The sequence below is a fragment of the Zingiber officinale genome, chromosome 4A (genome assembly GCF_018446385.1).
Source record: "Zingiber officinale cultivar Zhangliang chromosome 4A, Zo_v1.1, whole genome shotgun sequence".
In the NCBI taxonomy this organism is placed as follows: Eukaryota; Viridiplantae; Streptophyta; class Magnoliopsida; order Zingiberales; family Zingiberaceae; genus Zingiber; species Zingiber officinale.
The window spans coordinates 19,023,032-19,095,120 of NC_055992.1; the positions used below are offsets into that span (position 1 = coordinate 19,023,032).

A 72,089-nucleotide genomic window follows, 5' to 3' on the forward strand; every position below is an offset into this window, starting at 1 on the left:
CAGATATGCTTTGGGAAGCGTGCACACCTCAAAAAACGTGCATGCACCTCTTGGGAGCTTTATATAAGAAGCCCCAAAGCTTCATCGGAGATATGTTTTGATCACTGTAGCTACAGTTACGCTGCTCCTTTCTTCTCTAGTTCATTCTTTATTCTCCTACTACCGGTGATTGACTTGAGCATCAGAGGGTCATCGTCAGCGAACTCCTCCCTGGCTCGGCACTAACGACTTGTGGTTGCAGGCTCAACTCGTCGGAGGTTCACGTCATCTTCGGTCGACATCCAGTCAACGTGAACGCCGTCTATCCAGCGTCTGTCTACTCGCTCTCGGACATGATCAAATTTGGCACCGTCTGTGGGAACGCACCTGAATCCGAGCTGAGGAGATGAAAGAAGCTGGATGTCTCCACACTATGACGCTCACTCCAAAGGAGCTTGATGCGCTCATTCAAGTGTGAGCGGCAAAGATAGCGGAACAGCAGCAACATAAGGCACTAGCCAATCGGCTAGCGCAGTAAGCGACGTCGGCCTCGGGCGGTCGGGCGACACATGAGGACCGGCCGGAGCAACTCTCCATATGGGGACAGAATAAAATCCCAACCGGGACTCCAGGAGAGGTTCCACCAACGTCCATTCTATTTCACCGGGCGTTATTTCAGACACCCTCAGAGATTGCTCAAGCCAACCAAGACAAGGGCTCTTCTTCAGACGAGGCTCCCGTGCGGGACGCAAGAAAAGGCAAAGCGCCCCGAGCTGATTCGTCGCCCGAGCGGATCAATCGACAGTTCTCCGAAGCCATTTTGCAAGATTCGCTGCCGAGGCACTACGCTGCCTTGGCGATCGGGGAGTATAGCGGGTCGACTGACCCGGACGACCACCTCGATAAGTTTGATAACGTTGTCACTCTTCATCAGTATACAGATGGAGTCAAGTGTCGAGTGTTCTCACCACTCTCTCTGGCTCGCCCCAACGGTGGTTCCGGAGGTTGCCGGACAGGTCAATCAGAAGATTCAAGGACTTCCGAACGACTTTCCTTCACTACTTCGCAAGCAGCAGACGCTACCAGAAAACAAGCGTCAGCCTGTTCTCCATGAAGCAGGGCCAGAGGGAGACCCTCCAAGCCTACATCCAGCGCTTCAACCAGGTGGCCATGGATATCCCCTCGGTCTCATCCGAGACCATGATGAACGCGTTCACGCAAGGACTAGTGGACGGAGACTTCTTCCGGTCGCTCGTCCGGAAGCTGCCCCGTGACTACGACCACATGTTGAAGAAGGCCAATGAATATATAAACGTGGAGGAAGCTCAGGCGGCCAGAAGGAAGGAGGCTCCATCCGAACCATCGGCGCCAACCGAGCGACGGTCGCCGCCCAGCCATCAGCCGCCAAGAGGACCACGGGACAAAGGAGTGCGGCCACACCAGGAAGTAAGGTCACACGTTGTCCAGCATGTTGTCGCAGAGGGGTCGAGACCCAAGGGGAAGGTATGAACCCCCTTTATTCTTCTTGTTCCATCAGTCTGCTACTCATAACACCCGCGACTGTCGTGGGTTCAATCCGGTCGCCCAATCGGCGCCTAGGAGTTATCGTCATCGATCCCCCTCTCTCGATTGGCGACACGAGTATCATCGTTCCGAGCGACGAGAAGAAGCAAGGTGATCCCTGAGGCCGCCTCCTCAGAGGAGCGCAGAGCCGGCGAGAGCCGGACAAGAGCGAAACAGGTCGTCCGCTCAGGAAGAGTAGAACAGGAGCAATACTACCCGATGGGAGATGAACATCATAGCTAGCAGGCCAACCGACGGAGATTCCAATGAGTTAGGAAGTCACACGCTCGGCGGTTAGAAATCCATGAGGTGGGATGTAGTCGGGAGCAGGCCAGCGGACCCGAGATCAACTTCAGTCCTCGTGATCTCGAAGGAGCCAAAGTGTCGTACGATGACGCACTCATTATTTGACTGCTAATAGCCAATTATACTATTCACCGTATATTCGTTAACACAGGCAGCACAGTCAATATCATTTTCAAGAAGGCATTCAACCAGCTCCAAATTGACCGAGGCGAGCTGTTACCAATGATGACCCCTCTATACGGATTCACCGGCAATGAAGTCTTGCCGATTAGCCAGATCAAGATGGCCATCTCGCTCGGGGACAAACCACTTCGGAGAACAAGGGCCATCAACTTCATCATGGTAGATGCCCCCTCAGCCTACAATGTTATTTTGGGCCGACTGACCCTCAATGAATTCCGAGCGGTTGTCTCAACCTTCTGCCAGAAGATTAAGTTCTCGGTAGAAGATCGAATTGGAGAAGTAAAGGGAGATCAGCTAGCCGCTCGGAGATGCTATGTCGAGATGGTTAAGACCGAGGCCAAGACCACTCGGAAAACCCCGGATAGAGGTAAACACCATAACCGAGAAGCCCCCTACTTTAATTTATGAAGAAAAGGAGGAAGTACAGATACATCCGAGCCGAGCAGAGGAGACAAATTTCATAACGTCTGACTTGGAGGTCGAACAGAAGGGCGAGCTGATCAGATGCCTTCAGCAAAATCATGATGTCTTTGCGTGGTCAACGCATGAGCTGCCCGGCATACGCGTAGCATGAGCTACACGTCCGATCAAACGCTCGGTCGGTGAAGCAAAGAAAGAGAGATTTCAGTGTTGAACAGAATCTGATCATCCGGGCGGAGATTGATAAACTGCTGGAGGCTGGCCATATACGCAAGGTTCAATTTCCGAGCTGGCTCGCCAATGTGGTACTGGTCTCCAAGCCAGGTAATAAATGGAGGGTATGCATCGACTTCCGGGATCTTAACAAGGCATACCCAAAGGACTTCTATCCCTTGCCCAGGATCGATCAGATGGTAGACAACACGGTCGGGTACGAGCTGATATGCATGCTGGACGCGTATCAAGGGTATCATCAAGTGGCGCTCGCCCGTGAAGACCAAGAGAAAGTAAGCTTCATCACCGCCGACGGTACGTACTGCTACAATGTAATACCGTTCGACTTAAAGAATGCGGGAGCCACCTACCAACGGCTGATGAACAAAGTCTTTCGGCGGCAGATTGGCCACAACATGGAGGTATATGTCGACGACATATTAATTAAATCCCTCCGAGCCGTCGATCTCTATGCAGACATCAAGGAGACCTGCCAGACCCTTCTGATGTACGGAATAAAGTTAAATCCTCAGAAGTGTCTGTTCGACGCTAAAAGTGGGAGCTTCCTGGGATATATCGTCACCGAGCGGGGCATTGTGGCAAACCCCAGTAAGGTAAAAGCACTCCAAGATATGTCACCACCAAGAAACTTGAAGGAAGCACAACGTCTTACCTGGTGGATAACAGCATTGTCACGATTCATCTCCAAGTCGTTCGACTGGAGTCTTCCCTTCTTCAAAATTCTGCGCCGAGCCACCAAATTTCAATGGGACGAGGAGTGTGACCGGGCCTTCGAGGAACTCAAAGTATATCTGAACTCACTACCTGTACTAGCTAAGCCTACTGCCGGTGAACCGCTTCGGATTTATTTGTCTTCGATCGAGCACACTGTCGGCTCGGCGCTGGTTCGGCAGAACGATGAAAAACAGCCAGTGTACTTCTTGAGTCATATATTAAAGGATGCTGAATCTCACTACACTGGTCTTGAGAAGCTCACATTTGCCTTGGTATTCGCCGTTCGAAGGCTTCGCCCTTATTTCCTCGCTCACACTATCGTGATAATGACCAACAGCCCTCTAGGAAGAGTCTTGCTTAACCTAGAGGCATCCGGTTGGCTGATCAAATGGACAACGGAACTCAACGAGTTTGATATCCAATATCATCCCCGAACGGTCATCAAAGCGCAGGCCTTAGCCAACTTTGTCACGAAGGTGCAAAACCCTGAGCCCGACTCAGTATAGAAAATATATGTGGATGGGTCGTCCACCCGGCAAGGTAGTGGGATAGACATACTGCTTATCTCCCCCAAGAAGAGCGGGTGCAGTTGTCCGTTTGGCTAGAGTACCGAGCAACTAACAATGAAGCCGAGTACGAGGCTCTTATAGCCAACTTACAAGCCGCTCAGCACGTCGACGTGGGCAGAGTTCTTATCCACTCTGATTCTCAATTAGCCGCTCAACAGCTGGTTGGAGCATTCAAGATCAGTAACACACGGCTCAAGTTGTACACCGAAGTCTTCGAAAAGCTAAAGGCAAGCTTTCAGGAGGTAATCATCCAGAAGATCCCCCGAGCGGAGAACCAAGCAGCGGACGAGCTGGCCAAATTGGTGAGCTCACTCTCGCCGATCATCATTACTCAACTGATCGAGCAAGTATCCTTGGTGGCGCACGTCGATCGGATGGAGGGGCTCACTTTCCCCAGCGATTGGAGAATGACCATAATAGAGTTTCTACGATCAGGAGCTACGCCTTCCGATCGGGAGGAAGCTCGCTTACTGAGAAGAAGGGTCAGTCGCTTCACCTTAGTCGGGGACCAGTTCTACAAGAAGGTCTTCTCCAGGCCATTGCTTAAATGTGTCGGATCAGAGGATGTCGACTATATATTGCAAGAAGTACACCAAGGCTCCTGTGGAGGGCATCCGGGTAGTCGGTCGCTAGCAAGAAGATCTTGCTGGCCGACTCCACAGGGAGATGCCGCTCGGACAGTAGTCAACTGTCTATCCTGCCAGAAGTATCACCACCTTTCCCACCATCCGACCGAAGAGATGAAGGCCTCCACTGTGTCGTGCCTGTTCAACCAATGGGGCATGGATACTGTGAGACCCTTCCCCATGGTGATCGGGCAGCGAAAGTTTTTGCTCATCGCGATGGACTATTTCTCCAAGTGGGTCAAAGTCAAGCCGTTGGCCAAAATAACCGAGCAGATGGTCCAAAAGTTCATTTGGTAGCATATCATCTGTCGGTTCGACATTCCCCGTCGACTCGTCTTAGACAATGCTAGACAGTTCGCCGGACAAAAACTCAGAGAGTGGTGTGAGGAGTATGGCATCCAGCAGGCCTTCACCTCCGTAGCGTACCCTCAGAGCAATGGACAAGTTGAAGTCGTCAATCGGGAGATCTTGCGAATTTTGCGAGTTTGGCTTGACGACATCGGAGGGAGCTGGGTGGACGAGCTCCCCGGCGTGTTATGGGCAATCCGAACGACCCCTAAAGAAGGCACGGGTGTAACCCCGTTCCACCTCGTATACAGCGGTGAGGCGGTTGTCCCGGTCGAGGTGGGAGTCGAGTCCAATCGAATACAACACTATGGCGAAAACAACGCCGAGCGGAGGCTTCTAGAGCTAGACTTCGTGGATGAGATGTGTGACAAAGCAGCCGTTCGACTGATGGCTTATAAGTAGAGGATGAGGCAGAACTACAATCGACGAGTGATCCCGAGGTCATTCCAAGTCGGCGACCTCATGTGGAAGAAGGTGAAGCCGATCAACGACATCACTAAACTAGAAGCTCCATGGGCCGGACCATTTAAAGTCATGGAGAAGCTCCGCTCTTGCGCCTATTACCTAGAGGATGAAGACGGGTGGCAACTAGAACGTCCTTGGAGCGCGAATCACCTCCAGCCCTACCAAGCTAGATGAAAGGTGCACCAATGTAATTAAAGTGTACTCTCTATTTTGCCTATTTCCTTTGAGTGCAGAGTTGGAATGAAAAAAGAAAGGTTACCAAAATTCTCGTCGAGCGGCGACGTTAAACCCATGTCTTCATCGACGGTCGAGCGGCGACCTTAAACCCCGATCTTCAACAAATCGTTGAGCGGCAACGTTAAACCCATGTCTCCATCGACGGTCGAGCGGCGACCTTAAACCCCGGTCTTCACCAAATCGTTGAGCGGCAACGTTAAATCCATGTCTCCATCGGCGGTCGAGCGGCAACCTTAAACCCCGGTCTTCACCAAATCGTCGAGCGGCAACGTTAAGCCTATGTCTCCATCGATGGTCGAGTGGTGACCTTAAACCCCGGTCTTCACCAAATCGTCGAGCGACGACGTTAAACTCATGTCTCCATTGACGGTCGAGTGACGACCTTAAACCCCGTTCTTCACCAAATTGTCGAGCGGCGACGTTAAATCCATGTCTCCATCGAAGGTCGAGCGGCGACCTTAAACCCCAGTATTCACCAAATCGTTGAGCGGCGACGTTAAACTCATGTCTCCATCGACGGTCGAGCAGCGACCTTAAACACATGCCTTAGAAGATCATCTAGAGGAGACGTTAAAACCCAGAGTCAAGCGACGGCTATAAACCCCGGAAGTACAAGCCTAGCAAATATTTCAATAATGAGAGTATGATCATAACAGCCGATCGGAGCTATACAGCCAAATACTTAGCAAACAGATGGCATATGAAGAAAGAGCGCAAAAGGATTTCATCAATAATTGGTCACTGCCGAACGGAAGGAGTACATTCAAAATTTTACAAAAAATATTCTCTACCGACCCCCTCTCTCACTCGATATATTCGAAGGCCTTGTCGGGAATGGACTCAAGAAGCCGGACGCGGTTCATGTCTTTATCAAACAGGGCCTTGGAGACATAGCCGTTCGCCTTCAGTTGGTTGAGCATCGCATCGATTGCCAGCTCAAACGATTGGACGATCCAATCGGTCGCCTTCTCCAAAAATTGGTCCAAGCGAAGGTATTGTTGCTTTAGGACCACAAAGCGACCTGGCTTATCCTCCTAGTAGGTAGTCAGTGCAACACGGGAGGCCGCAAGCTCCTCTTCAAGGCACTTCACTTGATCCTGAAGCTCCGCCTCCTTGGCCGAGCGGCTCTCCTACTCGGTAGACAAAGAGTCCTCTGCCTTCTTCAGCTTCTCAGCCAACTGTCGAGCATCCTGGTTTTTCAACTCCAGGTCGGCGATGGCTCGTTGTTTTCTTCTAGTAGCTAGCTCAAGTTTATGATCGTAGGTCTTCAATTGCACCTCGATCTGGCCCATCCTACTGGCCTGTACGGCCGACTTCTGCTGCTCCTCCGCAAGAAGTTGTTGGGCCTCTTTTAGGTCGACCTGCAGGCGGGCGACCAGCAACCCCTAGGAGGAGGAAGCTCCGGAAATCTTGAGCTTCTTCAGCTCGTCCTCCACCTGAGCCAATCGCTGGCACATGACGATATTTTCTATCCAGAACTGCAAGCAAGCATTAGCGCCGATCGGAGGTAAATCATGAGTTGATAGTTGAAAATACTAACCCCGGTGGACATCTCCAGGTGACTATCGACCAGCGCGCCAGGGGCTTCACCGCCGCTCGTGCCCTTGCTTCCTCCCAGACGTGAGCGAGCCGACCACGAATGTAGACTTGATGCTGGGGAGAGCTGGGTCGGTCGCCCGCCGCCATAAGGTTCTCTGTCAGCAGGCGAAGAGTAGCAGTGATGGATCGTCGCCCGCTCGGTGCCGATTGAGTGGAGGCCGACGAGCCGGAAGCTTGAGCAGGAGGGACCGATAGAATAGTGGACCGTGTCACCTTCCGCCTAGCTGGCGGCAAGGAAGTGATCGGCTGAACGACGAGCGGCTCCGACAGCTCAACCAAAGAGGGAGTCCGCTCGGAGGAAGTGGCCTCCACTATTACAGGAGCAGCTGGAGACGGGGTGCCCCCCTTCAGAGGCTTGGACGGCGGAGGTGGCGGAACGGGAAGGCACGCCTGCTCGGCGTCTCTTGTGGGAGAGCGATACTTCATCGCCCGAGGATCCCGAGCCCTCAACAAGGATGACAGGTGGCGCTTCTCGGATAGATCCTGGGCCGGTCACCCCTCCTACACTGGGTGTCCGCTCAGCGGCCCCATCACCTACAGTTGCGGTCTCCCCAACTGTGCCCTCTTGCGAGCCTACAGGGGTCAAGCCGAGCCGCTCCATCTCCTTGGCCATAGCTGCTTCAATTTCAGCTTGCTTGGCCTTCACAATGCCGGCTGCTCGAGCGCGCATCATAATGTCGGCTGCAAAAGAAAAACAGAATCAGTTAGACTTAAAGGAAGAAGGTTGGGAACTTTCATACTTAGGCTGCTCGAGAGCTTCGTTCGGATCGGACTTAGCCCGAACACGTGCATCACACCCTCTGGCAACAGCTTGTGAATGTCGAACTTTAGGTCGGCCAGCATATTAGCAGCGTGGAGGTAATGCGGTCGAGTCTTGTATTTCTTCAGATCAGGTTGAGTAGGGAGCCCGACCTGCCACTTGGTCCGGAAGTAGGGCCGCTCGGGCAGTCTCAAATAGAAAAAGTATTATTTTCGGTGTTTGTTGGAAGAGGGCATCTTGTCGAAGAAGACCAGATCGATGCGAGATTGGAACAGGTAAGTGCCCAACTCAGACTATTTGGGGTAATAAAAGTAATGGAAGACCTGAGGGGTCAGTGGAATGTTGTGCACTCAGAACAACACTACCACGCCGAACAACAGCCGGAAGGAGTTAGGGACGAGTTGGGCGAGCGGGACACGAAAGTAGTTGCAGACCTCGGTTATGAAGGGGTAGATGGGAAACCGAAGACCAGCCACGAATTGATCTTGAAAGAAACAAACTATGCCGATCGGCTGGTCATTGGGCTGATTGGACGGGGAGACTAAAATTATTTCGTAGTCAGAGGGGATGACGTAAACATTTATGAGACTCGTGACGTCGCCCGCATCGAACTGAGTCTCCATGGTAGTGTACCAGAGACCGGGAGCGGGGTCGGACGGCTGCAAGGAGCTCACCATTGCCGGGAAATGAAAAGGCAGAAGGTTCGACGGAGAAGATGATCGATAAAACCAGGCGGACATGGGAAATAGGAAAGCTATGGAAACTACGCACAAATAGAGAGATTGGGAAAGGTCTAAAGGCTTACAAAGAGAAAGGCCACTGAAGGAGGAAGCCGAAAGTCGCCGGAACGCTAGAAGCAAGCAATATCATCGGAGCAAACTGTCGAAGAGCAGAAAGAGAACGCAGAGGAAGAAATGGTGACGCTAAGGCTTTATAAAGATGGGCGCGGCCGACTGGAGTCATCCGATATAGGGCACGGGACTCGGAGCACACATCCGATTGTTGAATTCGAACAGCCAAACGTCACATCAGCAGCTGTCACCTCGGGCGTGCGGCGCCTGCATCGGCGACACATGGTGTTCTCCCACAGGGCAGCATTTAATAGGCGTGGGCGCGTGCTGGGCCTTAATGGAGGTGATTTGTGCGTATTCCGAGGAGATTTGGATAGCGTCAGCATTGACCGACTGCCTCGCACCCCTCTGGGGACAATGAGGAAAAAATCCAAGTGCAAAGGCTCAAAGCGCCAATCGGCCGAGAAAGACCAGTCTTACACGGGTCGATCGGGATCCAACCGGCTCATTGGCTGATCAGCCAATTAGTCATCAGACTACTTGTCCAATCAGTCGGACTTGCAGCCTCCTTCGACTAGACTTGAGGGGGAGGCACGTGATCCAGTGGTAAGGTAGGGGTCGTCCGGCAGGTGGTCAAAGTGGTCAACATTAGGCGGTCGTCCGATCGGACGAACTACCTTCCCGGTCAATAGATAGGGTAACCGGTCCAACACTTCGACAGCTCGGTCAGACACCGAGTTTCTGACTCTCATGAAGCTCAACCAGGGAGGCACGAAGGCCGAGCGACCATCCCGTTCGGTCGAACAATGGAGCTCTATATAAGAAGCCCCAAAGCTTCATCGGAGGTATGTTTTTGATCACTGTAGCTATAGTTACGCTGCTCCTTTCTTCTCTAGTTCATTCTTCATTCTCCTACTGCCGGTGATTGACTTAAGCGTCGGAGGGCTATCGCCGGAGAACCCCTCCCTGGTTCGGCACTAATGACTTGTGGTTGAAGGCTCAGCTCGTCGAAGGTTCACGTCATCTTCGATCGATATCCAGTTAATATGAGCGTCGTCTATCCAACGTCCATCTATTCGCTCTCAGACAGGATCAATATTAAATGCAATGCTTTGGAATTCAGGTGTCAACTTGAATATTAAAAAAAAAAGAAGAGAAGTGAGTGATTTGGTAAATTAAATATAGGGATAATTTTATTTTAAAAAAAAGGAGAGAAATGTGCTAGATTTTGGTAAATTAAATTTTCTATTATTTGACATGAGACGATAAAGATATTGTAAAAATTCATGCACTGAGGGGGATTAATTAATAAATGCATATCCCGGCAATGATGCACATGTGTCTTGATTGCCACATCAAACTGGCCAAATCCCACCATCTATCGCAGTGGATCATCCACAAGCCAATGTCGCCTATAACTTCCTCCCTCCTGTTTCTGATCACGGCATCGCTCCAACTTGACGTAGGGCGAGATTGCAGCACAGGGAAGGGAACGGAGGCGAAGGAAAGAAGAGGGTTTGGATCGTGGAGCACCTGAAGGCACCTCATTCACCTGCTCCGACTCGCGCCGCCTCTATCGACCACTGGCGTCGCGCAAAATCGCGGCTTTGGAACCATCGAAGGAGGAGGAGAAAGAGAAAGAAGAGAGGAGGAGGAAGAGGTGGGAATAGAGAGAGCCCCACACACGGGTTAGGTCTGTGAAGTTCTCTCGTCGCCTTGTGCAAAATTTTATTTTGTTTTTCTTTGGTATATGATCAGGGAGGGCGTTTTGTTCTCATCTGCAATGTGTCTTCTGCTGTTGTGGAACAGACATCGCTCCCTCTGCAACCCCCCCGTTGCCGTGTCTTAGTTTTCCTCCTCGCATTTAATCTCTCCGCATCCTTGATGGTGAAATGCCCGTAGCTGAATTCTTCGCCTCTACGCCAAACATTCGAGATCGCTCATCGAAATCCAAACTTTGTCCGGGCTATGGGTTCCTTTTCCCTCAGCTCGTTCGGTGACCTCCCTTTACACGAGCAGATTGCGACGGTGGCCTATGCATCGCTTGCCCTCTGCTTCTTTTTCTTTGCTTCAATGCGGCGAATTATTGCCTGTGCCGCCGGCCGGGTTCCTTCTATCAAGGATGATGAACGATACCCTCTAACTGCTCTCCGCAGTACTGGCGGTGATCGATTTGTAAGAGTTGGTTATTGGTTCAAGATTACAGTTTTCTGTTGCTTCTATGTTTTCTTCCTCCAAGTGGTGGTATTAGTATACGAGATTGTAAGGTCGGTTACAAGAGAGGCAGAATCCAGAAACTACAATATTCTTTACCTGCCGTCTGTGGAAGCATTGGGATGGCTTGTCTTGTGCTTATTGGTACTCCATTGTAAATTTAAGGCATTGCCTAAATTTCCATTATTGATTAGGCTATGGTGGTTTATATCATTCATTTTTTGCCTTTACATTGGTTACATTGATAGCAAGGGATTAGTTTCCAAGTTGGTTAGCCTAAATTCACACACACTTTCAAATTATGCAGCGTTTCCTGTCCTTGCTTTTCTTTTTGTTGCCTCAGTTTTGGGTGGCACATCCATTGAACTTTATAGGGATCATCAAGACCTCAGAGAACCATTGATTGCTGGGGAAGAAGAAGCTGGTTGTCTTAAAGTCACTCCTTACAGTGATGCAAGCCTTTTCAGCCTTGCAACTCTGTCCTGGCTTGATCCACTCTTATCATTGGGTGTGAAAAGGCCATTGGAACTGCGGGACATACCTTTGCTAGACCCAAAAGATCGTTCAAAGACTTGTTACAAGATACTGAATTCAAATTGGGAAAGGTTGAAAGCTGAGAATCCTGAGAATCAACCATCATTAGCAGTGGCTATTTTCCGTTCCTTTTGGAAAGAAGCTGCTTTGAATGCTGTCTTTGCTGGGTTGAACACAGCAGTTTCTTATGTAGGTCCCTATCTGATAAGTTATTTTGTTGATTACCTGAGTGGCAAGATAACATTCCCTCATGAGGGTTACATTTTAGCCTCAATATTTTTTTCTGCTAAGTTGATTGAAACTCTTACTAGTCGACAGTGGTACTTGGGAGTAGACATATTGGGCATGCATGTTAGATCTGGCTTGACAGCTATGGTGTACAGAAAAGGGCTCAGGTTATCCAGTACATCTCGACAGAGCCATACAAGTGGTGAAATTGTAAACTACATGGCAGTTGATGTACAAAGGGTGGGTGATTATTCTTGGTATTTGCATGACATATGGATGCTTCCACTACAAATCATTCTTGCTTTAGCAATCTTGTATAAGAATGTAGGTATTGCGACAGTTGCAACACTGGTAGCGACCATTATCTCCATCCTTGTTACTATCCCTCTTGCGAAGGTTCAAGAAGAGTATCAAGATCATTTAATGACTGCTAAGGATGAAAGAATGAGGAAGACCACTGAATGTTTAAGGAACATGAGAATCCTGAAGTTGCAGGCGTGGGAAGACAAATACCGCTTGAAATTAGAGGACATGAGGAATGTTGAGTTCAAGTGGCTCAAGAAAGCCTTATATACACAGTCTGTTGTAACCTTCATTTTCTGGGGATCCCCTATATTTGTCTCAGTCATAACTTTTGCCACTTCTATTTTGTTGGGCGGCCAGCTAACAGCTGGGGGTGTGCTTTCAGCTTTAGCCACTTTTAGGATTCTTCAAGAGCCACTTAGGAATTTTCCAGATTTGGTATCCATGATTGCTCAAACAAAGGTTTCGCTAGACCGAATATCTGGTTTCCTACAAGAAGAAGAGTTACGAGATGATGCTACTATAGTGGTTCCTCGGTGCTTTACAAATAATGTTGTTGAAATTAAAGATGGAGAATTTTCTTGGGATCCCTCCTTTGCAACACCTACACTCTTTGGTATTCAACTGCAAGTTGAAAAGGGCATGCGTATTGCAGTCTGTGGTGTTGTTGGTTCTGGCAAGTCTAGTTTTCTTTCTTGCATACTGGGTGAGATCCCAAAAACTTCTGGTGAAGTAAGTAGTACACACAGAGTTGGTTATCTATTGTGTAAATGTTTCCTATGTTCTCAGAGTCTAACTATTGTCACTTTTCCAGGTTAGGATAAGTGGATCTGCAGCTTATGTACCTCAGTCAGCTTGGATACAATCTGGGAATATAGAAGAGAACATTCTGTTTGGTAGTCCAATGGATAAGCCGAGATACAAAAGTGTTATTCATGCTTGTTGCTTGAAAAAGGATTTGGAATTGTTATCACATGGAGACCAAACAATAATTGGTGATAGAGGTATTAACCTGAGTGGTGGACAAAAACAAAGGGTGCAGCTCGCTAGAGCACTTTATCAAGATGCAGATTTTTATTTACTTGATGATCCTTTCAGTGCTCTTGATGCTCAAACAGGAAGTGAACTTTTTAAGGTGAGGATGCAAAACTCTTCCTCATTTTTCTCCCATCCTGCATTCTGGCTCACACAACTGCGCAACTCTTGTTCTGCAGGAATATATACTGACAGCACTAGCTAGCAAGACTGTAATTTATGTCACTCATCAAGTTGAATTTCTTCCAGCTGCTGACAAAATATTGGTACCACAAGATTAAATATCCCTCTTTATTTTTTCATATTATTCAATCTGTTAGAAAGAATATTTTAAGCACTTCTCTCACAATCATGTGCATTTAGCTTATATAAACACAAGATTTTAAATATCAGTTTCAGTAATGGCGTTGATACCAGCCTGCAATGGAGTTGATACCAGAGCCAACATAAATTGACACAATACATCTTGGCACTAGTCTGACTGTGTTGGCCTATGCTTTGTTATGAATTTACCTTTTATAAGCTCATTAAAAATGTCTCTCTTTATGATCTGCTTTAATAAGTCTACAGAATTGAACTTTCATAATTTAATGTTCTTGTGTACCCTACTAAAGTTGCATAAGTTTTTACAATTTCACCTGCTATGAACTTTTGGATCTCAAATGTGGTAAAACCAATCTTGTTAAAGTTGTTTAAAGATTAAAATGAAAGTCAACACTAAATTAATTTAATTTGTAATTGTCTGATAAACATATGTTTACTTTCGTTTTGTAGATTATTTTGTATCCTCTTCATATTTAGGAATATTATTCTAAGCAAATATTTGAAGATCTTGGACTTGTAATGGAATATTCTGTGAAATTCAAAATGTGAGATTACCACAAAATTTCTCTTGATAGCACATGTATATTATGTGTATTCATACTTAGGATAGTTAAAGAATTAAATGCAATTCAAATAGAGTGTTTGAAAGGGTTAGGATTTCAACTTTGAAAATGTAAGATTATGTTGATGTTATACAAAATTTTATCAATTATAATATTACAACTTTGAAGGTATTGTATTTAAAATTTTGAAATATGAAATTATTTTCATGTCCACGGACAAAGTTTCTCTAACCTCACTGGCATGTGAGTTATGTATGTAACTTGTGATAATTAAAGACTAAAGGATTCATTTCTAGACTGATTTTTTCTTGCAATTTTGTGCTAATTTTTATATTATATTTGCTTCTCTTATATTAGAATTGGTTCTTTGAATTTTGTTTCATTCACATATGAGGCTCTGTATCACTTGCATTGAACGCCTACAGAGTGGCATGAATAAGAAATATCAAGTAGTGTTCAAATATTAATCTTAACATATTATTTGAACAATACATCCTGCATGTATTGCTCAAGACACCATGCATCTCAACCTAAGTAGCTCATTTTCTATGAATGGGATGAGATCCTCTTGTAACCGCGACAGTTACATCAATCTCATGTGCTAGATATTAACCCATAAATAAGAAATGTCAAGTAGCATCTATATACTGATCTAGACATATTGTCTAACTAATACATCTTGTATCTCTTGCACTTATCACTCAAGACATCATAGGACACAACTGCAGTGGCTGATTTTTCACGAATGGGATGAGATCCACTTGTATCCATGACAGATACATTGACATCAATTGTGTTGGACGTTGGTTATATAACAAATAATATAAACATAAATAGAAAAAGAATAAATTAATAAATAGAAAGTGCATGTACTTGACTTTACCTAACCCAAATGCCAGTATAACCATAACAGTGAGATTAATAAGCATAGATAAGTAACTGAAACTTAAATAGTTTATGATAGAACTTGAAATGTTTAGAAGTATGCTATAAAAATTTTAAAGACAAGGATAAACCAAATGAACTAACTGCTGAGAACACAAGTATTGTAAACTGAAATAAAGAAAATGATAAATTTCCATGACACAATGAGTAAATCTCTAGATGATCTAGCGGTAGTGCATTCGACAGAGCGACATTTATTTTATCAGCTGGACAGTACGAGTACTCACCTCTACTAAACCTAAAGGCAATAATGTCATATGTAATAGAGAAAGCAAGTAATCAAGCAACAAGTAATATAAGCATAAATAGAAAGTATAAATCATCTTGAAAAGGCTACTAGCATATGCAGTATAATATACAACTTTAGTTAGCTGGGCATTTCAAAGTGAGGTTGAGCATGAGACCTGTGGGTTTCTCTCTTTACTCTCTGAAAGAGAGGTTGCTCGTGTATTCTCACCATGGATACGGTTGCCAATGTGTGATAATTTGTAAACTTGTCCTTGCTAGATCGCATTTGAAATATTGTTTAAAGCGAGTACTTGTGACGGAGTCAACGGGCTAGTGAGCAGTCCAAAATAAGTAAAACACCTTACATTTTTTATGTCCAAATATAAGCACAACTAGCTTCTTCCTCCATTGAATTTGGGTTTTCTATTTCTCAGTCCCTAAGACCTTTTCAAAATATTTTATTTTATTTTTCTAGCGATGCCACGGTGAAAAGCAATTAATGTAGCATAACATTGATAGGCAAGGAACTTATTGAACCTTACTAGGGCCACTAAATCTGAAGATACAGCCTTGAGAGGTCAGTGTTCATTTTAGGACCGTGTTTGGTCAAGTTAAAAACATCATCAACTCCTTAGGTAATTGTGGATGTGTGGACATACGAGGATAGACAGAATAAGAAATGAAAGCATTAGAGAGTAAATCGGAGGTTCATCAATTGAGGAAAAATTCCGAGAGATACATCCAAGATGGTACAAACATGCACGTAGACGATCAATAAATGTCCCAGTTAAGTGATGTGAAACGAAGACAAATACACACATCAAATGAGGAAGAGGAAGACAAAAAAGACTTGGTTAGAACGATAAAACAATATAAAATTTATTTAAATATAGATGATATAGTAGGGGATAGAGCCCAATGACGTAGAAGGATCCATATGGCCGACTCCACCTAGTGGGATAAAGCTTGGTTGTTGTTATTGTTACTAGTTATTCCTGTGATTAATAGTTAATATTTAACATGATGACTAGTAATGATGATGTTTTATTATCTATTCTGTTTTTTTATAATCAGAATACATATTGTATTCTAATTTTGATATTGTACATTTTGGTAACTTATATCTTGTATGGAGCTTACACGATTTACCTTCTTGAAAACTGATGGATTGACTTAATTCATGTTACTGCTTATGCAGATTGTCTAGGCGGTAGATATATTGATCCCTATCTCAGTTACTATGGACTTACTGTTCTTTGCTTATTTATCTAATTGCTGTAGGTCCTGAAAGATGGTCAAATTATACAGGCTGGAAAATATGAGGATCTTTTGCTGGCTGGTACTGACTTCAATGAACTAGTTTCAGCTCATCATGAAGCAATTGAGACAATGGACATTTTGGAAGATTCTAATGGAACCATTCATACTGGAATTTCTTCCATCTCTGGCAAAAGGTTAACAATGAGTCCTAGCAGCATTGATAAAATGAAAAGTGAAACACCAGAAGATGGAACACCATCAGAGAAAAAATTGATAAAAGAGAAAAAGAAAGTAAAACGAACGAGAAAAAAACAGCAGGCTCAAGAAGAGGAGCGAGAGAGAGGAAGAGTTAGTTTGAAAGTTTACCTGTCATATATGACTGCAGCATACAAGGGAGCATTAATTCCATTAATTATCCTTGCTCAGACTATGTTTCAGGTGCTACAAATAGCAGGCAATTGGTGGATGGCATGGGCCAATCCTCAAACCAGAGGCGACAGACCAAAGACAAATAGCATGGTTCTTTTAGTTGTTTACATGAGCCTTGCTTTTGGAAGTTCTCTGTTTGTTTTTATTAGAGCTGTTTTTGTAGCTACATTTGGTCTAGAAGCTGCTCAAAAATTGTTTGTAAGGATGCTCAGAACTATCTTTCGTGCCCCAATGTCTTTTTTTGATACAACTCCAGCTGGAAGGATACTGAATCGAGTAAGTAACCATATTTATAATTTTTAGCAGTGCTAAACCAGTTTATTAGGCTGCTGATCTGTCACTTCTGTTTCGAAATGATCAGGTCTCCGTGGATCAAAGTGTTGTAGATCTTGATATACCATTTAGACTGGGTGGTTTTGCTGCAACCACAATACAGCTTCTTGGTATAGTTGGTGTTATGAGCAAAGTTACATGGCAAGTTCTGCTTCTGTTTTTCCCCATGGCACTAGCTTGCTTATGGATGCAGGTACTTGAATTCTGTGGGATATTATGAACACTGTATTTGGCAAATATTATCTCCAAGTTTATGCCCATGTCAGATCATGTCTTCCAGATAGATAATTAGAGGGTTACAAGTGTATTCTTTGGCAATGTACTTCATTGCAGGATGGTAGTAACCATCAATAATTTCAGCAATCAAATTATAATCAGTTTATCACTTTTGTTTTTTTGTTTTCTTTTGCTTTGGAAAATTAAGATCTGTCTAGGAGAAATTATGGTGTGTTCCTGATTTTACTACTTTCAGACCTCGACAAATTGCATAGGAATTTTTTGGTAATGTTGTAATCATGTTTGTTACTTGATGCCAAATGCTTTTGAGAACGTCTTTCTCTTGAAGTGCCTATTTTTGCAAAATAGACAAAAGTTAATTAGGTATGTTAGTTTTCTTCCAAATTTATTCTACTACATTTATTAGCTATTTGTCTGATATGCTGAACAATGATATAGCAGCAGCATCTTTCCTTGATTATTTGAACTCCTGTCAAAATGTTTTATCTTTGAACTCTTGCTTGATTTGCAGAAATATTACATGGCTTCGTCAAGGGAGCTGGTTCGGATTGTTAGCATTCAAAAATCCCCTGTCATCCATCTCTTTGGAGAGTCTATTGCTGGGGCTGCTACTATTAGAGGTTTCAACCAAGAAAAGCGTTTTATGAAGAGGAACCAATACTTGCTCGATTGCTTTGCCCGTCCATTCTTCTGTAGTATTGCAGCAATTGAATGGCTGTGTTTGAGGATGGAACTACTCTCAACTTTTGTATTTGCTTTCTGCATGGCTCTGCTTGTTAGCTTCCCACATGGATCCATTGATCCCAGTATGGCTTCTAATGGCCTTCAAAATTCTGATTCATAAATTATTTCTAGGGCTTGAATATATTGTGATCTTGTTATTTTATTTTATTTGAATTGTTTTGCATAAAGGGAAAGATATTAAAGGAAGCATGACCTTTTTCTTATTACATGAATTTGAAGGAAAAGTGATGTTTACATGGAATTTATTTTATATTGTAGGTATGGCAGGTCTGGCTGTAACATATGGCTTAAATCTGAATGCTCGTTTATCACGGTGGATACTGAGCTTTTGTAAGCTTGAGAACAAAATTATTTCCATTGAGCGCATAAATCAGTATTGCCAAATTCCAAGCGAAGCACCACCCATTGTTGAGAATTGTCGCCCTCCGACTACATGGCCAGAGACTGGGAATATTGAATTGATCAATCTCAAGGTGTGCCTCCAAATTTTATTTTTAATAATAAGAGTCATCATTCACTATGCCTTGCTAAGAATCAAAACAAAAGATATCAAAAAATAAGTTTGCTGCTAACTGTTCAGGAGAAATGTTACATAATAGCAACTCAAGGAACTGCATATTTTTTTGTGATACAACAACAATAACCAAAGCCTTATCCCATTAGGTGAGGTCGGCTAATATTTTGTTGTTATGATCCAAGAAAAAAAAAGAATTAAAATATCATAGAGTTAACCTAGTACACTGTACTGTTATTGCTAATCATGTATATGTACTCAAGAAAAAGTTTTGCCCTGAAGTGTATATAGCTTGTTTGGCAATATAAATGCTAATGAAAGTGTGTTAGTACCAAAACCTAAACCTTTTTTAGAAGGTCCAAGGCACAACCACGGCACACCTGATATAGTATTAAAGGACTTTTATATACTTTCCGTATGAAAACTGGAATATGTGAGGACTCTGAACTTTTGCTTTTGAGGATATTGATTGCATCCCTTAATCTATTAATTAGTTTAGAGGTAGCATATAACTAATCAACGGATTGTGTGATATTGATACATTTTGAATTTGTATTTGTGGAATAGTTTAATATCAGAAATTTGGATTATGCACTTGGGATTTTTTTAGATGGGCAACTGTGTCACAGATGGGCAACTGTGTCATGCATTATACTTATTTATCACGTTTTATTATTGCCAGGTATTACCCCAAGTAGTTACATTTAATTTTTATTTTCTTTTAACATAAATTAAATCTCTTTTAATCAGCACCATTTAATGATGACCAATAAATGTAATAAGAAGTGAATCATTAGAATTAGGCTCTCAAAGAATAGATGATGTCATCTGATATATGAGCTAAAATTTTCACCAGTGATCACAATTATATAGCACCATCACACAAATAAATAATAACTAGAGCAACGTATTGCTACCATATCTCTAGTAAAAGTAGGCTTATAGTTTTTTTCTCTTTTATATTTATTTTTTCCATTTATAATAATTATTATTTCTTTTGAAGTCTTTATACCACATACTATCTTGAGTTGACATTTTACTAATTATTTTGAAAAGCTTAAGATAAACTAAATATGACAATAACACAAAATATAAGAATTAGTTAGAACCAAAGTGTGATGGATTTGATCTTGATCCGACTACTCCAATATGACTCAAGCTAGAGAAACTCCCACTAGTAACAAAAAATATTAATTTTCATTCTAGTTTAAATTCACCAATATAAATGATATAACCAACCTAAAATAGAAATATAATAGGGCCAAGCTTTTAGCTTTTACCCCACAATTTTTTTCTTGGTGGAATAGGATAAGTGTTTGAATAATAATTAAGACACCTAAGTCAATCTAGCTTAAATAATAAGTAATTATCAATCCAAACTAGGTGATCATTCCTAATAGTATCAAGGAAATTGCTTGGCTTCAAATTGATTGAAATTGATGTACAAGGTGAGGCCTGGCAGTGGTAATGCCTTGGATGCAAGGCAATAAACAACAAGGGCAGCTTAACCTAAGGGCACCTTGGCCCAAGGACTCAAGAAAGAAGAAAGAAAGAGGGGAAAAGGTGAGGTACTGACCAATGGCTTAGGCTTGTCCTAGGGTCAATGGTGGCAGTGTATGAGGGTTGTGAATGGGCGCATAGGTGGGGGTTTTCTGACAGGATACAAAAAGGAAGGAAAGGAGAAAAGAGCGGCAGTGATGATTGCTCGTTTGTACTTAAAGCGGGGGCACTATTGTTTATGCATATAGAAGTAAGGAGAGGGGGAAACAAGAGAATGAGAGAAAGAAAGAGAGACCTGCTAAAGGTGAGGTGGTTCGTGACGACTGGTTGGAGTTGACAGTGCCCATGCATGAGAAAGGCAATACGAACAGTGGCAACATACGAAGAGGGAGAAAAAGTGATTAGGAGAGAGAGTGGTCAGTCGAGTGCCAGGTGAGAGTGTGTGGAAAGAGAAGGGAGAAAATGTATTTAATGCCCTACTGCTAAAAAAATTCCATCAACTCAACCTAATGCAATGCAATTATATTGGACTATCCCAAGTATAAAATTTGGTTTAGTCTAGCCAAATTACACCAAATTAATCATCCTTTGAACCCATGTGACCTAATCAACTCTTGCTTGATGGGTTTCATCCACATTCAACCTAACTTCGATTCGACATCCAAGATCAAATTCCATTATTTTGTATAATGGAATTTTTGGTTCAAGTTAAATCGTCATTTATAAATTTGAAAAAAAATATATTAAATGCAAAAAATTAAGTACGAAAAAATTTGATACCTAACAAGTTGGTTTTGTTCAACTTAATAGGTCATTAAAATTCAAAATTTAAATTACGTGTGAAGAAGACCAAGCTTCTTTTCTCGTGTCTCAAATTGTTATCATCCGGTGGGCCAGTGGAGGGAAAAAATTTAGCCATGCAACAAACTTTCATGCTTAAAGCACTGGTAATAATAAAGCAGGACTCTATAGGTCTTGACATGACATTTTTTCATGCTTCGTGTAGAATATATGAGAATTGAGAGCTGAGTACTGGCCCTGATTGAATTATTTGAAAGCTATATTGGGAGACAAGACAAAGATGGGATGTTCATAAGAAGATCAAAAGATGGTTTAACTATTGTTACATTGTTCAACATTTTCTGTAGGCCTTGATATTCTTAGGAGAAAAAATTGGAGTGCTTTACAAAGTCTTTCTTCACATGTTCAATTATTGTTCTGCATTAACATATACAACAAGAACTGATTTGCTATTTTTTGAAACAAAAATAGGCCCGTTATAAAGATACACTACCTTTAGTCCTTCATGGTATAAACTGCCTTTTTCCTGGTGGGAACAAGATTGGAATTGTTGGGCGAACTGGAAGCGGTAAATCTACTCTTATACAGACACTGTTTCGTTTAATTGAACCTGCAGAAGGGAAAATCATCATCGATAGCATTGATATTTCCACTATTGGCCTACATGATCTTCGATCTCGACTTAGCATCATTCCCCAAGATCCTACTTTGTTTGAGGGTACAATCAGGCTTAATCTTGATCCTCTTGAAGAGCATTCTGATCAAGAAATCTGGCAGGTAAATACTAAGCTAGATTCATGTGACTCTTTGTGGATGGCCTACTTCTCATGTTTACTGAAAGTATTTCCCCCAGGCCCTTGGCAAATGTCAGCTTGGAGAGGTGATCAGTCAAAAGCCACAAAAACTTGATGCTCCAGGTATGTTTCATGTTCATGTTGTAGAAGGATTCAGCTCTGTCCACAATCTGGAAATAGTTTCTATAGTTGCAAAAAGACATTCTGGCTTGTCATCTCAGCTAAAGACGAAAACATTGAATAAGTGTTTTCAATTGCAAATTAATTTGATTAAAGTTCTAATACGTCAGTGCCTTTTACTGCATAGTGTATCATAGAACATGTGCATGTAGATTTGATAATAGACCTCAATAGATGTAGAGGTTATCATCCATCTACCATCTTGTCTTTGTTTTCATATATGGCCCCCTACATTTCAGTTATCTTGTGCAAAGGTGTCTTTTGTAGTTGTGGTATAAACTGTTTTCAATATGATGTGCCAGTCAGAGTTTATGAAAGGGGGTGCATTTACACCTAGTTAATTAGTTTCTTTTTATAGCTTCATGTTCAATAAGCGCATAGCATTGCTCCGTGTACTTGTTTAATTGTTGTCATTCTGATCTCTTCAGTTTTGGAGAATGGAGACAACTGGAGTGTCGGACAGCGTCAACTTGTTTCGCTAGGCAGAGCATTACTCAAGCAGGCTCGAATATTGGTGCTTGATGAGGCAACAGCATCAGTTGATACTGCAACAGATAATCTTATCCAAAAGATCATACGAAGGGAATTCAAGAATTGTACTGTATGCACCATTGCACACCGTATACCTACTGTTATTGATAGTGATCTGGTTTTAGTACTCAGTGATGGTAAGTTGTTTATGGAAGCTGCGATTAGTCAAGTCTTCTCTTTTGTTCTGTACAAGTTAAATTGCAAGATGTTAAAAGACAGGTCCATTATCTCTTTCATTCTCTTAATCTTCTCACATGTAATCAATACTCCTGCCTACAAGTTTAGAACTCGGTCGCTTGTTTCGTAATTGTTTTTACATATATTTCCTAGTATTGTATCATGTTGCTGAATCAATTTCAATTCTTTTCACAGGTAGAGTAGCTGAATTTGATAGTCCACAGCGGCTGTTGGAAGATAAGTCATCAATGTTTCTTAGGTTAGTTTCTGAGTACTCTACCCGATCGAGCAGTATGTCTGATGCTTGAGAGTGCAAGCAATAGAACAATCAAGGCTGGATAAGCATTTAAAGGATGATGCTGTTGTTCCACTGCATCAGTAGAGTGGATCACTGGAGATGAACGTGGAAGACAGCTCCTGGACACAACTTGACAGAAGTGCTAGAAGCCATCCATGGTTCGGAAACACATCCTATGCATAAAATGTTGTAAAATATGCATTGGTTCTATGTTGATGCAAAAATAATTGAGCTCAAAAGCTCAACCGCTGTTTTCTAGACCAATATGGCAATTTTGAGATTGCTTCAGATATTCATTTAATTCACACAAGGATCTGTGCTGTTAAACTTGGAATATTTTCCAGCGTCGCCATTTTTAGTAGGTTGAAATGGATAGCAAGGAAATGAGAATGAACTAGCCATAATTGAAAGATTACAATAATGTAACTCTGGTTAAGGCCACTTATCCTTTCGTCAAGGAAAAGTGAATAGAAATTGAGCAAAGGTAGAATTCAAATAAAGATCGAGAAACCTTCTCATATGCTAGTTTTGATTTTTTGATTTACATTTTTTAATGGTGTGGGATAGCGAATATCTATCTCCTCCATGTTTCTCCATGTTTAGGATGTAAGTAGTCCCTTCGGATGGGTCTAGTGGCTAGCACATGAGGTATTGTCATCAATGAGGTCTGGGGTTCGAATCTCGGTCACTATTCCAAAGGTTAGTAGTCGTTCATGATTTACCTCTTCCGTATTGGCCCTGGGACGGGTTGACAGGAGCGTTGGATGAACGTATTTGATCGCCAAGAACTCCTTAACATACAAATAAAATCACCTCATCTCAACAAATAAACAACTCTCAATGTCAAGGTTAAATTGTGACATATTCTTGTTTTGAAATGCTCCAACGTTCAATTAGCAAGTATGCCTTCTAAATCTCATTGTTTTAGATCTACCATCGATGCTGGATGCTGGGCATTATTAGAAAAATATATGCAGACAATATGGATTAAAATCTTGTGCCGGAGTGGATGGCACGTGTGAAACATCTCGCTATGCCTGTCGACCGGCACGACAGCACGCCAGCGTGCCTCAAACAGCCGCTGCAGACGCCTCGTGCTAGATCGCGGCGGCCACACGAGATTTTTTTTTTTCTTTAACTGTGTTTTTTAATTGTTTTAACCATTAATGTTTTATTTTTTTTCTTTAACTATGTTTTTTTTTCAATTTTATTTTTTAATTAATATTTTTTTAAAAGGTTAAATTTTCAATTTTTTAATGACTAATTCTTTTCCTTTTATTTTTTCTCCTTTTTTTCTATTTTTCTTTTTTTTATCCTTACATATATATGATTTTTTTTAAAAAAAAAATATTCCTCTTCTTAAATTACTTCCTGATTAAAATTAATTAAATTAAATTTAAATTAAACTTATTGAACCCTAATCATTATATCTAGACTTTAATTAGTCCAAAATTAATTTTTACTCAATCCTAAATTTTAAAATATTAATTTAATCAAATAATAAATATTTATAGTAAACAAATATTATAATAATATTTTTAATTAAAATTTATATTTAAAAATATCAAAATGTATATGCACGATATTATATGATATCGAATTTGTATTGGTTCAATGATAAATCAAAACTTCAATACAATTTAAAATTTTAAACCATGCAGGCACCTTGTATCATTGTCTCATGGATTGATTGGCTCATAGGAATTTTTATATTAGAGAACAAATTTTCTAACTTATTCACTTACTAAATGCTCTATAATAATTTAATTTAGATGTTTTTATTAGGACCTTGTGAGCTAGGGAGAGTGAATAGCTTCTATCACTTTGTCTTGATTGTGGGCTCATTGTTTGAATGCGTAGTGAAATACTTGAATCAAATTTGACACACATGCACAACATATTGATTTTTACTTGGTATCGGCCTCTTAAGGTGACTAATTCAACGCTTAATCATAGCGATATACCACCATTAAATATTCTTCTTCTAGGATATCTTCCGAAGGCATAGAAGTCTCTTACAAACTATTTCTTACAAAACAACACAAGAATAAAATAAATATACAAATACAAATGAAGTAACAACTTTACACAAATCTTTGCTTTGAAAGCTTGTTTATTGCTTTGGATAGTTTCTTGATGGTCGAAAATGCAACAGCACTTCATCTCCAACTTCTCAAGAACCGACACCTTCAAAACACCTTAAAAATTTCTTTATAGGGTTGCTATTCGGGCAGATTTCTGCCTAGCAATTAATTAATCTTATCCATCAGTTGACTGCCTAGTCAAATCTAATCATTTAAACCTGAAGAATGGATCTTTCCTAACCTATTTGACCACCATCAGTTGACTACTGAAGCCTACAATCGATTGATCATGAATAGTTTAATCACGCAATCAAGTTCTAAACTCTCTGTTCGCTCGAACAATGACATTAGTTAACTGATACACTCTAATGGGAGCCAAGTTTTTTTCCAAGGATATTCCCTTTGACTTATACTTTGTTAGACATAATAATTTAATGCTCCAAGGTCAATCACAATCACATTTAGATCAGGAGAATCATGTTAGAGATAATAATTCAATACTCCAAGATCAACCAAAATCGTAATCAGATCAGGAGAATCACATCAGCTCCATAAATCAGTCAAGTATTAATATTTGATTGTGATTCCATAAATACATGATTATTCTCTAATTTTAGCATAGTTTCCTAAATAATTAATTAGCATAGCCTTGTGTATAAATAGAGGTTGTAACCTCCGCAATTGATATTGTGAAAATCCTACAAAGTTCTTCACCTCAATCATTGTTTTTCTTAGTTAAAGTAATTTTCTTTCAAGTAAGGAAATTCAGAAAATGATTGATAAATTTAAAATTTGAAAATCCACTTCTAAGCAAATAGTTTTCAAGTAAGAAAATTTTGAAAAAAAAATAGATTTAATGAAGTAAATTTTTGAAAATATATTTCCAAGCAAACAAAAGATATTTCAACTAATTTTCAAAGTAATTTTGAAAGTAGTTTTCAAAGAATTTTTTAAAGCAAATTTTCAAAGTCATTTTCAAAGTAATTTTGAAAAGTAGTTTTCAAAGCATTTTTTAAAATAAATTTTCAAAGTAATTTTGAAAGTAGTTTTCAAAGCATTTTTTAAAATAAAATTTCAAAGTATTTGGCAAAACATTTTAAAAGTAATTTTTAAAGTAATGTTCAAAACATTTTTCAAAGTTTTTTTAAAAAAGTTTTTCAAAATAATTTTCAAAACATTTGCAAAGTATTTTTCAAAAAAGGTTTTCAAAGTCACTTTTGTCAAAAGATTTTTCAAAACATATCCTCCCCTTTAACTTAATATCACTTTAAAAATAATCATCTAAAAATTCTTTCGTAAATGTCTAACCTTGAGTTACTAACAAAATATCAAAAGATAGTAACGTTCACTAGGTTAGTCAAGTTAAGTAAAAATAATCCAACTAACTATTTATTAAGAAGAATTGCTTAACTTGATTAATGCGTTGTATTATTTTTCGCTTAGATTTATATTGATGCACATATATAAGCATCTGGAGTTTAGAAAAGACCCTATACATCTCAGACCATTTTATGTTTTTGAATACACAAGAATGGTAAACCTAATGTGCTTATGAGATGTTGGCTACCTAAAAATAATAAATACATTCTGACTAAGGGGAATACCTAGGCTAAGTCCATAATGAATTTTTAAACATTAGGAAAAATGAGATTTTCAAAAATATAGTTAAGGAAGTAGCTTAGAATTTGAAAATCATAAAAGCATATCCTCCCCCTTTAGTTGACACCCCCCTATAAGCTCAAGGTCCTATAAAGTTTTAAAGTTAAGTTCAGTTAAATTTTAAAGTTAAGTTTTAATTAAATTAAATTAATTAAGTTTTAATCAACTTTAATTAAGATTTAAGATTTAATTAATTTTAAATTTGAATTAATTTTAATTTTTAATTAATTTTAAATTTTCCATTAAGTAATTTTAATTAATATATTTAAAAAAATAAAAATAATTTTTAAAAAATTGAAGGATTTTAAAATAATTTTTAAAAGGTATTTTAAAAGAACTTTTAAAATAATTTTTAAGAGATATTTTAAAACAATTTTTAAAAGATTTTTTAAAAGTATTTATAAAATAAATTTTAAACAAATTTTAATTTAAATGATTTTTAAAAAAATAATTTTTTTAAAGTTTTTTTTAAAATAATTTTGAAAATATTTTTAAAAAATTAAAAAATTTTAAAATAAGTTTTAAAAGAATTTTTAAAATAATATTTAAAAGATTTTTAAAATAAATTTTAAAAGATTTTTTTAGAAGTTTTTTAAAATAAACTTTAAAAGATTTTTTTAAAAGGAAAAAATTTAAATTTTTTTTAAAAGAAATTTAAAAGATTTTCAAAAAAAATTTAAAAGAATTTTTAAACAAATTTTGAAAGTGTTTTTAAAATAAATTTTAAAAGAATTTTTAAATTAACTTTAAAAGATTTTTTTAAATTAAAAGATTTTTTAAAATAATTTTTAAAAGGTTTTTAAAATAATTTTAAAATGTTTTAATTAATTTAATTAAAAAGTGTAATTTATTTAATCTTAATGTTAAGTTTAATTAATAAAATTTTAATATTTAATTAATCTTTATTCATCTTACTCGATCTCTGTTTTCAACTAAGAGTATCCTATAATTTTGTGAGATGATGAGTTATAAATATTATTTTTTAAGATTATTTGACTTTATGTTAGATTCAGGTTTAACCATTGGTCAATTAAATGTATATTTCAAAAATTGGCTCCAGACTGTGGTGAGACACAGGGGTCTTCTTAAGTATCGAAGCAATGACCACTTCTAGACAAAGTATTTTTAAGAAATTGGACATTTAATTTTCCTATTGATAAACTTTGGTCTAAATAGTCTAGGATGTGGTGAGGTAGCTTCGGTTAGTTCTACTTAGCTAAGTAAACAAAGTAGGATACACATTGCTCTACTTGACTCACTAGACCAAGTTTTCCTAACGTACTATCATCTTGCCTTACCTTGGTATCATGTTGGATAAAAGTCAAAATATCTTTTTCAATCTAGTCATAATTATCCAGACAGGTAGACTATGCTTTTGAGGTATCAACTAATTTGCAGTCTTCCTCTGAATTACTGATCTTCTGTTTAAATTTTTTTTGTTAAGTTTATGTTGATTTATTTTATAGTTAAAATATACTTGATTTTAGCTTTGTTCGTGAGATATGCATTTTTGACTTGACTTTGACTTGTAGCCCAAGTTTGGATTAATTGATTATTTTTTATTTATTTAAGGAATTATCTTGTTTTATTTTTATAAAGTGAATTTCATTTTTGGGTACATAGTATTGATTTGGTCTTACTTGTTTGGTTAGACAAGCTTTCGAAACTCATGCTTTAGTTGATTTTTTATTTTGAGTTATTAATGAAGTAAACAGTTTGTTTGTCGAGCTGGACTTGTATTATAGTGTCCGAAATTACTTATTTAATTAAGAAAATTGATTAGGTTAAATTACAATTTAATTAGAATTTAGATTTAATTAATTAATAAGATTTATTGGATTAATTACAATTTAATTAGAATTCATATTTATTTAATTAAGAAGATTTGTTGGATTTATTATAATTTAATTAGAATTCAGATTTATTTAATTAAGAGTATTTATTTGATTATTTCATATTTAATTAAGAATTTATTAATTTAAATAGATGGAGTTAGTTAGATTTAATTAATTAAATTAGTTTACATTTATAGAATTTAAATTAATAAGCTGGGTGAATATAAATATGTATAAAATTTAATTAAAAACCAAATGTGTATATAAAAATTTATATAACCCATGTATATAAATTTTCATATAAATTTATATGACTTAGTAAATCTATAAAAATTTATATAACCCATGTGAATAAATTTTTATATAAATTTATAGGACTTTGTATGTATATAAAAATTAATATAACCATAAATATAAATTTTTATTATGAATAAAATTTATAAAGACTTAGTGTGTATATAAAAATTTATATAATGTAGGGATATAAATTTTTATATGAAAAAATTATACATGACTTAGCATTATAAAAGTTATAAGACTTAGTATGTAGATAAAAATTTATATAATGCCTGAATATAAATTTTTATATAAAAAAATTATATGACTTAGTTGATAAAATTTAGATGTTTTCTCAAATTTGTTATGCTGTAATTTTAATAGGACTAGGTTCAACGTTTCTTGTAAAAGAAGGAAAAGAGAGACCAAGTCCTAAGCTTCTAAGCTCTTTAAAAATCCTACCTTCAAAATCTCCATCTCCTTAAGTTTTCAGTCGACCCTAAGAAGCTCTCCTCCCCATTGTTCTCCACCAGTTCTAGATCTCCAAGGGAAGACAAAGAAGAGAGAGTTAGTAGCTAAAGATTGAAGGCATGTTCCCTACTTGAATTATGTTTTAGTTAGTTTCCATAATTAGTGAACTTCAGGTTCTATAGCTTGATATTCTTAGCTGTTTTCTTAGAGTATGATGCTCTAGTTTAAGTTCTTTTTCTAAGCTTCAAATGGTTTATATAAATGGAGGATTTCAGATTTCTTGAAGGGATAGATTCCTCACTAAATTTTGAAGGGTGTCCATCACGCTCTTGCTTGACAAGTTTGTGCATGTTCTTTACCTTCTAGTTGCTTTAAATCCTTCTTATAATATGTAGAATTAAGGGATAGGTAAAGGGAACATTTTAGGTGAATTAATCTGAACTTTATGTCATTTAATTACTTGTTGAAAAGGTTTAGGATTCTTTACACTTTGTGAAATCAGATCATTGTTTGTAGTTTTAATATTTCATGTAGTTTACTGACTTTATTGATGCATACAATGACCCCTAAAATTAGGAAACTCGTGGTTAATGTATAGAGAACATTTTAAGATATTTTATCAGAATTTAGGATCCTTTAAATACTATGAAAGTATTTGGAGATCTTTATGTTTCATGTAGTAGGAGCATTGAAAATGATATTGTTGATATGCTAGTTGTTTGATATCACATGCTATAATTTAGTTTTGGTTTGTATCATGACAAATGTTAGGAAATCAGTAACCTTAACAACTCATCAAAGCGATAATAGTTTTGGATCCTTAAGACTTAACAAGTTAGGTCATAAAACATGTCCTTGATGACCTTTCATTGTATAATGTTGTTGATAAGTTGGTTCATTTGATATGTACCAATTAAATTTCGGTTTACATCATTTCAAATGCTATAAAATTAGAAACCTTATTAACTCATTAATGGGATGAAAGTTAGGATTCTTAGGGTTTAACAAGTTAAGCTATAAATCATGTCTTTCCCTTACAATCAATTTAGGCCTTTATACTTGCTTTCCATCAGAAGTGGCACTTTCCTTGTTGTTCTAGATGGATTATATAATTCCTATGTTTCGGATTTAATAAAAGTTAGTTTTATTCATGGTATTAGAGAGCTTGATCATGTTATTCCCTTACCATCATGTTAATTTCTTATGCATGCTCATGCTATGTTAATGCGCAAGTCTATACTTAAGCTTACGTTATGAATTTGCATGCTTATGTTAAGATTTATGATTATATCCATGTTTAAGTAGTGATCAAGTATATGTTAAGTGCATGATTATGCTTATGTCCATGTTTATGTAATGAACATGGTTGGGTGTGACTGGTGCCCTTAGCCCAAGAGCTCACCAAATCTACGTGATCGAGTGTGACCGACGTCCTTAGCCCGAGAGCTCACCAAATCTACGTGGTCGAGTGTGACCGGTGTTCTTAGCTCGGGAGCTCACCAAATCTATATGGTCGAGTGTGACTAGTGTCCTTAGCTCAGGAACTCACCAAACCCTAGGTGTTTGAGTGTGACCTGTGACCTTACCTCAGGAGTTCACCAACCTTACGTGGTTATGTTTATGGTTGTATGTACATGCTCATGATTATGTCTATTCTTATGTGCATGTTTATGCCATCCAAATATGCTTATGTCTATGCTTATATACATGCTCATGATTAAGTATATTCTTATGTTTGTATTTATGTCATGTAAGTATGCTTACATCTATGCTTATGTACCTGCTTATGATCAAGCCTACTCTTATCCTTAGCTTATCTGCATGCTTATGTTTATGCTCTCATACTTATGTCGATGCCTATGCTTATATTCATGGATGCCAGTAGGAAAGTTCTAAGTTACTTAGCATGTGTTTCCTTTAATACATTAGATTATAGGCACTAACTATTGCATAACATAGTTTTGAATATGTTGAGTCTCTCGACTCACTGATTTTAACTTTTTCAGATAGTGGGACAAATGAGACAGGAGGTATTGACTAGTGAGCCAGCTTGGGATAATAGCAGTACAATCCAAAGACCTTCCAATTTAGTTTTCACATTAGTTAGGTATTTTCTTTGAAGAATAAATTATAAACTGTATGACTAGTACCAAAGATCACTAGTAATTTATATTTTAAGAGCTATTTATGTATCTTAGTTGAATTGAAAACCCATTAAGGAAGTATATGCAAGTGATGCCTGTAGTTATATGTGTGTGTGTGTGTAATGAAAAAAAACTATGGACCTTATATGTATCGTAGTCTAGATTTATTGTACACAACTCGTTGTGATACGAGTATCATACCTAAATACTTGGATCTCATTGTAAAGACTTCTAAAAGTTCTTTGAATTGCTTAACTTCACATTTCAAAATGGAATTCTCTTCTTCAAGTTTTACAACTTGATTTAAGTTTCCATCTTGATTTTGTTCAGTTGTGGAGGTTAAGTTAAGTTGTTGCTTTCTAGGTTTTCTTTAATGAGAGATTTAGCTTGTTCTTTAGATTTAATTAACTTCTTATTCATGCATGCAATAATCTTAAAGAATTTAGCATTTAAGTCAAAAGTTACCTCGTTGGAACCTTCAGAAACGAGTATGGACTTATGACTTGATTTGTATTCGGACTCATTTTCTGAGTTACTTACCGTCTCAAGGTCGGTTGCCATGAGTGAGAGGTAGTTTGATTGCTTTCGTTCTTCAGCGTTTGATTCTCTAGAGGAAGATCCATCCCAAGTCACTTCGAGAGCATTCTTCTTCTTGGACTTTTTTGGCTTGTCTTCTTTGAGATTTAGGCATTCCTGCTTATAGTATCCCTTTTTGTTGCATCCGAAGCAAGTAACGCTTGACTTGTTGGGTTTGACCATGCTTTGAAGGTCTTCTTTCTTCTTTCTAGTGAATATCTTCCTCACAATGTTTATGAGTTGCTATTCTTCATCTGAGTTTGACTAAGATTCTGGCTTAGGCTTAGTTTTGATCTTTGCGTGCTTTGTGAAACCTGCAAAGAAAGCTATACCCTTCTCAACCTATTTAGCATTAGTTTGTTCATATAATTCTAGTTTATAAAATAATTCGTCTAACTTTAACTTAGAGAGATTCTTTAAAATTTTATAGGCATCTACTATAGATGCCCACAGTGCATTTCAAGGAGAGGAATTGAGAACATATCTTATCACATCACGGTTCTCAAGTTGATGCCCGATTAAGTGAAGACCATTCAGGATGTTCTCTATTCTGGCATCGAGTTGACTTGTGGTCTCACCATCCTGCATTTTAATGTTAAATAAACTATTCAAAAGTAAGTCTCTCTTGGTTTCCTTTGAATTGGTCGTGCCCTCGTGTAATTCGGCTAGCTTATCCCATAGCTCCTTCGCGGTGTCGAATAGTTTGACCCGGTTTAGCTCCTCCTTTGTCAGTCCACATTGAATGATGTTCAAGGTCTTGCTGTACCTTCTTCTTCATCTTTGGGTTCAATCTTCTAAGAGGATAATTATGTTGTTGTCATCCTTAGGAGCCTTGTATCTTTATCGAATGCAAAACCACTGCTTAATGTTTGTTTTCAAATAGATCTTCATCCTCTTCTTCTAGTAAAGGAAATCGTCTTTGCTGAATACCGGTGGGTTCATGATGTTGTAACCTTCGCTTTGCGCCATTAAGAAGATCCTTGCATACAAATAGAAATAAGAAAAATCATAAGACTAGGTCTTAGATTATTAGTGCGGAAGAAGAAAGAAAAATTAAAGATTGAGTGGTGTTGCACTAATTTTGAAAAAAATAATAAAATAATAAATTAAAAAATAATGACAAACTTGTCAGAAGAGGTGATTGCACCAATTTTGACTAATGGTGAAAAAATAAAAATACAAAATAAAAAACAAGATGTAATATGTATATATATATATATTCAAATAAGAAACCTCCTGCTTGATTGGTGGTTACATCAATTCAGAGCGGTCTTACTTTGATATCACTTGTAAGATCAAAATGACCCTAAAGGGGGGTGAATAATATTCATCTCTTTTTCTAAAATTATGAGTTAAAATAAATGTAGCGGAAAAGAGAAAGGAAAAAGAGCAAGCGCTAATACAAGTAATTTTTTACTTGGTTTGGAACCTTCGATGACTCATACTTCAAGGCCCACACTTATTGAGTGTTTTCATTGGGTAATAACTATCAGTTTAAAAATAGAGTTACAAAATTTGAGTACATGAACTATAAAATAAAAAGTTACTGACAAGAAGGAAGTATAAACATAATTGCTTGATCATCGGTTGTTGGATCAGCACGCAAGAACGAAAGTCGTAGCGAATGTTGTACTAGAGTTGCTGGTCAAAGTCCTTTTTATACGCCATCTCCGGGTACCTGGACCATCCTCGGGTGCCTAGATTGTTAAAGTGGCAACTCTTTGGCGAAACTCTGTCTCTGAAAGTTTATCCTTCTCTGGACGCAGGGACCGGTTTGGGTGCCCGGACTGTGACATAGGCTGGCCAATCAATGTGTGCCATCTTAGTTTGGCTAGTCATCCATTTGACCTCATTCTGGGCACCTGGACCAATTCCGGGCGGACTGTGTCTGGCGTATATAGCCCCTTTTTTAACCACATTATTTCCTGCATAACAAGGTTAGCACAACAAGTAATAATATGGAAAGAAGAGTAGTAATATTTGATAGTTTCCGGACTATCCGTTCCTGACTTTCAGTTTTACTAAAACCCTAGGTCGGATTGACGCCTACTATTCCCTCAACCGGGAACGTATTCTCATTGGATCTCTCCTCCAATTGCTTATCTTTACTTACCATTTGTAGACTTAGTTGACCTTGATCTCTTGACCCACCAAGTCTTCTTACCAAATGCCTCATCTGGACTTCAGCCAATCGTCTAGTCTTCCTTGACCCAACTTGACTTCCTGCCAACTGTCTAGTCCTCTCTGACTCAACTAGACTTTTTGCTAATCATCTGATCCTCCTGACCCGACTTGACTTTAGCTTGGTGTTTGGTCCCTATTAAATCTTTTAGTTTTGCATACTTGATAAGTGGATTAGAATATAATATCTAACTTTAATTTATTTGTCATTTATCAAAATCTAAGTTTGATCATTGGTGCTAACTACACCAACACATAGACACTCTATCTCCCTAGCATGTGTGCATCTTCATTTCCATTCATTCCAATAGTCTAATACTGATTTGATCCTTCACCAACACTTTTTAACAAGTGTTGACATGTAAGTGACAACGTAAGATGCTACCTCTACTAGACAGATTCTTAAGGAGTGGTGCACAATGGATACCTATATGTGGTGTTGTTGCAATATGTCATGAGGGTTATCCCAGTGTGTGCACAATGCCTCGCTGATCACTTAACCCCATGGGTGGAGCCATATAAAGGTCTACCCAGCTTGTAGCCCGGGGCCCAACGCCAATGATGAAGAGGAGCCATGGGATTCTTTATGGGAGAAAGAAAAAAAAGGAGTGAGAGAAATCTAGCCCGGTAAGAAATGGGAAGAATACAAAGTAGATAGCCCAAAGGTTTTTTTTTCAATCAGCCTGAAGGTTATAAAATTCTTGGCGCCGACATTGCTTGACTCCATGCATGCACAGGGTTGTTATGTTAGACAAAGCCTCCCATTATTTACTTTATTTTATATCACGTGGGACAATCTTGAAGAGACCCGAAATGAGGGTTATCACCCTTAAGGAGTAGTGTGCAGCATCAAACACCACTCCTAAAAAACATCATGCATGACTTCAACCTTCACTTTTGAACACATATTGACCAAAATAATTGTAATCTCATCCAAGATGTTCATCCTACATAATTTCAAATAACGGACAATCAATTTTATCATCTCTAATTTTATTCAATTGACTTCACGAAAATTAGTTACAAAGCCCCTCAGATTACAAGATGATCATAATTTTTTTTAAGCTAACAACAACAACAACCAAGTCTTATCCAACTAGGTGGGGTCGATAATATGAATCCTTTTACGCCATTGAGCTATATCTCTAATTATATCATCATCTATATTTAAATAAAGTTTATCTTATTTTATCGTTGCTAACCAAATTCTTTTTAGTCTTCCTCTTCCTCGTTTGATATGCGTGTTTGTTATAGTTTCACATCGTTTAACTGAATCATTTATTGATCATCTAAGTACATGCTCATACCATCTTAAACACGTCTCTCGAAATTTTTCCTCAATAGATATCACTTTGACTTTTTCTCTAATGCTCACATTTCTTATTTTGTCTATTCTCGTATGTCTACACATCCACCTTAACATCCTCATATCTGCAACTCTCATTTTCTGCTAGTACTTGAGTTATATCCCAACATTCAATTCCATATAACATAATAGGTCTAACTGCGATTTTATAGAATTTTCCTTTAAGTTTTAGAGATACTTTATGGTCAAATAAAACACCTGATGTTCTCCTCCATTTCAACATCATCTTATATTCTATATAGATATCTCTCTCAATCCCTCTATCATTTTATGAAAATGATCCTAAATATCTAAACCTCTCAGTTTCGAGCAACTCATCATCTCTTATCTTAACAATTGTCTTATTATATCTAATATAGTTAAACTTAAATTTTATCTATTCTGTCTTTATTCTACTAAGCTTAAAATCTTTCCCTTCTAGTTTAGCATTTACTCCTTAACGTGTTTCATTAACCAAGATAATATTATCTGTAAACTGTTAGATCGAATGGGTGCGATAGAGGGGGGTGAATATCGTGCCTTTTTAAAACTTCTCTTTTTCTTTGAAAGTAGAGTCATGCATAGCGGAAAGTAAAAAGAAAGACAAGCTTATTTACTTCGTTCTGAGTCTAGGTCGACTCCTACTTGAAGGTTCGCGATCCTTGATCGCACCGATGTGCAATCCACTATAACCCTTCTTTCCGAAATCCTCGGAAAGAAGCAGAACATACAAAATGAGCAAGATAGTAACAACCTACTATCTTGCTTAAGTTAATTACAATACAAGCTAATAAAATATACTGACAAGTAATAGAGTTGAAGCTTTGGTCAGCACTATCGGACGGAGTGACTTGCAGAGCTGATAAAGACTTGTAGCACGAGTAGCTTGCAGAAGAGAACTTCAGTCGATCAGAAAGTGTTACGTAGCCTCAAACCTCGAGCCTCTTTTTATAGGTGTAATGGACATTCGGTCGATCGATCCCTCTGTTCGGTCGATCGAACCTGCTCCCTTCCTTCCTTGCTGGAGTCTAATGCTGGCTCGATCTCTGGCATTAATTGCTCATTAAGGGTTCGGTCGACCGATCCCTCTTTTCGATCGACCGAACAGGCTCCTTCCCTGTTCGTCAAGATTTGTCGAGATCCTCATTTAATGCTGGTTTAATGTTGATTGGTTCGGTCGACCGATTAGCCCTTCTTTCCTTTTGCTTCTGATCGATGTTGTTGAACTGACATTGCTGAGTCATCATGGTTCGGTCGACCGATCAAACTTTGATCGGGCTCTGATATGTTCTGGTCTGATCTGAACATTGCCTTGATTTCTTCTTGTTCGGTCGACCGATCCTCCGGTTCGGTCGACCGATCCAGCCGGACCTACAACACAGTGTTAGACAAAAAAGAATCCTGCAAAATAGATGTTAGTACAGTAATAATATTATAATGCATGAGTAATATAAAAGACAACAGAACTGTCATGATCTCAACTTTAAAACCTTCCCGGTTTCTTCAGTTGGATCAGCGACCTAAGGTTGTTCTCTTCTGGAACCCGACCTCACTGTCGCTCTTCCAGTTGCTTACCTTAACCTATCTGCCAAACTTAGATCCTCCAAATCTAGTTTGGACTTTTCAATTAGCTTTGATCGGCTCGTCAGGACTTTTCTCTTGATCTTCGATCCTCCAGACCTCTCGATCACACCGCCAAGCGTCGGGTCCCCTTGACCCACTTGGACTTGCACCTGGGTTCCACGATCTGCTAAGATTTCTCCTGCCTAGCCTCCAACTAAGTATTTCTGATTGAGTAAACAGCCTGCACACTCAGTCAACTTGTTAGATCACAACAAGACTTAACTTGAACCTTTGACAACATCAAAACTTAGGTTTGATTCTGGTGCTACTTGCACCAACAATCTCTCCCTTTTGATGTTTGAAAACCAAGGTTCAAAGTTAAGTTAAAATAAGCAAAAATTAAATAAACAAACAATTTAACTTTTAATTTTCTCCCTGAGTTAAACAGCTCCCCCTGAATTCACTATCTCTCCCCCTTTGACACATATCAAAAATAGGGGAAGACCTCAAAGCCAACAAATAAGGTCAAAGAAAACCTTTGAGTACAAAAAGTAAAGTTAACAATCCACAGGTTTTAGAAATGTAGCAGTTTTGAATATATAAAAAAATTGTAATAAATTTGAGAAACATAGCAAAAAGAAAAATTCTAATTTTTGTTTAAAAACATGTATAAAATCATTTCGAAGTTGAAATTATGAAAGAAGAATAGAAATTTTGAACAAAAGAAGAATCTTTGAAAAAATTAAGGAAGTTGAAAAATTTTCACCAAGGAAAAATTGAAAAGTTATTATTATGTGGAAAATCATATGAAAAGTTTATTTTAGGGTTTAAGGTGTTCACAAATTAGGATGAAAGAAAAAATAATTTGAAAATATAATTTTGAAAAATTTTTAGAAGTGTGAAAATTTCCACTAAGTTGAAACTTTTTGAAATATTTCGAAAAAATTTTCAAAAATGAATTTAAAAATAAATTTTGAAAAACATAGTAAGATATATAATTTTGTGAAAATTTCGACTAAGTTGAATATTTCGGAAAAGTGTTCAAAAATCATTTTCAAAATGAATTTAAAAAAACGAAAGAATTTTGAAAACTTGGAAAATAGTCTTAAAAAATAGCTCAATGCTCCCCTTAAAATTGATGACAACCTAAAAGTCCAAGCATGAGTAAAAAACTAAGGAAAAAAATGTCCTTATGATGAAATGTCCAACTGTTGTACAAGGCTAACTACCACAAGATAGTAGCTATTGACGCAGGTGTTGGTGCGGTTAGCACTAATGGTCTAACTCAGGTTTTGATGAATGACAAATCAGGTTAAGTTAGGTTTGTTGTGATCTAACACTCTGACCGAGTGTACAGACGAAGTCCAGACTGGTCGACGGGCTGACCAGATGCACGAAGTCCAAGCGGGTCGACGGGCTGACCAGACGCTTGGCGAGAAGTCCAGCTAGGTCGACGGGCTGACCGGATAGCTGGCGAGAAGTCCAAGCGGGTCGACGGGCTGACCGGACACTTGGCAAGAAATCCAGACGAGTAGAAAGGCTGACCGGATGTCTGGCAGGTAAGTGAAGGTAAGTCACTGGAATGGAGTGATTGTGAGGACGCGTTCCCGGGAAGGGAACATTAGGCGTCGATCCGGCTTAGATCCATTTCGGATATCTAAGTCGAGATCGTGACTAGATTCCGGTCTCAGAAAGACGGAATCTAAGTCATAATTTTCATGTCAAACTTATGAACTGTGCTAACACTTTGTTTTTGCAGGAAATTTATTATACTTGCCTCGGACTAACCTTGTCTTGCAGGAGAAGGACATGTTCTGGAGAAAGGTGGTCCGGGCGCCCGGAGGGGATTCGGGCGCCCGAGAGGCAAGTTTTATCCCGATTGCGCGTCGCCACGTGGAGCTCGCTGGTTGGACCTGCCACGTCTCACCAGGGCGCCTGGAAGGGATCTGGGGTGCCCCGAGCTTCATATAAAAGAAGGGGCAGGGGTGGAGCTTCAACAACAACTTAGAATCCAAGATCTGCTGCTCTGTGCTATTGCGACGCCACGAAAAGCTTTCCGACTCAGTGCTGGTTTTGTTTTAATTCTATTGTCGATATTTTCTTTACTTGTCAATTCTTGTACTTAACTATGTAATATTTGAATTGATAGTGATTGCCCACCGAAAGCGGTCAACGACAGTGGGCCTTGGAGTAGGAGTCGACACAGGCTCCGAACCAAGTAAAACCGAACTGTGTTAGCCTTGCCTTCTTACTTTGTCATTTTTTTTCCGCTGCGCTTACTCGAGAAAAGTTTTAATCGATATTCACCCCCCCCCTCTATCGAACACTCACGATCCAACAAGTGGTATCAGAGCAAGTACCGCTCTGATTTGGTGCAACCACCAATCAGGCAGGGGGTGAACTTTCTATTAAGTTTTTTTAATTTTTTTTTCCTCTCGCATAATTCCAAACCGGTAATCTAATTTTTTTTTGGAAAGATTCTTTTTCCGTTATCCAAATTGGTGTAACATTCATTTAGATCTTTCTCTCATTTTTTGTCTTCCCACACTGCTAATCGAAGACCAAGTCTTGGGACTTTTTCTTGGCTATTTTTTCTTGTGTGCAGGATTAAAATGTCTTAACTTGAAGGATTCATCACAGTGCGTCCTCCCCTTTTCAACGGAGATGACTTCCTGTATTAGAAGAAGAGAATGGAAGTCTATCTCAAGACGGACTTCGACCAGTGGATGAGCATCACCAGACCATATAAAATACTAGTAGACAGTTCCGGAAACCTACTGGACCCAAAAGATTGGACGTCAGACCTAAAGAAGAAGGCGTTAACAGAAAACAAGGCAATCAACATCCTACAGTGCGGTTTGACCAGAGAAGAATTGAACCGGGTCGGACCACATAAGAATGCCAAAGAACTGTGGGACAAACTGATCGAGCTGCACGAGGGAACAAGCGACGCTAAGGTGACAAAACGAGACTTATTATTAAATAAAATATTTAATATAAAAACGTAGGAAGGAGAAACTGCAAGTCAACTTCACGCGAGGATCAAGGACATCCTTAATGGGCTGCACGCCATCGGCCACCAAATGGAGAACCGGGACTTAATAAGGTATGCATTAAATGCATTTCCACGTAATAGTTTGTGGGCATCTATCGTAGATGCCTATAAAATTTCTAAGAATTTATCGAAACTTAAATTAGACGAGCTGTTTTGTGAATTAGAACTACACGAACAAACTAACGTCGGGGCCGATAAAGGAATTGCTTTGTTTGCAGGTCCCTCCAAAGAAAAGAAGAACAAGCCTGAGCCTGAAGCAGATTCTGACCAGGACTCTGAAGATGAAGAGCACCTGGTGAACTTGGTAAGGAAAATGTTCATCAAGAGAAAGAGGGGTTTCACCAAGAAAGACCTTCAGAAAATCAACTCCCCAGAATCAAGGAGCGTGACGTGCTTCGGATGCAATAAAAAGGGTCACTACAAGAACGAGTGCCCAAAACTGAAGAACGACAAATCGAAGCTGATAAAAAAAGGCGCTCAAAGCGACGTGGGATGACACTTCCTCGGATGAATCGGAAGCCGAAGAACAAAAGAACCAGAGTTACCTCGCGCTGATGGCCCGCGAAGAAGAATCGGAGGATGAATCGGAAGACGGGTCTGAACCCGAATCAAGCCACGAGTCCGTACTCGTTTCCGAAGGTTTCGAAGAGGTATACCGATACCTAAACAGAAAATTTTTTAAAATTATTTCCTGCTTAAATAATAAATTAGTAAAAATAGAAAATGAAAATAAGTCACTCCTCGAGGAAAATCAAGATCTCAAGGAACAAATCAAAAACTCAAGTCCAACTCAAGATCTAACACTTGAGGAGGAGAATCTATCACTAAAAATAGAAATTAATAATTTAAAAGAAATATTAGAAAAATTCACAATGAGGTCAAAGAACCTAGATTTAATTTTAAACAATCAAAAACAAGTTACAACAAAACTGGACTTGGTTACAAATCAAGTTCAACTAAAACTTTTAAATCATTAATAACCCAACACAAACCAACAAAACAAGCTTGGATTCCGAAAGCGTGTTTAATCACGCAAATAGGACTTAATCAATACTACATCCCTAAAGATAAAATATATTATATAAAGTCAAATAAATCAAATAAACCAGAATACAAACCTAAACCAAAAGAGTTAAAATCTAAACATATTAAAACTCAACAAAATGTAAAATATCATCAAGTGAAATTTAATTATAAAAGAATTATACATAAATCGAGAACAAAGTTAAATTAAATTATAATCAATTCAGGGGGAGACTCCAGAATAGCTGGCACCTCCAATACTAACCTACCCAGCAGGGTAACCCTAACCAACCTACCCGGCAGGGTAATTAGAATTAGTTAAAAAGGGGTTCAAGTTTAACTTGAAAAATGGTACTGGTGAAATATTGGATGATAGTACGTTAGGGATGTTGGTGCAACCTTAGGTCAAGGTTGACCTGGTTGACCCGACTCGAGGTGACTTGACTCGAGTTGTATTTTGATGTTTGACTTGGGAAGATTGTCGGTGCAACCTTAGGTCAAGGTTGACCTAGTTGAGTTGCATGTCGATGTTTGACGAGAAGAGAGTTGTATTCTTGATGTTTGACAAGAATAGGTGTTTGGGAGATTGTAGGTGCAACCTTAGGTCAAGGTTGACCTGGTTGACCTGATTCGCGAAAAGTCCAAGTATGGAGACTTGGCACTGGAAAAGTCCAAGTACGGAGACTTGGCACGGGGAAAAGTCCAAGCCGGTAGCTTGGCACGCAGAAAGTCCAAGTATGGAGACTTGGCACGGAGAAAGTCCTAACTGGGATGTTAGGCAGTGTGGAAAGTCCTGGTGAGTGAAGCCAGGCAGTGGGAAAGTCCTAACTGGGATGTTAGGCAGTTGGAAAGTCCCGTGAGTGAAGTCGGAGAAAGTCCTAACTGGGATGTTAGGCGGGTGGAAAGTCCTGGTGAGGAGGCAGTGGGAAAGTCCTAACTGGATGTTAGGCGGTTGGAAAGTCCCGTGAGTGAAGCCAGGCAAGGAGAAAGTCCTAACTGGATGTTAGGCGGTGTGAAACCCTAGTGAGTGAAGCTAGGTGAAAGTCCCGTGAGTGAAGCCGGGCAGGGAAAATCCGGATGGATCAAGGATGATCGGACATCGGTGTTGAGAAGGTCAAGTAGGTCAAGGGAGTGACCGGATACTTGACACGAAGAGAAAAGTCCAAGTGGGTCAAAGGATTGACCGGACACTTGGTGAGGAGTCTTAGCAGGTCAAGGGAGGGACCGGATGCTAAGCATGATGTACCAACAGTCAAGGTTGACCGGATGTTGGTTTGGGAGACTTGGGACTTGGTTTGGGCAAAAAACCAGGATCGATCTGCAGACCGATCCAATGACATTTGTGTATCCGATCGGTCCGTGACCAATCGATAACAAACAAGGTCAGGTTTACCGACGGCCGGGACCGATCGATGGAGCTCGATCGGTCCCGGACCGATCAGAGTGGGATCGGTCCGGGACCGATCAGATTCCACGCAGAGTTGGGCAACTCTGCGAAGCCTTCGATCGGTCCGGGACCGATCAAGACAGGCCTGATCGGTCCCCACGACCGTCTGCACCGATCGTGCTTTAGCCCGATCGGTCTGACGCCCCAGCCGCGTAGCAACGGCTAGTTTCTTCGCTGTCTTCTTCGCAGGTATAAAGGGGTCGAGGGCTGCTGCTGCACTGTGACTTCTTCTTTTCTTCTAGAACTTCTGTTCTTCTGCTGCTGAAGCTTCTGCTTCAACTGAGCTTTGATTGAGCTCGCCTCCGAAGCTTCGCGTGAGCTTCCAGTCGTCGACCAGCTGCTGCGTTTGGGTTGTGAAGTTGCTGCTTCACCTCCAGTCGACAAGAAAGCAAGCAATTGGTAGAGTGCTATTGTATTCATATTGTATTGCTTTTCTTACTGTTCTTGTACTCTTTGTTTGCTGTTGCAAACGTTTGTGGCGAGGTTTCTCCACCCACAAGGAGTATATTGTATTAGCCGGTTCTCCGGGGGCTCATCCACCGACGGATTGACTGGACTCGTCCACCTTACGGACACGTCGAGGAGTAGGAGCCCTAATCTCCGAACCTCGTTACATCCTTGTGTTAAGGTTTGGTTTTCTTCTCTTTCGTTTCTTTGTATTTTCCGCTGCGCTAACACGTTTTGTAGAAAGAAACGACGATTTGGGGTCGGCTATTCACACCCCCTCTCTAGCCTCCGTACGAAGGATCCTAACAAGTGGTATCAGAGCGAGGCCGCTCTTCGACGGATTCACACCCGTGGGAGCACAAGCTAGAGATGGATCAATTCAGAGAAGACATCACCATTCCACCCTTCTACAACGACAACTTCGCATATTGGAAGGTAAGGATGATGTATTTTCTTAGGACTAATATGTGGAACTGGTTTTGTGTACAAGAAGGGTTTACTCCTCCAATGGATAAAGAAGGAGAGCCTCTAGAGAAGAACAAGTGGACGAAGGAACAAGTCCACCAATCCACGATCAACAATGAGGTAACTAAAACAATTGAATTTTCATTACCTACTAATGTTTTGTGTAAGATAGGTAAATACAACAATGCCAAGGAGTTGTGGGATAACTTGGCCAAGTACCATGAGGAGAGCTCTACTTCAAGCCATGAAGAGGAGCCTAGTGAGCCAAGTAGCTCACATCATGGAGGGAGCGAATTGGGAGTTGAGGGCTACTCAACATCCAAGGAAGAAGAGGAGGAGAGTTCCTCTTGTTCAAGTTCGGAGCAAGAAGAAGAAGTTCCCACCTCCGGAAGGGTTGAAGAAGAAAGCTCATCTCCATCCACAACCCTAGGTAACTCAAACACTGTGATTTCAAGCAAATTACACATAATGTGTTTTGAGTGTAGGAAACATGGACATTACAAGAGCAAATGCCCAAAGAAGGTTAGGAAGACTCCACCGGCACCAAAGGTCAAGGAAGCCGGAGTCCCAACATGCAAAGGCAAGAAGCATGTGGTGTGCTTTCAATGCAAGCAACGGGGACACTATAGGAGCCAATGTCCGAAGGGGAGGAAACCTCACAAGGACAAGGGATGCACATCGATAGGGGGAGCTAAGGCAAACCCTAAGGTATCTTTTAAGGCTCATTCGTGCAATTCTAGTAGGATACATGCTAGTAATTTTATTGCATTAGTCAATAATGATAAGCATGTTAACACTAGAAATCAATACATGTGCTTAGGTGCTAAACATGTCAACCTAGATAGGGATACTACTAGGAATGCTAACCCTAGGATTAACACTTCTAAGGTTAAGGAAAACCTAGGTAGAAACCCCAAATCAACTAGACACATGCCTAGGAATGCCTCAAAGAACAATGACAAATTAAAACTTGAGGTATTAGAGAAGGAGAATCAAGTCTTGAGGTCAAGACTTGATACTTTGGAAAAGGCTCTTAAGAACTTGGAGAAGTCATCTCTAGGGTTTAAGGGTCAAAAACCAATGTCCAAGGACAAGAAAGGTTTGGGTCACAAACCTAAGTCCCAAGTGGTCAAGCCCACTTATCATAATGTTCCATTCGATTATGGAACAAAATCTAGGGCTAGGAAGACCATCACCAAGGTCACAAGGGGAGTCACCCCTAGAGTTGATCTTGATGAGTCTCAAATGACCAAGGCTTTAAAGCCTAAGAGGGTCATTAGGAGGGTTGCTAGGGAAGTTATCCCTAGTGAATATTTAGTAAACCCAATGAGCTCTAATAGGTATTGGGTTCCTAGGAGCATCTTCTCTACCTCATAAATGGGTTAGAGAGTGTCAACTCCGATTAGAAGGGTAGTTAACCCAACTTTGAGGAAATTGACACTCAAGGAGCATTTTCAAGGTTTTGAGAACTTTTGAAAATGAAATGGAATTATCATTTACTCCTTTGATTTCATCTTTAAATGTGCCTAAAGATTGGAAATTTCATTTTTAATATCAATTGGCACAATTTGGGAAAATCTAGAGAACTCTCGAAGAAAAATGAAACATGCCAAGTTTTGAGGATAAATTTGATCTTTAAGTGGCATGAATTAATCTAGAGTTCAAGAAGTGTCAAAATTAGGATTTTGACATTTTGGGGCAATCTAGGATTAAATTTGAAGTTAGCCAAGTGGTTAAGGATACTTAGATAGGTAATCTAGGTATATTTATTTATGCTAAATCTTGCCATGATTGTTTGCCCCCACATGTCATGACATCATGTTTCGTTTCATTATCATTTGAAATGTCATGATAATGCTTAGGCTAGTTTTTATGTCATGTTTATTTAAGTTTCAAACTTTATGGCATGACATCATGACATTGGCACATGTTTTCATTTATGATACCATTTTATGCCATGTCATCATCTCTTGCATTAATAATCAATTGAATTGATTTAAGGATGAAAAACACATCTTGATATTGAGATCAAATTTGTGTTTTGAAAATGCATGAGACCTTAGTCTAAGATACCTAAACTCATATCTCACATCAAAATTGCCATGGATGTGTTTGATACACTTTAGATGTGTGTGAGATATTAGGATCATGAATTAGGATCAAGGTGCATAGTTCTTGTACCTAGATGAGCCTAATTCAAGAAATGGAGGATCATAGGGAAAGCTTGTGTACAAGTCATGTACATTTAGCCCTAAGATTATGGTCCTAAATTAAAAGGATTAAAATCATTTTGAAATTGATTTGGAAAACCTTGATGAAGCCATCTTAGTGATTGCATTCATCATTGAACATTGTGATACAAAGTTGAGTTAAACTTGAACTATTTTAAAGTTTTTGAACTTTGTATCAAGATTGAAAAATAGAAGTTATTTTCATAGAAAATTATTTTTCCATGATAGTATATGTTATGAGGAATGTATTCTCAAAATTTTATAATTTTTGAAATTTTCTGGAATTTTTAAAGGGTTTCTGAATTTCGGAAGAGGAAAATCAGAAATCTGTGTTTAGAGCCTTGATCGGTCTGCGGACCGATCCAGGGAAGCATGGATCGGTCTGCAGACCGATCCAGTGAGATCCAGTGCGATCAGTGAGGTGTGGATCGGTCACTGGACCGGTCCAGATGGACTCTGATCGGTCTGGGGACCGATCAGGGCATGTCAACTTGCCTGATATTTCAGTTATGGAAGTGGTGTTTTTGGGATTTCTAAAGGTTTGGAACTCACAAAGACATTGTTGGTGCAATGGTCAAGGGGGAGTTGACCTTTAGGGGGAGTTTTACCTAATTGTCAAGGGGGAGTTGACTTTTAGGGGGAGTTTTTACTCCTTAAGACTTTTGAGGATTAGTGATATGGGATTATCACTAAGTTGATTGTTGAGTTTAGTATCAAGGGGGAAATTAAGAGTTTCAATGAAAGGTATGGGACTTTCATTAGGAAGAAACTTTTGACCTTGATACTCTCCTTTTCTTTTGATGTGTGTCAAAAAGGGAGAGTGTTCATTGGAGAATTATTGGAGAACCCAAGTTAGGTTATCGGGTTAACCTAAGCTAGGGAAGAATGTCAAGGAATGTTCGAGGAAGAACATTGGAATTCTTTTTGATGTGTGTCAAAAAGGGGGAGAATTATTGGAGAACCCAAGTTAGGTTATCGGGTTAACCTAAGAGGAGAATGTCCAGAGAATGTTCAAGGAAAGAACATTGGACATTGGAAGATGGTTGAAAACCTAAGTTAGGTTATCGGGTTAACCTAACTTGATTATGGGTTTTGTCAAACATCAAAAAGGGGAGATTGTTGGTGCAACCTTAGGTCAAGGTTGACTGGTTGACCCGACTCGAGGTGACTTGACTCGAGTTGTATTTTGATGTTTGACTTGGGAAGATTGTCGGTGCAACCTTAGGTCAAGGTTGACCTAGTTGAGTTGCATGTCGATGTTTGACGAGAAGAGTTGTATTCTTGATGTTTGACAAGAATAGGTGTTTGGGAGATTGTAGGTGCCCCAGGTCAAGGTTGACCTGGTTGACCTGATTCGAAAAGTCCAAGTATGGAGACTTGGCATCGAAAAGTCCAAGCACGGAGACTTGGCACGGGAAAAGTCCAAGCGGGTAGCTGGCACGCGGAAAGTCTAAGTATGGAGACTTGGCACGAGAAAGTCCTAACTGGGAGCAGGTGGAAAGTCCCAGTGAGTGAAGCTGGGAAAGTCCTAACTGGATGTTAGGCGGTTGGAAAGTCCCGTGAGTGAAGCCGGGAAGTCCTAATCGATGTTAGGCAGTGGAAAGTCCCGTGAGTGAAGCAGCAATGGGAAAGTCTTAACTGGATGTTAGGCATTGGAAAGTCCCGTGAGTGAAGTCGGGCGAAAGTCCTAACTGAGGTTAGGCGGTGAAAACCCTAGTGAGTGAAGCTAGGTGAAAGTCCCGTGAGTGAAGCCGGCAGGAAAATCCAGATGGATCAAGGATGATCGGACATCCGGTGTTGAGAAGGTCAAGTAGGTCAAGGGAGGACCGGATACTTGACACGAAGAGAAAAGTCCAAGTGGGTCAAAGGATTGACCGACACTGGTGAGGAGTCTTAGCAGGTCAAGGGAGGGACCGGACGCAGCATGATGTACCAACAGTCAAGGTTGACCGGATGTTGGTTTGGGAGACTTGGGACTTGGTTTGGGCAAAATAGCTGGATCGGCCCGCATCGATCGATTGTGTATCCGATCGGTCCGTGACCAATCGATAACAAAAAGGTTTACCTGATCGGTGGGGACCGATCTGATCGGCCCCGGACCGATCGTGAGTGGGATCGGTCCGGACCGATCAGATTCCACGCAGAGTTGGGCAACTCTGTGAAGCCTTCGATCGGTCCGGGGACCCAGGGCCTGATCGGTCCCCACGACCGATCAGTTCAGCCCCAGACCGACACGTCCTAGCCGTTGCGTAGCAACGGCTAGTTTCTTCGCTGTCTTCTTCGCAGTATAAAGGGGTCGAGGGCCTGTGACTTCTTCTTTTCTTCTAGAACTTCGTCCTCGGCAAGCTTACGTCAAGAGCTGATGAGCTCGCCCAGAGCTTCGCGTGAGCTTCGATCGCCGACCACCGCGTTTGGGTTGTGAAGTTGCTGCTTCACCTCCAGTCGACAAGAAAGCAAGCAATTGGTAGAGTGCTATTGTATTCATATTGTATTGCTTTTCTTACTGTTCTTGTACTCTTTGTTTGCTGTTGCAAACGTTTGTGGCGAGGTTTCTCCACCCACAAGGAGTATATTGTATTAGCCGGTTCTCCGGGGGCTCATCCACCGACGGATTGACTGGACTCGTCCACCTTACGGACACGCCGAGGAGTAGGAGCCCTAATCTCCGAACCTCGTTACATCCTTGTGTTAAGGTTTGGTTTTCTTCTCTTTCGTTTCTTTGTATTTTCCGCTGCGCTAACACGTTTTGTAGAAAGAAACGACGATTTGGGGTCGGCTATTCACACCCCCTCTCTAGCCTCCGTACGAAGGATCCTAACAAGGGAAGCTTAGTCTATGCATGTATAGGATGATATGGCTTCGACCTGGTGCATTTGGCTAAGTGGAACTAACCGAAGCTACCCTTTATAAATCCTAACCAGTTAGACCAGGGTTTTGTACTAAGTCCAGTGGATAGGACTATTTGGAAAACCTCGAAGGCATGGTTACTTTAATGATGTCCAAGTGACTCACCATAGCCCAGAAGTTTATCCAGAGAATGCTTATTTGTTGAACCCAAAGCTAAACTTGAATCTAACACAAGTTAAAAAGAAACTCTAAAATTGAATCTAATTCATCTCACAAAATTATAGGATTTCCTGATTGAAAACATAGATCGGGTGAGATGACTAAGAAAATGAAATTAAAATTAAAATTAAAATTAAAATTAAATTAAATTAAATTAAAAATTAAATTTAATTAAAATCAAATTAAATTAAAATTAAAATTAAATTAAATTAAAATAAACTTAAAATTTTTTTAATCTTAAGAATTTATTTTAAAGCTTAATTTTTTTAACTTAAAAATTTATTTTAATCTAAATTTTTTTTAAACTTATTTTAAAATTAAAACTTAAATTTTCTTTAAACTTAAAAAATTTATGTTAAATTTGAAACGTAAATATTTTAACTTAACAATTTATTAAAACTTAAAACATCTTTAAGTTCAATAGTTAGACTAACCCCAATTCCTACCTATTATAGGAAACTAAGTGGATTTTGGATAGTGGTTGCTCCAAACACATGATTGGAGATCACACAAAATTCACTCAACTCACCTACAAAAGCCTAGGAACAGTTGCCTTTGGGAACAATGACAAACTCAAGGTAATTGGTATAAGTAACATAGAACTAAAAATTGATTTTATTATTACAAATGTTTTACTTGTTGAAAATTTCAAATATAATCTCTTGAGTATCAGTCAACTGTGTGATACTAAATATAGGTTAGGTTTTTATCTACAGAATGCTTAATCAAACACCTAGACAATCCTAACATAAGCCTAAAAGGGTTTAGAAAAGACAACATCTATGCAATCAACTTAACCATTTCTTCAATTGAGTGTCACTTAACACAAAAAGAAGAAACCTGGTTATGACATAGAAGGATGTCACACACAAATTTTATAAATATAAGTAAACTAAATGGATTAGTTAGAGGTCTACCAAAATTACCTAACTTAGACTCAACCATATGTAATGCTTGTCAACAAGGTAAATAGACAAAACTCACCCACAAACCAACTAATCAATCACAAACCAACTCAATACTAGAACTATTACACTTAGATCTATTTGACTCCCATGGAATCAAATCAACTAGTGATAATAGATGACTACTCTAGGTTCACCTGGGTAAAATTCTTAAAAAATAATGATGAAACTTTTAAAAAATTTTCAAACTTTTGCAAACAAGTTGAAAATGAAAAGGAGCTTAAAATTAAAAGGATTAGAAGTGATAATGGGGGAGAATTCAAAAATCATAATTTCAACAAATTTTGTCTTGAAAATGGCTACCATCACAAATTTTCGTGTTCTAAAACCCCCCAACAAAATGGGATTGTAGAAAGAAAAAATAGAACCTTACTTGAAGCCTCTAGAACGATGTTAAATGAATACAACCTACCTAAATACTTTTGAGCAGAAGCTGTCAGTACAGCTTGCTACGTACAAAACAGAACAACTTTAAATAAAATCCATAACAAAACATCTTTTGAAGTTTATCATAATGAACAACCCAATATAAAATACTTTAGAGTATTCAGGTGTCCCGTTTTTATCCTAAACACAATATAACACTTAGGAAAATTCACCTCTAAAGTTGAAAATGGAATCTTTCTAGGCTACTCCCTAAATAGTAGAGGCTACAGGGTTTACAATAAGGTTAACTTAAGAATTGAAGAAACCACTAACATGAAATTTGAAGAGTCCAAACAAAATCCAGAACAAACACAACTTCAACCAATTGAATTTGTTCAACAAAATAATAATTCTTAAGGAACTAACCAAACTCTAAGTCCTGAAGAAGAAGAACAACCTCAGGAAAGTCAACCCCCTAGAACTATAAGAGTCAACCCAAATCACCCAACTGATTAAATAATTGGTGACCCAAATCTTAGAGTTCAAACTAGATCATCCTTCAGAAATCTAAGTCAAATATCTTTAATTTCAAAAATTGAACCCAAAAACATAGCTGAATCACTACTTGACCCAGACTAGGTCATAGCTATGCAAGAAGAATTAGCTCAATTTGAGTGAAATGAAATTTGGGACTTAGTACCACCACCCAAAAATAAGAAAATAATAGAAACAAAATGGGTATTTAGAAATAAATTAAGTGAAACTGGAGAAATTACACGAAATAAAGCCAGGCTAGTTGCTAAGGGGTTCAGTCAAGTAGAAGGACTTGACTATGATGAAACTTATGCCCCAGTAGCTAGACTGGAATCCATTAGAATGCTACTAAGTTATGCAGCACACAAAGGGTTTAGACTATACCAAATGGATGTTAAGTCGGCATTCCTAAACGGACTAATAAAGGAAGAAGTCTACGTAGGACAACCACCTAAGTTTGAGAGTCTAGAACACCCTAATTATGTCTATAAATTGAAGAAAGCCTTATATGGACTTAAACAAACACCTAGGGCATGGTATGAAAGATTAACATCTTATCTAATTTCTAAAGGATTTAACCAAGGACAAATTGACCCAACCTTATTTGTCAAATTAATAAAGGAAGATATCTTTATAGCACAAGTTTACGTAGATGACATAATTTTTTGTTCAACAAATTCAGATTTCCTAGATGAATTTACAAGTTTAATGGAGCACGAATTTAAAATGAGTCTGGTAGGCACATTATCCTATTTTTTAGGATTACAAATCAAACAAACAAATGAAGATAACTATATTTATCAACAAAAATATACTAAGGAATTACTTAAGAAATTTGAAATGGAAAACACCAAAGAGATGAAGACACCTATGGCAGTAAACACAATCCTAGACGATGATCCCAATGGAAAACCAGTTGATCTAAAGTATTATAGGAGTGTCATAGGTAGCCTACTATACTTAACTGCAAGTCGACCAGATATCTTATTTGCAATTAGTATGTGTGCAAGATACCAAACCTGTGCTAAAGAATCCCATCTGACTCAAGTCAAAAGAATCTTTAGATACCTTAAAGGAACAACAAATGTAGGCATTTGGTATCCTAGGACTAATAACTTTGAATTAATAAGGTACTCTGACTCAGATTATGCTGGATGCAAGTTAGATCGCAAAAGCACAAGTGGCGGATGTCAATTATTAGGTCCATCACTTGTCAGCTGGTTTAGTAGAAAGCAACATTGTGTTGCCCTTTCTACAACTGAGTCAGAACATATAGCAATAGGAGAGTGTATTGCACAATTATTATGGATGATGCACACCCTAAAAGATTTCAACTTGAACCTCACAAATGTCAAAGTCTTAATTGACAACATTAGCTCAATTAACCTAACAAAAAATCTAGTGCATCATTCCAGAACTAAACATATTGAAATTAGGCATCACTTCATCAGGGATCATGTTACTAAAGGGGACATTGAACTCAAATACATTGAGTCAAAATCTAATTTAGCTGACATATTCACAAAACCACTCCCTGAAAGTGAAATTAACAATCTGTGTAGATAGTTAGGAATGTGTTTAATAGACTAGGATTTTTAAAATTCAAAATTGCTTTCAAATTGACTATTTTAAATTCTAAGGTAAATTTGTTTTCATTTGTTTTAAAACCTTCCAACTTTTAGAATTTCAAAACAACTTTAGCCTTAGACTAGAAAAATCCCCTTAGAAATCATGTTCCCCCAGGACTAGTATTTGAGCATCTCACCAACACCTTAGGATTACCTTGCCTGTGATTGACAAACTTAGAAAGGGGTGAGATGTATAGGCCAATTGTCTGGACTTAAGATGCTTATGTCAGTGCATCAATATAAGTCTGGACGTTAAATACAAAACCTACATTAATCAAGTTAAGTTATTCAGCTTAGTCAACCACTAACTGATCACAATGAACTTAACTTGACTAACCAAGTGAAAACTAACATCTTCTGATAATCAGTAAGTAACTAATTGGTTAGACAACTATTTTAAATGTCAGGTTTAGGGGGAGGATTAATTTTTCCTTTACTAAAATTGGTTTCTGAAAAATACTTTCTTAAAAATATTTTAACAAATCTGACTTATCTTTGTAAAATCTAATAAACTTGGTTTTGAAAATCTTACTTTTGCAAAATTATCTTTATAAAACTTATGTTCTAACTTTACAAGCTTATTCTAAAAATTTCAATAATTGGATCTAGCTTTAAAGTTTGATTTAAAAATTAAATTTCACTTCATTTTGAAAATATGGATTTTGCAAACTTAGACTTAAAAAATAAATTTTTTAAGTAGATCTTCAAACTTAATTTTGAAATTTTGATTTTGAAAACTCATGTTTGTAAAGAATTCCAAGTTAAAACTTATTTTGAAAATTCAATTTCTTGAAACTTGGATACTTATGTTTGAAAATTAGACTTATACTTTCTCCCTGAGTTTGCAAATTCATTTAATGTTGCAAAAATTACTTTTACTCAAAATATACTAAGTTATTTTTTAAAACTTAGTTATGTTACAAAAATTACTATGTGGTGAAATTTAAAACTCCCCCAAGTTAACTTGACATCTACATCTTTTTATGTATTCTGTATGTTTGAATGTTTGAATTATATCCTTGTTTGATGAATGCCAAAGGGGGAGGGATAGGTGGTTAAGTTAGAAAAACAAAATAAAATTAAAAACCAACTTAAACCTCATGCTAGAATAAAATTCTTAATTTTTTACTCGCATATTTTTACTAACTTAACCAGGTTGTCATTCCATCAAAAAGGGGGAGATTGTTGGTACGGTTAGCACTAATGGTCTAACTCAGGTTTTGATGAATGACAAATCGGGTTAAGTTAGGTTTGTTGTGATCTAACACTCTGACCGAGTGTGCAGACGAAGTCCAGACAGGTCAACGGCCTGACCAGATGTCTGGCACGAAATCCAAGCGGGTCGACGGGCTGACCGGACGCTTGGTGAGAAGTCCAGCTAGGTCGACAGGCTGACCGGATAGCTGACGAGAAGTCCAAGCGGGTCGACGGGCTGACCGGACGCTTGGTAAAAAGTCCAGACGGGTCAAAAGGCTGACCGGATGTCTGGCAGGTAAGTGAAGGTAAGTCACTGGAAGGGAGTGACTGCGAGGACGCATTCCCGGGAAGGGAACGTTAGGCGTCGATCCAGCGTCGATCCATTTCGGATATCTAAGTCGAGATCGTGACTAGATTCCGGTCTCGGAAAGACAAAATCTAAGTCATACTTTTCATGTTAAACTTATGAACTGTGCTAACACTTTGTTTTTGCAGGAAATTTATTATACTTGCCTCAGACTAACCTTGTCTTGCAGGAGAATGACCTGTTCTGGAGAAAGTGGTCCAGGCGCCCGGAGGGGATTCGGGCGCCCGGAAGGGATCCGGGCGCCCGGGAGGCAAGTTTTATCCCGATTGCGCGTCACCACATGGAGCTCGCTGGTTGGACCTGCCATGTCTCACCAGGGCGTCTGGAAGGGATCCGGGGCGCCCCGAGCTTCATATAAAAGAAGGGGCAGGGGTGGAGCTTCAACAACAACTTAGAATCCAAGATCTGCTGTTCTGTGCTATTGCGACGCCACGAAAAGCTTTCCGACTCAGTGCTGGTTTTGTTTTAATTCTATTGTCGGTATTTTCTTTACCTATCAATTCTTGTACTTAACTCTGTAATATTCGAATTGATAGTGATTGTCCACCAAAAGCGGTCAACGATCGCGGGCCTTGGAGTAGGAGTCGACACAGGCTCCGAACCAAGTAAAACCGAACTGTGTTAGCCTTGCCTTCTTACTTTGTCATTTCTTTTCCGCTGTGCTTACTCGAGAAAAGTTTAATCGATATTCACCCCCCCCCCTCTATCGAACTCTCACGATCCAACAGCAGGTTGGTCAATTTGAGTATTTAGTACTAACTAGGTTGTTACTAGCTCGTTAACTCAAATTGATCCATGTATGTTGTTTAAAGCCCATATTTATAGCGATTCATTGACATAAGCATCTGAAATCTTAGGCTAGGTCCTAAGCATCTCACCCATTCTAAGTTATCAAACAAGGGATCCTACTGTGCTTGTGAGATGCTGGCTCCTAGAACTATAGAATCATGCAATTCTACGGTAGGTCCTAGGCTACTCCCGAAAAATGAAAATATTTGGAAAGAGTTTTGAAAACCAAAATTTGAAAAGGGAATTTTTACAAAAATATTCTTGAAAAATAAACTAAGTAATAATGGTTCAAAAAATAAGAAAACCTATTCTATAAAACACAACCAACAGTTATGCAAAAATAAGTGACCAGAAATACAAATTACTAGTACGAGGTCCAAATATATATAAGTCTGATAGCCCACACTAGTCCAGAAGTAAATATAAAGAGTTAGGTGTCAGGAGGTGGAGGATCATGGGCAGCACGAAAATAGCCAAACATCCTAGTCTGTTGTGCCTCTAGCGTCTCTACTCGTCTAGTAATATCCTGACGAAAATCTACCTGCTGGTCCTGAAACATCATCTGAAGAGAGTCGAAATGACCAAAAATATAGTCTCGGAGCTGATTGAATGGATCACGAAATTGAGGAGGAGGAGCTGTAGATGAACTCGCCTGAGCGGCATCAAAGACAAGAGTCTGGGAATACTCAATAGCTAACGGTGGTATATAGGGCTCCTCTACAGCAATGGGAATGCCCTCAGCATCCACTGCTTCCTCGACTGGTGCAACATAGTATGGATGAGTACGCTTGTAAATCAGACCCTGAGGACTAGTCTTAATCCCAACCAAGGATATTTAACAATACCAATTAACTCAAAATTAGATAACTCGATCAACTCACCATGCCCAAGACCTACTCCTAAGGAAGCTATGAAAGCTGTAAGGATATGACAATGAATCATGTGTACCTTAAACGAGGTACTGTAGCCAGAGTAGTAGATTATGGACTTAAAAACTCAATAAGCAAAATCTATATCTGGTTTATGCTTAAGGACATATATTAGAAAAAGATGAACAGGATGGAGAACTGCCTGATCTCTGGATGAAAGAGGATGAATGCATGAGACGACCATTTTGTATAATGCATTTTCATTTGGGCTTAGTGGGATTGAAGACATCTTCCTTGGTCGAGGACCTTGGAAGAAATCGGCATACATGAGGTCTAGTGTGAGATGAGAAAACGAATCGGGCAAAATGTCAGGATATGATGGATAAGGAAAGATCCGGGTAGTTGATGGACGCATGCGTAAGAAGCGAGAAAATATATTAAAATCAAACAACATATCCCTCGAAGCAACTCTAGTTTTAAAATGATATGCATCAATCTCACATAAATTATGATAAAATTCAGTGCAAAGTGTGGGGTTATATGCATGCCTACAGAGAACCAGACTGTCTAACGAGTAATGGTGTATAATATCGACTATTTCAGGACAGTAGGTTTGATAAAATGGTAGATCAAGGCATCTAGTACCCACAACTAAAAAAGTGTTGTTGGAAAAAGATTGATGCAAGTTCTTTGTGGATAATCTAGGGTCTTGGCTAGGATTGGAGGAGCTAGCCTCCTTTTGGGTAAGTTTACACAGTTTTTCACTAAAAAAGAGAATAAAAAAATAAGTAAATGTGCGAAAAGAAAGAACTAAACTTCAATTCATACCGAGGCATGGCTTATGAAAGCAGAAACTCGAAAAATCGTTGGATAGATGTGAAGAAATAGGAAAGGAGAGTTGTATGAAAGATTTAGGTTCTGTGGGTGTTATATAGACCTCGATCGATCGACCGATAAGCGGTTCGATCGACCGATAAGCAATTCGGTCGACCGATCCAATAAATTTGTTGTCATCCGAAGCCGAATGTTAGATGTTTGGTCGACCGATCCAAGAGGTTCGGTCGACCGATAACTTAAAGATGCATGGTTTTCCGTGCACCAACACAAAATGAATGGTGGATCATAAAGTATTCGGTCGACCAAAAATGGTGATCGGTCGACCGATGAATTTATTGTTCATCCGTTTAAAAAATATATATAATTGACTGGTTCAAAACAACGTCTGTTCGGTCAACCGGTAAGTATGATCGGTCGACCGATCATTTTTTTTTAAATGATTTTTCATTAAATAATTTTTTAGTTTAAGTTTAAAGTAATTTTTTAAGTTTTTTAAGTTTAAAATGATTAAGTTTTAAGTTATGTTTAAAATAATAACTTTAGTTTTTAAAATAATTTTAATTAAGATGTTAAAATAATTTTAATTAATTTTTAAAATACTTTTAATAATTTTAATTAAGTTGTTAAAATAATTTTAATTTAGTTTTTAAAATAATTTTAATTAATTTTTTAAATAATTTTAATTACATTTTAAAATAATTTTAATTTAGTTTTTAAAATAATTTTAATTAAGTTTTTAGAATAATTTTAATTAAGTTTTTAAAATAATTTTAATTAATTTTTTAAAAATAATTTTAATTACATTTTTAAAATAATTTTAATTAAGTTTTTAAAATAATTTTAATTAAGTTTTTAGAATAATTTTAATTAAGTTTTTAAAATAATTTTAATTAAGTTTTTAAAATAATTTTAATAATTTTAATTAAGTTTTTAAAATAATTTTAATAATTTAAATTAATTTTTAAAATAATTTTAATTACATTTTAAAATAATTTTAATTAAGTTTTTTAAATATTGAAAAAGGTTATTGCACCCACGTTAAATTCAAACTTAGCTTTTGGTTAATCAAGCAGGCTTCCTAAGGATAAGTTTTCAGTTCAGTGGTGAGGCATATGACCTTCTTATGTATCAACGGTGGACCACTAGCTGAAGACTTTCCAAACTGTTCCCGCTCAAAAAATTTAATACTAAATTTTGATCTAACTAGCCCATGTTTGACTGGGGTAGCTTCGATCAGATCTACTAAGTCTAGTGCACCAGGTAGAAAACACAAGATACAACCTAGACATGTCTTCGACAAAGTTTCCTTGACATACTATCATCTCAATCCATCCCGATGCTATGTTGTAGGGTTTGTTAAACCTTTTTTATCTAACCATTCTAAGCAAAAAGTAAACCTAATCATAAGTGTATGAGTTTGGTTAATCATGTTGGTTGAATTGTCTTTCTAGTTGCTTCCCCTGAGTCATAGCTTAGATAAGGTCTATCTAAGTAATGAATTTGACTCTTAGGGATTAAGTATAGGTTCGATTTAATTGGTTTGGTTAAATATTTTGTTTGGACTCATGCTTGGACTTGACTTCTAACATTTTGACTAATAAATGAAAAGTATGATTTGTTTGTTTGTTTAGGGTTGTAACCAAGTCCTGATTTGTTGTTGTAACGACCCGCCTCCTACTGTCTAGGCTGCGAGGCCTGGGGTTACATTATGCTAAACTATTTTGTGCGGAAAGCTGAACTAATTAAGAATTCTACTATTTGCTATAAAATATGGAGTTCAAAGTTCACCATACTTTTTTTTCTTTCATTGCTATACACATACTAAAGAAAGGAACTTAAACTTTCTATTTGATCAAAAGCTGAAATTAGACACTTCTAGCTGAAATCAGACATTCCAATTGATCGGCTGATCGATTGGAGTTATCTGATCGATCCACTGATCGATTCAACCTGCTACTGTGCACGGTGTCAATTCTGGATCGATCGGCTGATCGATCCAGCCTAGCCAATCGATCCGATAATCGATTCAAAGGCTCTCTGTTCGAGGAAATTAATTCCAGATCGATCGGCTGATCGATCCATGGCCGATCGATCAGTTGATCGACTCATCAGCTCTCTGTACGCGGAAGTCATGTTTCAATCGATCGGCTGATCGATCGAGGACTTCTCAATCGATCAGCTAATCGACTCAGCTGCTCACTGTTCGCGGGGAATCACCTCCCAATCGATCTCAATCGATCAGCCGATCGATTGGGTTTCTGATTTCACTGAAATCCCCCACGAACTCATACAGAACTTTCAGAACTCAACTAAAACATCAAACAATACCACTAGACAGGTTATTATTTATACTTTGCTAACTAATATCAAGATAATTAGTAGTCTAAGCATGGCATAATACATACTTTCACAATTCATGATACCTAGCATCCTAAAAGTGCAGGGAAGTAACAACATAAGGAAATACTAAGTTTTTAAGTTGGCTAATTCCCAAAAATCTTTATTTCAGGTTCCTTCTCACACACATCTGATCGCATTGCCCTCCAGCCTCCGCTAGTCCATCTTCCCTTTACCTTTATCTGCAGTATAAGGAAAAAGGAAACTATAAGCTTGGGAGCTTAGTAAGAACCATCTACCTCACAAATACATGCATTCGAAGAAATCATGTTTTCAAGGATGTTTTTTTGAAATACATGCTGATGATCATGCTGAAAAATGCTAAAATATGGCATATGGACATACAAGTCGTGCTAATCAATTACTGAACATAAAGCTATTCATTGTATCAACAAGCAAACTAAACCGATACATAAGCTAAGCTATTTGTTATAACAATAAGAAAACTAAATTGAAGCTAAGCTGTATTCACATATCTGGTTTGTGAAGTTTGAAAAAACTATTTTCATAAATAGATAAAAATAATAATCATGCTGCTGATGGGCCCGACAACTGTACTTGCTATGCGCGCGTCCCTAACTAGACCCGAGGTAACTAGTCCCGAATCTAGTAGGGTTTACTAGGTTATTTAAACCTAGGGACGACTATGGGAGCCCAACCCAAGGACATCTGAGAGTCCAGTATAGTGCCACTGATAAAAGTAAAATACTGTTCATAACTGATTTATCTCATCTTGCTTTTACTAGGTTATCTAAACCTAGAGCTAGTTTATCTGAACCTAGAGGCGATTATGGGAGCCCACCCATTGGACCGTAGTCCCATATAAACTGAAACAAGACTATGTACGTTATTTAAAAATGCATCTATAGCATTTATCTGGGTTATTAAAATGCCTACTGTGGCATATAACTGTGCTAGTCATTCTATCGAGCACCTGGTGTACTCTAATTCTACACATGGCTGAACTAAGAATGTAGAAACACACGGTTAGCTACGCATACTGCAGGTGAGGGGTTATTTACATCCTGCACCAAGTTTTCTTACAATCCGATCGCTAGGTTTCCGGAGAAGAAGATCTCTTCGGCGATCCTCTTATGTCTACGTGTTCTTCTCACGGAGGGGAGCGTCCTCGTGCCGGAGTTGTCGCCGGAGGGTGCTCCTATGACCCTAGGGATTGAACCCTAGGTCTTCTTGAGGTTGTGCACCGAGAGGGTGAAGAAGAGAGAGAGGTTCGGCGGTGAGGTTTGAGGGTGAGGAAAGTTGTCGATCCAAGAATAATAAATTCCCTCTTAATTCCCCTATTTATATTAAGTGATTAATACATCCCAATTAAATCTTAAATATAATTGCTCTCCTCTCCTTTCAGCACACCCCTGCTGGGGCCCCTTAATTACTAAGTCACCCTATAAGTCATAGAGTTCATAGGTCGCGGGTTCAATTCCCGCTTAGGCTGTTTTATGTTTTTATTTAATTTTGCTACTTCTGCTACTCCAAAAATTCTATAAAAATATTCTAAAATTTCAGAAAAATCATAGAATATTTCTAAAATTGATCTGAGAATTTTCGGGCGTTATAATTGTACACAGCTCGTTGCGATCCAAGTACCATATTTAGATACTTGGACCCCAGTTCGAACTTTTCCAACGTTTTCTTGAGTCGCTCGACTTAACCTTTCAAATCGGAATTTCTTCCTCAAGTTTTTGAACTTGAGCTGAAGTTTCGTCATGAACTTGGTTAGTCGAGTCACTCAAGTTAACTTGTTGCTTAAGGTGGTCTATTTCCTTAAGTAACAAGTTATTTTGTTTTTTAGATTTTGACATTTTTTAAACAAACATTTAACTACTTTAAGCAAATTAGACTTAGAATAAATCATTACTATATTTGGATCTTCCGATCTGTAGCTTCTCTCGGAATCAATGTCGATCTCGGACTCATACACTTCATCGGACTCGGAGTTGGAATCTTCGTTTCTTGCCATAAATGCAAGATGGCTCGAATGCTTTGTTTGCTCCGTGTCGAATTCATCGGAAGAAGTCTTGTCCCATGTCGCTTGAAGAGTCTTCTTTCGTCTTGTTGATTTAGGTCTTTCTTCCTTCTGATTTGGGCATTCATTTTTGAAATGCCCCTTCTTGTTGCATCTGTAACAAATCATTTCTGATTTGTTTTTGGTCTGGTTGAGAGGTGTCTTTTTAGCAGTTCTTCTGAATTTCTTCTTCGTCCGAAGTCTCCGGACCATGTTGACCAGTTCTTCTTCATTTGTCGAGTCAGAGTCTGACTCACTTTCTGACTCGATCTTTGTTTTTGATTTTATTTCCTACCTGCATACAAAACTACTCCTTTCTCGACATGGCTTACGTTAGATTGTTTGTGTAATTCCAACTCACAAAATAATTCATCTAACTTTAGAATTGAAAGATCCTTATAAACTTTGTAAGCATCTAAAATTGATGCCCACAAAGTATTCCTCGGAAAGACGTTCAACGTGTACCTTATTGTGTCACGGTTTTCCAAGTTGTGTCCGATCAGATGTAGGCCATTTAGGATGTCCTTCAGTCGGGTGTGTAGTTGCGAGGTCGTCTTTCCGGGAAACATTTTAATGTTAAACAAGTTATTTAAAAGTAAATCTCTTTTATTTACCTTAAATTCGTTAGTCCTTTCGTGTAGTTTGACTAGAGAGTCCCACAGTTCTTTAGCGTTGTCATAGGGGCCAACTTGGTTCAACTCCTTCATTGTGAGCTCGCACTGAATGGTATTGATCGCCTTATAGTTCAGTTGCACTTTCTTGATCATTGGGGGAGCCCACTCTTCTGGTTCTAATAGTGTTTCGGCTTTCGTCGGAGGAGTGTAGCCTTTCAAGATCGTGAGGCAAAGCTCGATATCGGACTTCAAGGAACACTCCATTCTATTCTTCCAATAACTAAAATTTTCTCCTTTAAATAGTGAAGGTCGGACAATACTGTAACCTTGTTGATATGAGATCGACATCCTTGCAAGAAAAGAATTAAAGAAAAAATATTTCCAAGACTTTTGTCTTGGGATTAGTAGTGCTTGAAAAATAGAAATGAGAAAAAAAATATTCTAAAAGAAAAGAAAAAGTTTTTTTAAAAAAATGCTTTGAAAAATGGTTAAGTTATTTCAGAGCTTACGAGACTCTGATACTAATTATTAGATCGAATGGGTGCGATAGAGGAGGGGGTGAATATCGCGCCTTTTTAAAACTTCTCTTTTTCTTTGAAAGCAGAGTCGTGCACAGCGAAAAGTAAAAAGAAAGACAAGCTTATTTACTTCGTTCGAAGTCTAGGTCGACTCCTACTCGAAGGCCCGCGATCCTTGATCGCACTGATGACCAATCCACTATAACCCTCCTTTTCAAAATCCCCAGAGAGAAGCAGAACATACAAAATGAGCAAGATAGTAACAACCTACTATCTTGCTTAAGTTAATTACAATGCAAGCTAATAAAATATACCGACAAGTAATACAGTTAAAGCTTTGGTCGGCACTATTGGATGGAGTGACTTGCAGAGCTGATGAAGACTTGTAGCACGAGTATCTTGCAGAAGAGAACTTCAGTAGATCAGAAAGTGTTACGCAACCTCAAACCTCAAGAATCTTTTTATAGGTGTAATGGATGTTCAGTCGACCGATCCCTCTGTTCGGTCGACCGAACCAGCTCCCTTCCTTCCTAGCTGGAGTCTGATGCTGACTCGATCTCTGGCATTAATTGTTCATTAAGGGTTCAGTCGACCTATCCCTCTTTTCGGTCGACCGAATAGGCTCCTTCCCTATTCGTCGAGATTGGTCGAGATCCTCATTTAATGCTGGTTTAATGTTGATTGGTTCGGTCGACCGATCCATGGGTTCGGTCGACCGATCAACCCTTCTTTCCTTTTACTTCTGATCAATGTTGTTGAACTGACATTGCTGAGTCATCATGGTTCGGTCGACCGATCAAACTTTGATCGGGCTCTGATATGTTCTGGTCTGATTTGAACACTGCCTTGATTTCTTCTTGTTCGGTCGACCGATCCTCCGGTTCGGTCGACCGATCCAGCCGGACCTACAACACAGTGTTAGACAAAAAAGAATCCTGCAAAATAGATGTTAGTACAGTAATAATATTATAATGCATGAGTAATATAAAAGACAACAGAACTGTCATGATCTCAACTTTAAAACCTTCCCGGTTTCTTCAGTTGGATCAGCGACGTAAGGTTGTTCCATTCTGGAACCCGACCTCATTGTCGCTCTTCCAGTTGCTTACCTTAACCTATCTGCCAAACTTAGATCCTCCAAATCTAATTTAGACTTTTCACTTAGCTTTGATCGGCTCGCCAGGACTTGTCTCTTGATCTTCGGTCCTCCAGACCTCTCGATCACACCGCCAAGCATCGGGTCCCCTCGACCAGCTTGGACTTGCACCTGGGTTCTACGATCTGCTAAGATTTCTCCTGCCTAGCCTCCAACTAGGTCTTTTCGATTGAGTAAACAGTCTGCACACTCGGTCAACTTGTTAGATCATAACAAGACTTAACTTAAACCTTTGACAACATTAAAACATAGGTTTGATTCTGGAGCAACTTGCACCAACATAAACAACATGCACCACGGTACTGTCTTGAATATGTGCAGTGAGTTCGTTTATAATTAGTATAAAAAGAGACTTAGAGTTGATCATTGATGTAACTCTATCTTTATTGGAAATGTCACGCCCCCAGAGGAGTCCCTACCGACAAAATTTCGATAGCATCTCCCCTGTATCGGTGACAATATGAAGCAATATACATACACACAACATATAACATATTCAACAACCCATATGGCTAGATATAAACATAACCACACAATATAATAAGTCCACACGGCTGAAAGTAAACACACAACCACGCAGTATGATAAGCACACATGGCTGAAAGTGAACACACAACCCCACAGTATAATAACAGCCCACACGACTGGAAGTAAACACGGCGAAAAAATCACAAAGAAATACGAATATAAGACCAACCAAGTCACTAACTAAAATACCTACAACCACCAGACTAGACTCCAAAATCCACATCGAGTTATTCAAAAGAAAAATATGCAAAATTAACATACCACCCAAACAGTAACAAAACCAAAAAGAAAATCATCCTCGAATGTGACGTGAGACTGGCAGCCGGGACTCTCCAAGCATCCATGACTCATCTACCTGCTACCTGATGAAAGAAAAATCATTTTATGGGGTGGTGAGTATTGGAACTCAGCGGGTAAAGGAAAGTTGGTGCATGAACATAATATCCAAGTAGATAGTGTCAACAGTATACAGTCTCATAAAGGAAATAGCATATACTAAATAAAATCACAATAAATGTTCGTACTTGTAACTATATCCTAGGCTAGTAAAATTAGGAATAAGACAACTCTGCTACAGAGCTACTCATAACTACAAGGGAAACATGTAAGGTATATACAAATTTCCAATAAATAAACCAAGGTCTGAACACCTACAATAAGTGTACATCTTAACATAAGTAAGCATAACAGCAAAAGTGAATAATAGTAGTAAGCGATGACAGCATAAATATACCACAGCAGCATAAGTAAGCAATAACAGCATATGAAAACATTGCAGCCAAAGCAAGTATAATAACAGCGTATGCACGGATGGTCACCCCGCCCACCTCTCTGCACCACGACTCCTATATGGTCGAGAGGTCGGATCAATGACAACTGTACCACTCAAAGGCCGCCACGACTCATAAGTGACCTAGTGGATAGGTGCTGAGTAGCTAACTAGCTACACAGCAAAGGGGGTCCCCGCTACTCGCAACTCCAGCAACCACTACCCATGAATGGTCGAGTGCGGCACGACAGGACAAGCGACATCTGCTCCAACTACCACTCTCTCGAGTGGTCGAGCGTGCGACCCTAATTAACGTCTCTCTCGACCGCAAGGGAGAATTTGTCGTTAACACGTCTGCAATGATATGATGCGCAACATACAACAATCATCATACAAATATAAGCAGAAATTAGATATGCTACATGAAGCCAGCATGCTCAATACGGAACATAAATAAACAACAATAAAAAAATGCAAACATGGTATCTAGTATCTGCTACGTATCATGGATAACAACAAGAGACTGTATAGATATTGAAACGAATATCTCAAAGATCGAGTGGAAGTATCAAACGTAGGAAAATAAGAGTGGAGTCAAGCTAAAAGTAGTTTCTATCCAAAGATAGCTCATGCACTAAGTTCAAAGAACTAAAGAGTCAAAGTAAGAAGTACCTGCCTTTATACATAGACCATGCTAATTAATCCCACATCGAGATGCTTGTCTCGAATCAAAATCATGAAAATCACATGATGTACAGTTTATCTAATCATGTTATACATCAACTAGCTAAACCTAGTTCCCAAAACTGATAAGGTAACTCTCCATCGCAATGATTATTAATCAACACTAATCGCCGATTTACCTCGATTAATCCAATCAATAAATCCTTAATTAAAATCCACACCATCTAAATATATCCCAAGAGAAACCAGAATCACTAAAGGCAAAGACACCAACCAAGAATCAAATCCAAAACTTCATCGTCTCAAATCTAACCGATCATCGACAAGCCAAGAGAAACGGGAGCAGCATAAAGAGCATAAACCTATCTCCCATGTTCATAGCTATCATGAAAGAACACCAAAATTCACGTTGAAACAACCTCCAATTCAACCCACTCTATTCTAAATTCAATCACACGGCAATAGTACATGAAACCACCAGGAAATCATGATAGAGTCTACTAAAATTCATGCTCAAAATCCCATAGTTAATCGAAGAGGCAAACAATATCGAACAGTATCCACACAAGATCTACAACCAATCGATGAAGCACAACAGAGCATCCTCGATCCAAAATTAAAAACTCCAATAATTTGACCAAAACCTAAAGAGGAATAAGAAACAAACACCAGCCAATTGACCAAAACTTTCAAAGGAAACAGGAGGGAGCAAATCATCCTTAAGATTATCCCAAAATGCCCCCTATAATTCAATCCAGATCACAAGCCATCAAGAAGCAACCGATCAAAACTAGCTCCACCCACCAATACTCATATCCCTTACGAAAATCCATAGAAATTCATAGGATGGAAGAAGAACTCGCTGAAAAGATCAATTCACAACCCAAAAGCAACAGAGCAACATCAATTACAACCAAAATTCCTAAATTTGATACGGAAATCAAATCAGCAACATTCGATGGAGCACGAACAAACAAGAACCGTAATAACATCATGGAACCCCAAATCACAGCTCATTCCACCAGAAAGCCAATCATACTCGACAATCACCATAAATCTAAGCATCTACCCCTTATTCATGGAGTTCATACCAATATACAGGATGTACTTGTTGGCTAGCTTTCGTCATGGCCGGAGGTGGCAGTGGATCGGGCGGTCGACGCTAGGGAAGAGGGAAGAGGTGGCGTCTGGGGTGCTCGTGCAAGGAGAGGATCGACGACGCTGGGGTGCTTGCGTGAGGAGGAGAGCCGGTGGCGTCTTGGTGTTTGCGTGAGGGAAAGATCGCCGGCTATTGCTCGAGAGAGAAGAGATCACCGGCGACTGTGGCTCGGCGGCTATGGTGCCCGTGTGAGGAGAGGTCGACGGTTGCGATCTATGGGGCTCGTGCGAGGGAGAAGAGTCGCGACTGTGGTGCTCGCGTGAGGAGAAGAGGCAGTGAGGGTAATGGCTCGGGGACGAGGGAGAGGGAAAGGATGTAGTCGGCGGGTTTTGGGGAGAAAGGTTCGCGAGAGGGAGAGGGCTCGGGGACGAAGGAGAGGAGGCGCATTGCGAGGTGAGGCTCGGGGAAGAGGGAGCTCGGCACCGTGTGGGGAGCTAGGGCATGGGCAATGTATTAGATTTATAAAATTCGAACTTAGGTTTAGGAAAAATCAAAACCTAAATTTATTCATCAATCAACTTCCACTTTTGGATATTCAAATAGACTTTCCTAAAACTCAATAATTAATCCCCTTAAAATACATCTTACGAGCTCCGAAAAATTCTCAAAAAATTCCTAAAATTCTATTAAGGCTATTAGCCTATTAATCTTATTATTTAATTATTATCTGATTCAGTATTTTACAAGAAATGTTTCAGTTACTCCACCTAAAGTCTTTTCTCTAGTCGTTACATGCTCGTACATATCCTTAATTAGTTCAATATATATTATATTAACATTTCTTTTTTCTATAATTCTCTATATAATTTCTCTTATAACTCTATCATAAGCTTTTTCTAAGTCAATGAATGTCATATGTGTTGGATCATGATCGTTCGATAGAGGGGGGATGAATATTGAATTAAAATTTCGTCGAGTAAACACAGCAGAAAAGAAAAGAAACAATGCTAACAGAATCAATTTACTTGGTTCGGAGCCTTTGACGACTCTAACTCCAAGTCCCGCACACAAGGGTGCTTTCGATGGGTAATTCACTAGCAATTCGGAAATTATTACAAACTAAGTACAGGAATGCCAATGAAAAAAATAAAACAATACCGACAAAGGAAGAAACTAAAAGAGCAGCGCGTTGTCGGAGCTTCGCAGCGTCGCAAGAGCACAAGAGAGCGGATTCTGAGTTCTTCTGACTCCAGCCTTAGCCCTCCTTATAAAGGAGGTTCGGGGTACCTGGAACCTTCAAGGCGCCCTGGAGTGACATAGTCGAGCCAACCAGCGAACTCCACGTGGCATAGTGACGTTAGGGATAATTTTTTGTGTCCGGGCGCCCGGGTACCTCCGGGGGCCCGGGTACCTCTCGGGCGCTCGAACTTTGATTTCCAACAGCTTCCTTCCTGTAAGAAAACGTTAGCCCGAGGCAAATATATATCCTACAAAATAGATTATTAGCACAATTTATAGTTTAACAAAAAGAGTATTAATTAAATTCCGTCTCTCCGAGACCGAAATCTAGTCAAGATCTTGACTTAGAGTTTCGAAATGGTTCTAAGTCGGATCGGCGCCGAAGTTCCCTTCCCAGGAATGCGTCCTCACAGTCACTGTCCTCCAGTGACTTACCTTTACTTACTTACCAGACGTCAGGTCAGCCCTTCGACCCGTCTGGACTTCATGTCAGCTATCCGATCAGCCTGTCGACGTAACTGGACTTCGTGGCAAACGTCCGGTCAACCCGTCGACCCGTTTGGACTTCGTGTCAGCTATCCGGTCAGTCCGTCGACCTAGCTGGGCTTCGTGCCAGACATCAGGTCAGCCCGTCGACCTGTCTGGACTTCTCCTACACACTCAATCAGAGTGTTAGATAATAACGAAACTAACTTAACCTATTTTATCATTCATCAAAACCTGGATTAGACCGTTAGTGCTAACCGCACCAACAATCTCCCCCTTTTTGATGGAATGACAACTTGGTTAAGTTAGTGTAAAATGCAAGTAAAACAAGCATTAACAGGTTTTTAAATTAGTTTTTATTTTCAATTTGTTTTAGCTAACTTAACCACCTAACCCTCCCCCTTTGGCATTCATCAAACATAAATATGGATCAAATAAGCATAAATACAAAAATATTGCAAAAAGAATGCAAACACAAATCAGATTGACTCAGGGGAGTTAAATAATTAGAAATTTTGCTTTAAAAAGTATCTCTTATCCTTTTCAAAATGGCTAAGTTATAAGAAAGATAACTTAGAAAGAGTAATTTTTAATAACTTTTCCAAAATAGCTAAGTTTTGAAAAATGACTAAGTTAGAAAGATAACTAATTTAGCAACATATCTTAGTAGTAAGTTTGCAGATTAATTTTCAAAAGATAATTATTGCAAACATAAATTTATAAATGCTAATTTTTCAACTATAAGTTTAAAGTTAACCAAAAAAAATCCAAACTTCCAAACATAAGTTTATATGTTCCAAAATTTTTAAAATTAAACTTGAACTTGAAACATTTTTCAAACATAAATTCTATAAAGATAATTTTACAACAGTAAAATTTTTAAAAACTAGGTAAAATTCAATGTTCAAAATCTAATTTTTCAAAGTTAAGTTTGTGAAATTTAATTTGCAAAACTAAGTTTGTAACATTACATTTTCAAAACCAATTTTCAAACCAAGTTTATAACATATAATTTTCAAAACCAAGTTTAAAAAAATTAACATAAAACTTAGTTTTACAAAGGTTAGGTTTCATAAGAACATTTCTAAAACATTTTTAGATCAAGAATATTTTCCAAAACCTAATTTCAAAAATATTTTTAATAAAAATTAGATGTGAAAATAATTATTGTTCCCCCTGAACCTGACATTATTAAAATAAAACTTTTAAAAATATATGCTAAGAATATTTAATATAAGATTTTCAAAATAATTTTAAAAAAAAAATAAATTGAGGTAGAATTTTCTAAAGAGATTTTAAAGAGAAAATTAAAAAAATAACACTTAAGGAGATAATTAAAAAAAATAAACCTCCCCTGAATTTAATACTCCTTTAATTTATTACTCTCCCTTAATTTATTAATCCTCCTTATTTTATTACTCCCCCTTAACATAATGCTAAGGTTTGGGTGTGTTAAATTTCAAAGCCCTAACACATTTTTCTATCTAAGTGTTATAGGGGATTTTGTAACACTTATATTATTTACATAATTATCTCTGTATCCTTGGTATAATTATTTATTTGAGTTTTATTAATCAATAATTAATTTTATTAATTTTAAATTCAGATGCTTAACTTCAGTTTAAGGTTAAATAAGATAAAATTTTATTAATTAATAACAGTTAACCATTATCAATAATTTATTGATTATTTTTTACTTGATTTAATAATTTAATACTTAGTAAAATAATTTAAATTTCGTATTAATTGATTGAGTTGGTCAATGAAAGTGTTAGTTATAATTATAATTTTTTATTTACTTCCTTTTAAATAGGATGAATTTAGTTTGAAGTTAGCATGAAGTTAAAGTTATTAAACACAGTTAAGTAAGGTTTAATTCAAGTTAATTTTAGTTCGCAAATAAAGTTAGACTTAAACAATTAAGTTCTACTTATTAATTACATAATTAAGTTAAAAGTTTAAGTTAATGGAATTTAAATTTTTAAGTTAGGTGTCTAAGTTTTAAATGAATTTAAAAGATATTTTTTTATTATTTTTTTAAGGGATTTCTAACGGGATTTCTAAAACCGTGTCCAAAAGGATTTAAAAATGATTTTTATAATATGTTTAATGACAATTAGCATACGTTTAATTCAGGTTTGATTTTAGATTTAAAATAATATTAGTGGTTAATTTAAGTTTAAGTTTAATTTAAAATTTAAGTTAAATTTTTTAATTTTAATTGTAATTTTAATATTAAGTTTTAATTTTAAGTTAAGTTACATTAAGTCTAAAAATACTTTAAGGTTAAAATAATGTTTAAGGTTAAAAATAAGTTTAAAGTCTAAATAATAATTTTGAAAGTTAAAATAAATTTTTTTTAGGTTGATAGAATTTTATTAAAGTGAAAAATAATATTTAAAAGATTTTTTTTTAAATGATTTATAAAAGAGTTTTTTAAATAATTTTTAAAAGAATTTTAAAATGATTTTTTAAATAAATTTTAAAATAATTTTTAAAATGATTTTTTAAATGATTTTTTAAAAATAATTTTTAAAAGATTTTCACAATAATTTTTAAAAGAATTTTTAATAGATTTTAAAATAAATTTTTAAATAATTTTTAAAAATATTTTTAAATGATTTTAAAAATAATTTTTAAAATGATTTTTTAAATAATTTTTAAAAGATTATTAAAATGATTTTTAAATAACTTTTAAATGAATTTTTAAAATGATTTTTTAAATAAATTTTTTAAAATAATTTTAAAAGATTTTCACAATAATTTTTAAAAGAATTTTTAAAATGAATTTTTAAATATTTTTTAAAATGATTTTTAATATAATTTTAAAAAGATTTTAAAAATGATTTTTTAAATAATTTTTAAAATGACTTTTAAAAAAAAATTTAAAATAATTTTTAAAATGATTTTAAAAATGATTTTTAAAATAATTTTTAAAAATTTTCACGATAATTTTTAAAAGAATTTTTAAAAGATTTTTAAAATGAATTTTAAATAATTTTTTAAAATATTTTTAAAATGATTTTTTCAATAATTTTTAATAGATTTTTTAAACAATTTTTAAAATGATTTTTTAAATAATTTTTAAAAGATTATTAAAATGATTTTTTAAATAATTTTTTAAATGATTTTTAAAATATTTTTAAAATGATTTTTTTAAAATAATTTTTAAAAGATTTTCACAATAATTTTGAAAAGAAATTTTAAAAGATTTTTAAATTAATTTTCAAATAATTTTTTAAAAGATTTTTAAAATGATATTTTAAATAATTTTTAAAAGATTTTTAAAATAATTTTTAGAATTATATTTAAAATGATTTTTAAAATGATTTTTAAAATAATTTTTAAAAAATTTTCAAAATGATTTTTTAAACAATTTTTAAAATGATTTTTTAAATAATTTTTAAAAGATTTTCAAAATGATTTTTAAATAATTTTTTTTTAAAAATTAAAATATTTTTAAAATGATTTTTTAAATAATTTTTAAAAGAAATTTTTTAAAATGTTTTTAAGTAATTTTTAAAAGATTTTTAAAATAATTTTTAAATGATTTTTAAATAATTTTGAAAAGATTTTTAATATAATTTTTTAAAAAATTAAAAGATTTTTAAAATATTTTCAAAATTATTTTTAAATAATTTTTGAAAGAATTTTTAAAAGATTTTTAAAATAATTTTCAAAATATTTTAAAAATGATTTTTAAATGTTTTTTTATATGATTTTTAAAATGGTATTTAAATAATTTTTAAAAGTTTTTAAAATAATTTTTAAAATTTTTTTTAAGTAAAAAGGATTTTTAAAATAATTTTTAGTTAATTTAATTTTAATTTTACTTTAATTTAATTTAATTTTAATTTTAATTTGCTCTAATTTTAATTTAATTTAATTTAATTTTAATTTTACTCTAATTTTAATTTAATTTTAAATTCTTAGTCGTCTCACCTAATCTAAATTATCAATTAGGGAATTGTATAGTTTTGTGAGGTGATTTAGATTTCATTTTCGGATTGGTTTAACTTTGTGTTAGATTTAGGTTTAGTTTTGGGCTCAACAAATAGGCATATTTTGGATAAACTTCTGGGTTATGGTGAGTCACCTGGATATCATTAGAATAACCATGCCTTCGAAGTTTTCCAAATAGTCCTATGCACTAAGCTTAATACATAACCTTGGTCTAACTAGTTAGGATC

At 37.8% G+C, this 72,089-nt stretch overlaps 1 protein-coding gene and 1 long non-coding RNA gene across 3 annotated transcripts; one reads left to right on the plus strand and one right to left on the minus strand.

Annotated features, from left to right (window-relative positions):
* Positions 1–10,133: 10,133 nt before the first annotated feature.
* On the plus strand, positions 10,134–23,267 carry LOC121969661 (ABC transporter C family MRP4-like). Of its 2 annotated transcripts, none has more exons than XM_042519867.1 (12): positions 10,134–10,487; positions 10,604–12,805; positions 12,888–13,208; positions 13,288–13,374; positions 16,450–17,133; positions 17,219–17,383; positions 17,939–18,233; positions 18,430–18,644; positions 21,458–21,763; positions 21,840–21,903; positions 22,389–22,628; positions 22,864–23,267. In XM_042519867.1, exons 2-12 carry the CDS (start codon positions 10,763–10,765, stop codon positions 22,974–22,976), a joined length of 4,533 nt encoding a protein of 1,510 aa, XP_042375801.1. In that variant the 5' UTR covers positions 10,134–10,487; positions 10,604–10,762; the 3' UTR covers positions 22,977–23,267. The 2 variants fall into 2 exon arrangements, with proteins under 2 accessions (XP_042375801.1, XP_042375802.1); XM_042519868.1 differs by having other exon boundaries at positions 10,134–10,454; positions 10,553–12,805.
* A 40,320-nt stretch (positions 23,268–63,587) lies between these two features.
* LOC121973186 lies at positions 63,588–66,704 on the minus strand. Its single transcript, XR_006109411.1, has 2 exons — positions 66,167–66,704; positions 63,588–63,984 (listed from the first exon to the last, which is right to left on the minus strand). It is a non-coding gene; the product is annotated as an uncharacterized LOC121973186 (long non-coding RNA).
* Between the last annotated feature and the right edge of the window lie 5,385 nt (positions 66,705–72,089).

What these genes read in the sequence shown, in the direction of transcription:
- LOC121969661 (XM_042519867.1), top strand. Translation starts at nt 10,763, where the DNA reads ATGGGTTCCTTTTCCCTCAGCTCGTTCGGTGACCTCCCTTTACACGAG. An exon ending in CAGGAAGTGAACTTTTTAAG is followed by an intron (nt 13,209 to 13,287) that starts GTGAGGATGCAA and finishes CTTGTTCTGCAG; the next exon opens with GAATATATACTGACAGCACT. An exon ending in CTGATCAAGAAATCTGGCAG is followed by an intron (nt 21,764 to 21,839) that starts GTAAATACTAAG and finishes TATTTCCCCCAG; the next exon opens with GCCCTTGGCAAATGTCAGCT.